This window comes from Humulus lupulus, chromosome 8 (genome assembly GCF_963169125.1).
Source record: "Humulus lupulus chromosome 8, drHumLupu1.1, whole genome shotgun sequence".
NCBI lineage: Eukaryota > Viridiplantae > Streptophyta > Magnoliopsida > Rosales > Cannabaceae > Humulus > Humulus lupulus.
This window is the reverse complement of record NC_084800.1, coordinates 77,845,594-77,917,221: the sequence shown is the minus strand read 5'-3', so window position 1 is coordinate 77,917,221 and position 71,628 is coordinate 77,845,594. Positions and strand designations below refer to the sequence as shown.

Genomic DNA, 71,628 nt, shown 5'->3' with positions numbered 1-71,628 from the left:
ACTTTCTTGCCTTCCAATAACTACACTTTACACCAAGATTCTTGTTCATCTCATTAACTATTTGTGCTGGATTTGGACCTTTTTTCACACCTTCATATCTCGCTTTCAAGTGCTCTGCAATAATAGAACAAGTTGCTTGCCGATGATGATTTTGTCGCATTTCTAAAGAACAAGTGTGTTCATTACAATGCTTGCAAATAACAAACAAACATGTTGCACATGTCTTTGTCGCACGAATTCTCCACTTACAATTGGGGTCAACACAAACCAAAACCACTAATTTCTTATTTGATTTTTTCACTTTGAATTCAAAGTTTCATCGTATAGCAAGCATGTGTACTTTCATCTTCAACTCTTTCTTATCCATAAAATATTGACCAACACAAAAAACATCTTCATCAATACTTGTTGCATTTGAGCTTGGTGTACTTCTAACATGACTTCTTTCATTACAATGATCACTAGGGGATACACGAGGAAGTGGTAAATGGTTATCTTCAAGAGTATGAGGTGCAGAACTAGCATCAGGAACATTACATATGTATGCATCGTCAAAGGAATCATCAAAAGTTCTATTTTCAAGACATGGGACATTCAAATTTACCTCAACAAAACCATCATCAATAATGTTTCTTTCCCCCTCGTCATCATCATCATCATCGTTGTCGTTGTTGTTGTCATCATCGTCATCATCTAAATCAACATTGTTATCATCGTTTAAACCAGCATCATCAAAATCATCATCAGTAGAAATGTTTGCAATAGAATCAATATTTGTAGTAGAATCAATATTAGTAACAAGTTTATCCTTAATGAGCATATTTTCCATCTTCTTGATCAAACCCACACATAACGGAACCAAATCGCGCTCTTGCCATGTAAAGAAACTAACAATGTCTCTACTATTTTTTATTGTAATTGGTTCAATCTCCACCATTGTCGTTATCTTGTAAGTTAATTCTATATCGAAGAGGTTGCGATCGATTTCTGTAACTTCATAAATATGTTCAACTAACTCCTCATAAGTTAGGTTAGTTTGTACCAAACTTGATCTTGATCGTGAGCCATTTGAAATCCATTTCCACGAGTCCTCATTCTTTTTCCACATTCCATCACATAATATTACAATATTTTTTAAAGACATCTGAAAATAATAATACAATAAACAAATATAAATTATTGATATTACTTTGTTTAAAAAGTTATATAAAAAATGAAAATCAATTTGAAAAATCTAGAAATTCGACAACCTGTCTGAAAATTAGACAACCTGTCGGATAATTCGACAACCCGTCTAAAAATTAGACTACCTGTCTAAATTTTAGACAGGTGGTCTAAAATTTAGACAGGTGGTCGAAAAAATAAGACTACTGGTCTAAAATTTAGACAACTGGTCTAAAATTTAGACAACCGGTCTAAAATTTAGACTTCTTGTCGAAAAATTCTGGATTTTTCTATCTCGAAAATAATCGAAACCACCATTAATTTTTTCAGATTTTCAAGCTTTAACCTCCATAAAACTCCATAAATAAACCTAAATCCTTACTTATACTTTCAACATACTAAAACAATCGTTTTGCATTTTAAATCTACAAAAACAATATAAAAAATCTCATATTTTATAAAAAATAAAAAAAAGCTTTATAAACCAACCTTTTGAATGAGTGGTGACTGGATTTGTGGAGAAATTGTGGCAGCCGGTGATGAACAGTGTTTTCCGGCGGTCGGCGGCGGTGGTGGTGGAGGTGGTGGTGATGGTGGGGGGGATTATTATGGGTGGTTGTGGATGGGTGTGGGTGGATGGGTGAGAGGAAGAAGATGATAGTTATTATTAGGGTTTTTGTTTTAATTTATTATTATTTTATTTTAAGGGTAAAATGGGTAATATAAAAAATTCATTAATAAAAGATGTCATTTAGCTAAAAACTATTGAAACTAGGCCATAGTGCAAATTGCACTATCAAAAGAGGTCATTTTGCCAAGGGCCCCTAAAGGGAAATTGATGAAAATAGTCTCTTTTTTTAAGTGATTTTGCACTCTGGCCTACGTTTGATAATTTTTTGCAAAATGGCCTCTGTCTAAAATTCGACCAGTTGTCAAAAATTTTCGACCAGTTGTCTAAAATTTTCGACCAGCTGTCAAAAGTTTCGACCACCTGTCTAAATTTTTCGACCACCTGTCTAAATTTTCGACTACCTGTCTAAATTATGAGAGGTCATTTTGCAAAGAATTATTAAAACTAAGCTAGAATGCAAAATGACTTAAAAAAATAGGTCATTTTGCCAAGAAGCCCTTTTATAAATAGTAAAAGTAATATTTGTGTTAGGTTTTATGTCCAATCTTTTATTGCATTATTGACAATGGTATAATGTCATTTTTAGATTTCTCATAAGATTTATCTCATCCTTCCATGGTAAAGAATAATAATCACTTGAATACATTTTTGTAAAATATATTTGTGCATCAAAGTTAAATCTTCCAAATGAATAGTTGGGATGTGAACTATCCATTTGTGTAATTTTTGTGAATCAAAGATCCAAATAAATAAGTATGCATATTGGTAACTTTTGATCCTTCCTACTTGTTACCTATTGTTACATCACACTTTAATCTATCTTTATTTCTAATCTTTAAATCTTAAAAACAACAAAAATATCACTTGTTCTATTTTTCTCATATTATTTATCTCTAAACTTTATTTATTGATTAACTTTATTTCTTTACCTCCTTGTGGAATCGACCATCCGATCTATACTACAACCACCGCTTAGTGGAAGCACGTTTTGGGCATTAAACAACAATGTCTGGATGAGTCACAGTAAGATAATTCAACTTCCCAACCAACCTTTGATACTTTTCAGGGTCTTCAAATAGTTCCCCATCTCCTGTAAGGTGCAGATTTGGAGTCATTGGAGCACTACAGGGTTTTGCCCCTAATTTTCTTGTTTCAGTCAATAAGTCAAGGACATACTTTCTTTGAGATAGAAAGACACCTTGTTTACTTTGAGTGACCTCAACTCCTAAAAAATACTTTAACACCCCCAAATCTTTCGTGTGAAGTTGAGTATAAAGGAAAGATTTAAGAGAAGAGATTCCGCTAGTATCATTTCCGGTAATAACAATGTCATCCACATATACAACTAACAAAATGATGCCAACTTCTGATCGTTTGTAGAATACCGAATGATCAGACTTGCTTTTCATCATACCAAATTTCTCAATAGCTTGACTAAACATTCCAAACCAAGCACGAGGACTTTGTTTCAAACCATATAAAGATTTTCGAAGGCGAAAAACTCGCCGTGACTCCCCCTGAGCAACAAACCCAGGAGGTTGCTCCATATACACCTCCTCCTAAAGTTCACCATGAAGAAAAGCATTCTTGATATCAAGTTGATGTAAAGGCCAATGATGAGTAGTTGTCATTGAAATAAACAACCTAACAGATGTCAACTTTGCAACAGGAGAGAAAGTTTCAGAATAATCTACTCCATAAGTTTGAGCATAGCCCTTGGCGACAAGACGAGCTTTCAATCGAGCAACTGACCCATCCGGATTGACCTTAACCGTGAAGACCCATTTGCAACTGATAGCCCGTTTCCCTGAAGGTAAATCGACCAAGTCCCAAGTACCATTATCATCTAAAGCATTCATCTCCTCTAGCATTACAGTATGCCAACCAGGATGAGATATGGCTTCATGAACAGTCTTAGGAATAGAAATAGAATCAAGGGAAGCAATGAAAGAGCAAGAGGAAGACGACAAGTTATTATAAGAAACAAAAGAAGAAATGGGATAAGTACACTGACGTTTACCTTTGCGTAATGCAATTGGAAGATCATCACTCTGGTCCGGATCTGATGACGAAGGAGCAGGTGCAAGACATGAATCAAGAGGTTGTCACCTGGAGTAAACTTGAAGAATAGGAGGCTTCACAAGAACAGGTTGCAAGATTGGTGATAGGTCCGAGTCAGGAGAAGAAGATGTGATAAAATAGACCAACAAATCATCATCCTCCCCCTAACGAGTGGGAACGGGCAGAAAAGGGAAATAAGGTGTATCTTCGAGGAAAGTGACATCAATGGAGACCAAATATTTGTTAAGACTCGGACAATAACACCGGTAGCCTTTCTGAAGACAGGAATAACCAAGGAAAATACATTTCAAAGACTTGGGATCTAATTTAGTGACATGCGAACGAACATCCCGAACAAAACAAGTGCTACCAAATATCTTAGGGTCAACAGGAAACAAAGACTTTTGCGGAAAAAGAATTTTGTAAGGTATCTCACCGTGAAGGATAGAGGACGACATTCAATTAATGAGAAAACACGCTGTGGAAACTGCATCAGCCCAAAACGTTTTAGGAACATGCATTTGAAATAAGAGAGCTCGGGCAGTTTCAAGAAGGTGTATGTTTTTACGTTCTGCCACACCATTTTGGGATGGGGTATCAACACAAGAAGTTTCATGAAGTATGCCATTCTGAGTTATATAAGATTGAAATAAAGCAGATGTATATTCTTTGGCGTTATCACCTCGCAAAGTACGAATTGAAACATTAAATTGAGTTTTAATTTCAGCACAAAATACACAAAATAGGGAAAATAGCTTTGAACGACTTTTCATGAAAAATAATCAAGTTACACGAGAATAATCATCTACAAATGTAACAAAATAACTAAATCCAGGTTTAGACAAAATAGGAGAAGGGCCCCAAACATCAAAATGAACTAATTCAAAAGGAACACTAGCACGTTTATTGACTCTAGGACTCGAACTAAGACGATGATGTTTTGCAAACTGACACAACTCATAATTTAAGGAAGGCACCGTTCTATATTGAGGACAAAGCTTCTTTAGTAAAGGGAGAGATGGATGATCCAACCGAATGAGCCTCGAAGGGAGAAGGAACACTCGAGCAAGCAATAGAGCTGGGTGGCGATGTATCAGGAGTATAGAGGCCTCCAGATTCATGTCCTTTACCAATAATCTTCTTCGTCGTAAGATCCTGAAATAAGCAATGATCAGGAAAAAATGAGACACAACAATTGAGATTACGAGTGAGTTGACTGACAGAGAGCAAATTAAATGATAAATTAGGTAAATGTAAGACAGAAGACAAAGAAAGCAAAAGGGTAGGAGTGATGCTGCCAGACCCACGAACACACGATGGTGACCCATCGACTAAAGTAACTGTAGAAGTAGAAGTAGAAGACTAAAATGAAGTAAAGAGACTAGAATTACCTGTCATATGATCTGTGGCACCAGAATCAATGACTCATTTTGAGGATGAGGAAATAAGGCACGCATTAGTTTTACCTGAATCAGCAATAGTAGTGATAGAAGGAGATGAAGACTTAAGTGATTCCTGATACTTGGAGAACTTGGTAAACTCATCAGCCAAGATAAGGATTGACTTGTCAGAGGTATCACTATTCGATGCAACATTAGCTGAGTGTTTATACTGGTTTTTAAACTGTAACTTTCTACACTCACACTTGGTGTGGCACGGTTTCTTACAATAGTTGCAAATAATGCCTCCAGAATCCAATGTTCGAGTGTCAAATCCTTGTCAACCACCTCCTTTGTTTCCACTTGGATTAAAGGATCTCCCAAGCGCCTAATTATTATTGCGACTTACCAAGGCACCATTAAGCGAAACGGGTGGTGTTATTTCCACGCGGAGGACATGACTAAAGACATCTTGTAAAGAGGATATATCAGTCCGAGAAAGAACTTGTGCCTTAGCAGAATCAAACTCAGAGGAGAGCTCAGCTAGAAAGCTCATAATAGCCATTTGCTCTCGTTGTTTTTGTTGAACCTTCATGTCGGTACTAAATGGCAGCAACACATTAAGCTCCTCATACGTCTTTTTAAATGCCATAAAATAGTTTATAAGTGACTGATCTTGTTTTTTGACACGGTAAAATGCTTTGCAAACCTCATACATACGAGAGAGATTCTTTTTTCCCGAATACAAAAAATCCAAATAATCCAATTGTTCTTTAACAAACTCACAATGATTGATCAAGCCAATTACCTCACTATCAATGGAATTTTGAATCTGAAGGAACAAGCGAGCATCCCCCCTGAGCCATGCCTATCTCGAATCACCTTTGTCTTTAGGAGGATCATCAGTCAAATGGTCATCTTTGTTGATACTTCGTAAATAAAGCTGAATAATCTTACTCCAGTCCAAATAATTCGAACCATTCAGTTTATGGTCCGTGATTTTAGACATCACAAGAACCACATCAGATACCACGGATTTTGTCTCAGCCATAACTTAAAAAATATGGAGAAAACAAATAAACAAAGCCAAGAAAAGAAATTTCAAAAACATAAGATCTGGAAAAAAATAGATATGAAAATGACCGGAGAAGAACACAAACTGGGCAGAAAAGTGTCGAGAAGGACGTGGGGACCAACCAGAGTCGAAAGCACGGCGACTGAATGGTGCACGCGTCGGATGGAATCCAACTCCCTCCCGGAGTTTCTTACCCGATAATATTTATAAAGGGGAACAGGACGCATCAGCATTATGAGGACAGTCCGTAAGAAAACAGAGTGGTTCCCTACCACTAGAGATCGAGTACTGGGCAGCAAACTACGGAGGCGCGTGGGCTTCACTCGCTGCGTTTCTGGACCTCGGACGACGGGGTTTGGTTGATCGGCGGCTGGGTAGTCCTTCTGTGCTGATGGTGAATAGGGTTTCCGAAATAGGAACCCTAAAAATGAAAGAAAATTAAACCCTAATTTGTGATGAACTCTAATTTCGAATTTCGAATCTCAATCCCAGAACTTGGCTCTGCTCTGATACCATGTAATGATATGTGAAAAGAATTGTATCTTGTATTGAAAATATAACATCTATTTGTGCAAAACTAGATAAGTTATTCTAGGAAACTAAATCAACTAATTAATCCTAATTGTCAACTAATAAATAGCTAAATGCACACTATAACACAACTAACATTCACACTATAACAGAAACCTTTGTCCAAAAGCTTATTTCCCCCTAACTCAAGCACTAAGGGATCTCTCACAGATTTTGGAAATGCTTTCTAGAATAATCAAGCCTCAAGGTGTTTCTAGCCAAGTGCTCTAGTGGATAGAAAAGTTGTGTCTTTCAAGTATCAATAGGCTCTTATTTATAGAGTTTTGATACACTCTTTAAATTTCAAATTTCACCAACCTCCATGGTTGTTACCAATGATTAATTGGATGTTTATGGAATTAAAATAGAGATTTGGGAGTTACTTGGCTGTTGGAAATGTTAAAAATTGGATAAAACCGAAGTTTGAAAAATGCTGTCAGCCGCTCAGGCCGCGGCCCAAGACGTTTTTTTAGGAACCAATTTTCCAAATTTGCCAAAACGTTCCAAATTCATTCCCACTTGATTTTGTAACTTACATACACATTATGAGAGTTAAAATCACATCTCTAACAACCATTTCACATATGACTTTAATAAATGCATCTCAACATTGTATAACAACAAATCTACACAATAATGGATAATATTTTGTGATTGAATTTGTAACACCAAATATGTTACATATTTGGATATTTCATATATATCTAAATAATGCAACTCTCTATTATATGTTATAATATGTGACACTCTTTGTCACATTTGTTTAATCTAAAACATTATATTATAAAATAATATAATATTACATTATAGTATAAAATAATATAACAGTCACAGCCTCACAGTTAACACTAATACCATTGTCGATTCCTGACTCATAGGTCAGTGCCATACACAAGTAAGCAAGATTTGCTAAGCATTTGATATGTAATTAATGTCCACGTATACATCACTCAACATGCCTCATGATTAACCATGCATGTCACATATGGGGTGTAGTTTTCTTACCTCTGGTTCAAGCGAGAAATAACAAATGAACGACCCTTGAGAATGATCAATCCTTTGATCCCTTAGCGGTCACCTAGTCATAATCAAATATGGAATCCAATTAATGAAATCAACAATAAAAGGTTCTTGACCTAAACCTCACTCCCGGGACCTCGAATTGTACTCAAACGGTTAGTATATTCGATCTAGAACCTTATGAATTGAAACCCCGAGCCAAAAACCCTCAAAAGTGCCCAAAATATGAATTATGATAAGCAGGGTAGCGCTACAGTGCTGCCCCCCTAGCGCCCTAGCGCTACAACCAGAACTAATTGGCCTAGCGCCCTCCTTTAGGCGATATAGCGCTAGAACCAAGCTGAATCAGCCCCGGTTCTTCTTCCTTCGAGTTTTCCAATTCCAATCTTCAAAACATGCTTCCAAACTTCATTCAAACTCCCAAATGAACCTAAATACCCAACATACAAGTCCTAGGCATCATAACCCAAGCAACCTTTGCCAAAATCTCCCATCAATTCTCCATTTTCAACTTCAAAATTCCAACTGAAACTCAATAAGAAAACAGACTAAAACCAGAGTTCTAATGGCTAAAAACTTACCTCAAGCTCAGTTTGGAACCCTCTTCAATGGTGGAACACAACCCTAAACCCTCAAGGCTCATTTCCATAGCTTGAATCTTCAATTGGGGTTCAAAAATTTCAAAGAAAGAAGGAGAGAAGAAGATGACCGTGAGGGAGGGAAGGAAGCTTTATTTTGGTTTCTATTTTCTACATCCTTCTCAAGTTGATATAATCCCTTAGGTGAAAAGACTAAAATGCCCCCAAGCATAAATAAAACCCTAAACAGCCACCAAGGGTAATGTAATGCCCCGAATTCTCCGATGTGTTTAACGGCGTGAATAGTAGGCCGGGAGGGCCATACTTGCTTAATTGTGTTATTAATTGATAAAATGCATGTATATGTTGATTATATTATAATATGATGTGAAATTCATGCATGTGAGTCCATATTTTTAATTACAGGGGTGTGATGGTAACTTGGCCCGTTGAGGGTAAATTGCTTATTTGGAGGCATGTTGGTGATATGTTTTAAGGCCACATTATAATGTGGATTTGTTCGAGCTATTCGGCATGAGACGATCTTTAAGTGTTAAATTAGCGATTTAGTCATAACGGGATTGAGTTCGAAGCTCGGGGTGAGTCTCGGGATGTTTTAATGATTAGAACGTTGCCGGGAGTAAAAAGGGTAACGGGACATGAATTATTGGTGTTTGGGAATTTTGAGAATAACGGGAATTGGGAAGCGTTAATTATGATTAACGGTATAGGTTCGAAAGTACCAACTTTGCCCTTGGGAAGGCTTTAGAAACTTTTAAAGACCTAGGGGTATTTTAGTCATTTGGGTTTGGATTTATATGGCTTTGGATGGTTCTAGAAACAGAATAGAAAAACAGAGCAAGAATTACCCTTCCCGTACATCCATTTCTCTCTTTCTTCCTTTGAAGTTTTTGGTCCCAATTTGAAGATACAAGCTAGGAAATCAAAGCTTGGAAGTTGTAGACTCGGTTCATCCATTGAAAAGGACTTTAATTCCATTTGAGGTAAGAATTCATCCATGAAAAACAAGCCATACTCTGTTTTACTTTATAGTTTTCAGCTTATAGTTTTGGTGTGGATAGTTGGAATAAATGGGAGTTTTTGTGTAAGATTGATTGGGTTTTGATGAGGGTATGATGTAGATGAAGTTTAGGGGTTGAATTGGGTGTTTTGGTAAGGTTTTGGATTGGTTTTGAGGGTTTGGTTTCAAGAGAAATCGCAAAGAAGATGAACCAGAAAGTTTCTGGTTTGTAATTGGCGCAGCAGTGCTAATTAGGGCATAGCAGCGCTAGGCAGGGCTCAGAGCTGGGCTCTCTAACTTGGAAATAGGGCTGCAGCGCCACTCGGTAGGGCTGCAACACCATTTGGTAGGGCTGCATCGCTAGTCCATTTTTCAACAAACCTATTTTAGGGCTCGGAATGATCCTTAAGGCTCGGGGGTTGGTTCCTTTGGCCCTTTTGAGTAGTTTGAGAGTCCCGAGAGTGGGGGATTGATCCCGGGAGTGTGGTTTGGATTGTGAACCATTCATTGAGCTATTTTATTAATGGTTTCTAATTGGTTATGATTAGGTAACCGCTAAGGAGTTTAAAGGTTGATCGTTCTCAGGGGTCGTTCTTTTAATCATTCTAGCTCGAACCAGAGGTAAGAAAACTGCACCCCGAGTGTGACATGCATGGATATTCATGAGGCATGTTGGTTGTGTAAATATGGACATGGATTGAATATAGAATGCTTAGCATATGTTGCTCACTTGTGCATGGTATTGACTCATTAGTCAGATTTGGCAAAGGTGCTAGTATCAACTGTGAAGCTGTGACTTATTAGTCAGGTTCGGCAGTGGTATTGGGCACTGGTCACATTGCGCTGACTCATTAGTCAGGACGGCCTTAGCGTGTAACGCAAGCCAACAAAGATTGGATCTAATCGACTATCAGCATTGAATGTCTCAAAGAGCGTTAATGCCAGACCGACCCCGAGAGTCGATGAATGAATTAAGCGCTTGGAGGCTAGTGGCTTACCTAGCAGCCACTCTCCCACTTGAAACAGTGACATGCTTGTCAGTCACTCAGTATGGTTTACCAGAACCTGTTGAAGGCTAGTGGCTTACCTAGCAACCACTCTTTCCATTTGAATTAGTGACTTGCTTGCCAGTCACTCAGTATGGTTTATCAGGACCTCATGTGATGTTCACTCTTTTGTTTGAAAGCTTTATGCTCAGTGTGATTATAATGATAATCATTTGATAATGTTTATGAAAAGTGTTATGTTTTCTTGCTGGGCTTTGGCTCATGGGTGCTATGTGGTGCAGGTAAAGGGAAAGAAAAGCTCACCTAGCCTTGAGTGGAGAGCTGATGTGGTGATGTGTACATATGCGGCGGCTTGACCACCATGGCCAAGGAGTTCTCAGAGGAACTAGGGGGTTTACCCTATTTTTGCCGCTTAGGTCGGCGGGATTGTAAATTTTAAACAGTAGTGACCATTTTGTATTGAGAACAACTTGTAAACGTTTTGTTTAGCTCTGCAGAGCAGTTTGTAATGAAAATCTCCATTTCTTTTTTATTGGTTTTACACCTTAACCTGTTAATTACACTTAGAGCACGTTTTTGACCAGAGGGCTCGGGTAGCGAGTCAAATTTCCGGTCCACCGTTCACCGTAACTGTTCTGGGGTAATCAGGGCGTTACAGGTAACATCATCCTTTCCTGCCTATCTCGTTAATCATAATTAACACCCTCCAATTCCTGTTATTCCTATTATTCTCAAATGATAATAAATCATATCCCATTACCTTTTAATTTCCGGCAATGTACTAATCCTCAAATTACCCCGAGACTCACCCCGAGCCCCGAAATTAACCCCATTATGACCAAACCGATAACTTGCATTCAAAGATCGTGTCATGTTGGATGGCTCGAACAAATCCACATTATGATGTGGTCTTACTCATAATTCACCAACATGCATGGAAATTTACAAATGTGCCATCAACGATCTTCCTATCCAAGCTGCTCCCAGGTACTTACACCAAGATTTTCCACAACGTTCTCTACACCTTAAGAAGTGTGTAGGCACTTAGATAATAAATGATGGTATATTTGTGATTCAACTTGATGTACTCAACACATGAGATCAAGAGAATAGGCCTGAGATTTGTTTTGTATCTTTTTTAGGGAGAGATGGAAAGTATCGTTCTTTTCTTAGAGTGAATAAATTCAGTACTTAGTTATTTTCTGATAAGTCTAACATAAATAGAAAATATTTAAATTTTAAAAAATAAATATGTAACCAATAAAAATTTATCTTTTAATTAATTAATTATCTTATTAATGAAAATATCAAAACTAACTTTTTGAATTTTTCATTCATTAATTAATTAATAAATAAAAGTGAAAAATACATCCCTGATTTCTATAGCTGCACGCCACACACAGTCTGTGTGTGTCATGCAGTACCCTATAAAATAAGGATATTTATTTTCTCAACTATTATTTAATTATTTATTCAAACTATCTTATCAGATAAAAACGAATAACCTATTATCATTTTAACTAATTATCACATATAATTAATTATTTGAATAAATATTAATCTTTTAAATTCAAATCCAATTTGAACTTATCAAATTATTATCTCCCACTCAAATAAAGATATTTAATTTATTCTACTAATTAATTAAATATTGATTTCAAAAATTTGATATTTATTTTATAATTTCAAAAATTATAAAATAATTAATTATTAATTAATTTTAATAATTACAACTATTTTGGAATTAATTAATTAATCACTATTATTACATAATTACATATTTGGCTCGAAGAAAAAATTTCTTCTTAAATATGTCTTATTACCATTTTACCATTTATATAAACTCTTGTCTTGAATAGTGTTGATAGAGCCGTTGTGGGGACCTATGGACCTATAATTCGAAGCTCCAATAAATTTGTGATTATTAATTAAATTCTTTAATTAAATAATCTTAATTTATTAATCTCATGATTACTTCACTATAAATATGAGACTGAACTCTTGTAATTATAGACATTTCATTTACTGAGTACTTTATAACAATAAAACGTCCATTGATATAACCATTACATACATATTAACCCTCTAATAATGGTTCATAATTAACCGGGAATAAAATTATTGTTTTACCCTTTTAATTATATCGTGTTTCCTTAAGTACAACTTTACTAGTGAATGTTAATTCATAACTAAATTACGAATTTGAGCTCAATAACCTTTCGGTCTTAAAAGTCAACCCTTAAGAGAACCATTATTCAATCTCTTACGAGAAAGTATAGACTTCCTATCTGTATACTATGTCCCCAGCCATTTATATTAATGAGTTCCCAAAACAAAAGTTTCTAGCCTAATCATTCTGACAAACTCTAACGAGTGAATCAAAGAACTCATATAACATAAACATGAGTTCATAGTAACTTCAGGATTAAGATCTATTTGTATATGATCATCAGTTGATATATTTAATTAATACTTCGAAACAGTATTTAACTAAGTATTAATAAACATATATGGTCAAGTTCTTTATATTCTCTAATATATAAAGCACATCCACTAAAGTGTCCTACTACACTAGTAATCCGAATCTATATCACATGTATTCATAATACTAGTGGACCGTACTTGCAGTAATTAATCTAAAGATTCCATAACTTTATTTTACTGCGAACTATTCATGTTCATTCATCTCAAACACAATCCTCTCGTACCAATATGTGGTTGAGATCACGTATATGAACTTATGAATTTTTGTGATATTTACTTAATATTATCACATAATAATATAGTCCATAAAATATATGCATAACGGATTCAATTTATTTATTTATTTCTTAAAACAATGTCTACTACATATGCTTTCAGGGCACAATTCCCAACACTATTAACATCCTTCCTCATTGATGGATGCCTTCTATATGGTACGACAACCTATGTGGCATTAAAAACGTTTGCTCGGTTCTCTAATATGATGGAGCAAGTAGTAAATTTAGGAACATATTCCCGTGGCTTGGGCTGCTCGGTAGACTTGGGCTTCTTATTGTCATTCTGGTTACCGCTACTTCCAGCCTTATTACTGCGCTTGCCATTCTTAGCCCCATTCTTTCCTCACTCTACAGGGTTGGGGGTATTCCCAGCATTTGTTTTCCCCTGCTTGGTAGCCGCCTGAGTTGGATTATCCACATTCTACCCAGCCTCCTCAAGTTTGATGAATTTATCTGCCTGATCAAGGAACTCCTGGGTGGTACGTCCAAACATCCTTTTCAAACTGCTCCATAACAAACTCTTTCCTTAACTCTTGAATTTATGGCAATTAATTTACCATCGTCACTAAGGGATCACTCTGGTGGCTTCCCGCATAAAACGTTGAATGTAATCCTTCAAAGGTTCATTATCTCTTTGTTTTATGTCTACCAGGTCATTCGGCTCGGAGGGAAGGGGCATTGCTGAGGAGAATTGAGAATATAATGTGTGTACAAATTCATCCCATGATGTAATCGACCTAGGCTGTAGCGTGAAAAACCATTGTTGGGCGATTTTTGATAGGGTGGTGAGGAAGATCCTGTACCTGGCATCATCCCGAACTCCCTGTAAATCGGCTTGTAGTTCAAAGTTGTGAACATGAGATACTGGGTCCTCCAACCCAGTGTACATTTTCCATGTTGGCATTTTGAATTTAACAGGTATGGGCAGCTGATTAATACGATCTGAAAATGGGGAACCTATCTGCCTTTCCATTTCAATATCTGTTAACTTGGGGGCTGTTAAGTCCCTTACCATTTAGGTTAACAGATCCAGCTGGGCTTGGATGTTAGGGTTTGCAGCTGCCCGGGGCTGTGCTGCATTGCATACCTCATCCATTCTCGGGTCCTGAATAGGCTCAGGTGGAGCTATGTTGTTCGAATCTTGATTTTCCCTGCTGCGATTAAGAGCATCTCGAAGGTCTTCACCTCCCATGGGGCCATTCGATTGAAAATGGAGTTTGGTCGAGGTTTGCCCCTGACATTTTGGTTGTCTGCTCGACCTGGTACTGGAGGTACTCCCTGAAACCCTTCACATATGCGCTACTAACTTCCGGGTCATCTCTTTGGGACCTTGGTCGGTATTCTTGATGCTGTCTGTACCGACCAGGTTGCTGCTGGTAGTTTTGGGGTTGACCACTCCTGTTCGGTGCTGGAGCTCGAAGGTCACCATCCCATCCTACAGCACCAGGATTCCAGTCACGACCACTGCCCTAAGATCTTGGCCGAAAATTTCCGGCTTGGTCTTGCCACATGCCACGCCTTGGCAAGACCTGCTCATCCACCGGTAAAGGTCGCCTATTGTTGTTGGCTTGAGTGCCCTGACTAGATCTATGACTCCTGGTCGAAACCTGGTTCTCATTCTGAGGTTGAGCCTCTGGCCCATGCTTGACAACTTCACCAAAGCCAAAAAAGGGATGGCGTTGCTGGTTTTGGGCAGTAATTCCAGCTGTAGTTCCCATACCTTGGGTTTGCTGCTGTTGCATATAGTTGCGGATGGATTCAACCACTTCTCGAGTTCGGCGCTCCATGTCCTCCTGACGTGCCTGCACCTCCCTGTTAGGGTTTTATGCCCTAATTAAAACCCAATTTCTTTGTAATCTCATTTATCATCAATAAATGAATAAAAATCATTTTTTGACTTAGTCAACCACTTTGATCACATGTTTTATTTTTAGGATTATTTGTTTAATATAAACTTCTATTAAATCTTGAGCATATAGTTAATCGTATTTATAGTGACGTAATCACAGTGGAATATAAATATGATTATATGTTCAAAAATAATTTAATCCTAAGATTAGTCAGTGCATATGATTTACACTGACTTGCCAATCTACGATATGTTCTACTTACACATTACAATGTTATGTTCTTTCCAGAACATTAGCAAAGTAGATAAGATCAGATAAATTTGTTACATCAGACAAGACCGATATTGACAGTTGATAGGATAAGTAAACATACCGTTATTATCTATTCTAGTCATATCATATAGTTGACTATAGGTCAATTCAGTCTCAATTTTGAGTGGTTAGTATTCTAACTGGTTATATTATTTGAGTTATTTGACTTGTTCGTTACCAGCTTACCCTATAGACTAGCCCATACTTACATCTTGGGAACTCGGTAGTATAATTGAGTGGGAGTGTTAATCATAGATATGAACTTCTATAGCTTCTGATGAAGAAGTGAAACGATGGTTTCCTTTTAGTTTGGTTCAATGTGTTAAATGATATAGATTTAATTTCAGTAATTAATATTAGTTTACTGAAATATCATTTAGAAGGAACTAAGTGTTTTAAAGATAAAATACAATGAGGGGTAAAACAGTATTTTAGTCTCATCTCATTGTAGACCGTCTATAGAGGATTGAGTGACAATTATGGTTGTAACAATGGATAATTGATAGCGTATCTATATTTATTATAGAGCGTTCTATGAATTCAAGAGTGCAATTCCGAGTCTTTAGTGGAGTCACGATGAATTAATAAGTTAGTAAATTTATTAATTAGATTTATGATAACTTATTGGAGCTTGATTTCATAGGCCCATGGTCCCCACTGTACCTTGAATAAAATCATCTAGATAGTCTCAATTAATTGATTTAATTATCAATTAGAATTATGAAAGCTGACGAGGTCAATTTTGGATAGTTTCACAGGGTTATGTAATTTTGAGAAGAAAAGAGAAATAATGACAGATTTATTAATTAAGATAAATTGGTATCTAAATTAATAAATAAGTTTAAATCAATGTTCAAATTATAAATAACCAATTTGATAAAGGATTTAAATAATTATTTAATTAATTAAATCAATATAAAATAATACAAGCCTTGATTTTAAGTCCAATGAGCTTATAATCAAATGGGAAATTTCACGGGCCTAAAGCCCATGATAATTTCGTCCTAGGGCTGTTAATTGGCTATTATTTTATTAATTTTTTGATTAAATTAAATGACCTAATTGAGTCTATAAAAGGAGTAACAAGTTTTTGATAGGTTTTAGATTCTCTCTAAATATAAGTCATTTTCTAAGCCTTATTGTTCTTCTCTCTTCTTCTCTCTGTATCTATCTCATGTGTTGAGAATTGCCCACTCTAGTCTAGGTGATTCCAATGATACTTTGGAAGGCTGTGAAGAAAATTGAAGATCGGTTCAGTTTCTTGGTAATACTCTGTGGCAGAAAGGATACAAGGTTAGAGAAACTGAATGAATGTTTCATTTATTTCGTTGTGTATAATGCAAGTATTCTTATAATTATTTCTCTTTGAATTCAATTTTAGAAACATAGTCTAGGTTATCTCATATTATTTTGTTTAATATTAGATCTACATGAAAATAAATAAAGATCCTAAATAAGTTTCCCAACACTACCAAGCATGTCGATCCATCCATTCTTAAAAATTTCTCATTTGTTTTTCGAAAGTTTCATTAAGGGCCTCCTACGCAGTGGCCGTCCCTGGTTCACGGAGGCAAGCTGATCTTACATCTGCCCAACGACTTCCCTTATCTGATCAATTTCAGGGTCAATTCCTTCAACATCTATGTGGGGCTTATACCGTCCAGGACCTCCAGCTCTGGGTCCTGGCTGGTCGGTACCCCGCGCAGCAGCTCCACCATGGGTGATTCCATCAGAGGCAGCAGCTCCGCGTCCTGGTGTGGTGGGCCTAGCGGTTTGTCCCCCAACACCAGATGGATTTCTTGGCGACAAGTCACTCGCTGCCCATTGAAATTGCTCATTGATGGGACTTGGTGAGAGACTTCAACCTCGGGCTCTGGAGGCTCTTGGCTTGACCTTCTGGTTGAGACTACCATCCTTGCAGCAATAGAATCTGAATGTGATTGTCTTAGATTCTCAATGAAAGCACCAGAATGTTGACTGATTTTTTAGCCAACTGACACGAAGTCAAATAATTAATTAGAAGAGCTTTCAATTAAACAATCAATACACCATAAATGAGCTAAGAACCTGGCAATAATGAGCAATAAATAATAGAGAATACCATGATTTATAGAGGTTTGACCTCAAAGATTGGTAATGACCTACTTCCTTTTAGATTTGTATTAATCTTGAAGGTTTACACAAGATCACAAGGGATTACAAGTAAATTTCTACGTGTAAAAGACAATACAAAATGACAGAATCATTGCTAAGTACCAAGCCAAGCTGCTCGATATGTTCCTAGTGCTAGTCAGTAGGCTATTTTTTTGAACCCCCTCCGCTGTGGTGGAGAGTTTGTATTTATACTGTCCCTTTTCTCCAAGGGTTGCACCTGAGCATGACAGATGGAGAAATATCCATTTTTTCTCGCAAGTAGTTGCTTTCATATTCTTTAGGAGCCTTGACCAAGTTTTTAGGGCTGTTAGGCGCTCTTTGTGGGTGGTTGGGCGATTCCTGCGGACTATTGACGGTGAGTGTAACTGCTTTCATCCGAGCGGGTTTATCTGTCTGTCATACCGACCAACCACTCTCCTGGAAAATGTACCGAGCAGTAACTGTTATTCATTTATCAAGTGTACTCCGACCAGCTGGGCCTCTAGTGATAGTATGTCGAGCAGTAACTTGTCGTATACCCTGCAGGTATACACTGACCAACTTGCTAGGGGGTCTTCCCAGTCTGCTCCACATGTTCAAGTTTAGTGCCACGTCAAATATGCCAATTTTTGGAATAACAACCATGCTTTGAGGTTGCTCACTTCGACCAACATTGCACTGTTCTAGTGTCACTCACTTCGGCCCATGTTGCCATGCACTAGGGTTGTTCACTTCGGCCTACATCACTTAATCAGGGGTTGCCAGCTATCTCGGGGGTCGCGTCTTGCATGATGACAGGGTCGCCATCCTCGACATACTCCCTCGTCAGCTTGGGCACCTCACTACTTACCTGGGTCGTTTACTTTGGTTTCCCTCTCTCACAAGTTCCAAGGTCGCATCATTGAGGCCTCGTCATGTGCACCCTCACCACATACACTGGACTTGTGCAACCAAATGACGCCAACGAACTTCATTATCCTATTTAGTGGGTGCAAAACCTGCAACATTTTCACAACTTTAAAGAATTAGTCAGGTCGGGAAACAACTTTCTTTCACTGATTTCTTCAGTCTTTTACATTATAAATATCACAATGTATTTCACGATAAATAAAAAGTCAAATGTTAAGAGTCAGCCCTTATTGCCAAAGGGAAATTTTACCCTTTATGCATCATAATATATTTAATTTTTTTTAAATGACAACATAAAAATTCTCCCCATATTATGCCCCCTCTTATATTTTGGACACAAATACCCTCCTCCCCTCCTCACTCAAATTTAACACTTCACTCTCTCTATCTCTTTCTCTCATCCCTCACCATTTTTTCACAGCTCGGAGGTGGAACGGATTGGAAGTTTCTTGGCGTTTTTAAGAGAAAAAATCATGGGTAAGTATCATTTCATTAATTTACTTATGAATATGAAATGCCATAGTTAGATATTAGATTTGAACTGTTCCGCAGTTGAGTTTGTATTTTTTTCTGCAACTTCTGAACTGTTCTTCGGATCGGATCTGAGATTTCCAAAATCGATAGTACATCGATGCTCCATCGATTCCCCATCGATTCCATGTCGATGCTAATGCGAACATCTAAATTAGATGATATTTTCCATGTAATATCGATGGTGTATCGATGTTGCATTGATGTCATATATGTTGATTTGGTTCAGCGTCGATATGGCATCGATGTGGCATCGATATTACATCGAAATTGAATCGCATACATAGGGCAACCATCAGCATCGATGCCACATCGATTCTACATCGATTCCATATCGATACTGAGGCAAATTTCGACGTTAGTATCGATGTAATATCGATGGTGTATCGAAATGCCATCGATGCCATATATGACATCGATGGCATTTCGATACACCATCGATATTATATCGATACTGAGGCAAATATATAATTTCGATGTTGGTATCGATGGTGGTATCGATGTTGAATCGATGCCATATATGTTTATTTGGTTCAGCGTCGGTAAGGCATCGATGTGGCATCGAAATGGTATCGCATCGAAATGGCAACCATCAGCATCGATGATGCATCGAAATGTCATCGATGTGGCATCGATTTTGAACTACAATATAGATTTTCATAGGCATCGATTTACCATCGATTCTTCATAGATTACACTTTATTTTTATAATTTTCTTATGTTTTTTTTTTGTAAATTTGCAGGTTCCAGAGTTAATATAATTGTTTCTTACAACGGTGTTTGGGAACAGAAGAAAAATGGAATTTCAAAGCTGGTTCGAACACTATAATACATGTACCAATTGATGTTGGTTACATAGAATTATTGGAGAAGTTGTATTCAAAGTTGAAAGTGGATAGGTCATTGTTTGACTTAAAGTTGGAAGTGTCGTTTACATGCAATGATTTTAGTGTAGATCCCATTGACATCACAGATGATGAAGGAGTTAGTGCTCTTATTCTTGAAAATTCAAAGTCCTTAAAACATCGGGTTCCTTTATGCGTTAGTTCGATTGCAAAGAACATTGCTCTTATTGATCCATCTCCTAGAGCGAGTGTTAATATGGAAAATCATAATCAATCATGCACGGCTATTCCACAAACAGCTACTGGGCCAAGTGTATGCATGGGAGGTCCTAGTCATAATGAAACTTTTTTTCCCCCAACAAATCTCCCGCATGATGATGGGTATGAGTATGAGCCTTATGTCAATGACGATCCAGTTGCCCTTTTTGGTGATGATGATGAAAGAGTTGAGGGGTGCAGTAGTTCTGATGATAACTCAGAGGATCAGTTGTCGATGCTACATGTGGTTCAAGTAGATAATTTAAATGTACGACCATTGCCAAGTCGTCAGGAAAGCCAAGGACGGAGGACTGCTGGATCAGAGAGCAGTCGTCTAACTACACAAGATGATGGAAATAGATGGAGTTCTCCAGCGTATACTGCTGAAGATATCCCATGCCCCTCTTATGTTATCCCCACGTTATCTGGGGTGAGTTGTGGAGTAATAGAAGTTGGGAAAGTTTTTGAGAACAAGTTAGAGTTGAAGACGAAGGCACACTTGTATGCAATGAAGCAGAACTTCGAGTTTGTAGTGAAGAAGTCAGGTACTGAAGTTTGGTATATCACTTGCAAGGATCCTGATTGTGGGTGGAGATTGAGGGGGAAGAGAATTCCTAAATCTGATATGTTCGAGATAACTCGTTTCACCAACAAACACACTTGCTCACTTGACCTCCGACATAAAGGCCATCGCCAAGCTGCACCTTGGGTTATTGGTCATTGCATAAAGAAAAAATATCAGACTGGATCGAATGCGTACATGGCAAACAACATAAGAGAGGACATTAAGAATGATTATGGCATTGAGTTGTCATATGGAAAAGCTTGGAGATGCCGAGAGAAGGCTCTTTCTTATGTCAGAGGGACACTGGAAGCATCCTACCAGAAGTTACCATCGTACCTGTTCATGCTTCAACAGAAAAATCCCGGGACGTTGACAGATTTTGTCACTGAGGAAGATCGATTCAAATATTGCTTTTTCTCACTCGGAGTTAGTAGAAGAGGGTTTCGTACATGTCGTCCTGTGTTATGTGTGGACGGTACCTTTTTAAAGACAAAATATGGTGGGCAGATGTTATGTGCAGTCGCACTGGATGCAAATAACCATCTATATCCAGTTGCATTTGGTATTGTGGATAGTGAGAATCATGATTCTTGGAAGTATTTCATGTCAAAGCTAAAAGAAGCGATTGGGGAAGTCGAGGACCTGGCGTTTGTATCTGACAGGCATGCAAGTATTACACATGCCTTGGAAACTATTTTCCCCGATGCCTATCACGGTGCTTGCTACCACCACATTAGTATGAATGTGGTTGCTAAATTCAAGACTGATCATTGTCATGTGTTGATGTATAATGCGGCATATGCTTTTAGGAAATTCGAGTTCCACGCTAACTTCGAAAAAATAAAATCAAAAGACCCAGCCATTGCTCAATACCTAGAAGGAATGGGTTTTGATAAGTGGTCCCGTGCTTACTTTCCTGGAAATAGGTATGTCATTGTCAATTGTATTTTAATTTTTGAAATCTTCTAAATGTATGTTACTATTAAATTTTAGTTTTCCTGGATACTAGGTATAATATAATGACAAGCAATTACGCTGAAAGTTTCAACAATAAGACCCGGGATGCTAGGAGCTTTCCGATAACTACATTCGTCGAATTTATTCGCTTCACACTATAGTCCTGGTTCTGTAATAGGAGAGAAACTAGCGAGAAGACAACTACCACTCTTGCACCGACCTATGAGAAAAATTTGGTGGATATGGCTGAGAAAGCTCGATTCTTGATTCCTTATGCAATAGGGAGGCATGAGTTCCATGTGTTAGATGGTGAGCTAAATGGTGAAGTCGACCTCCTGAATAAGACATGCACATGCGGCGTGTTTCAGATTATTGGTATTCCATGTGCTCATGCACTATCTGGATCCTTTAAGCGAGGGGTGAACTTTTATTCGTTGTGTTCAGATTACTATAAAATTGAGACATGGAGGTCCTCTTACACAGAATCTATATATCCTACTGGTAACGAGGAAGAGTGGATTATTCCACATGACATTATGACAATAACAGTGAGAACACCTGCGCAGAAAAACCCGGTTGGTCGTCCAAAGAAGAAACAAGGTAGGCCTAAGACGAAACGCCATCCTTCCAATGGAGATAAATTGGTTGTTCCATGCAAGTGCAGCACTTGTGGAGGTCTAGGCCATAATAGGGCAACTTGTAAAGTTCGTGTTTGAAATTTATGGCATCAATGTTAAACTTTTTATTTGGGTACTAATGGTCTTTGTTACTCTTTTTATTTGTGTATTGATGGACTTTGTTACTCTTTTTATTTGTGTATTAATGGACTTTGTTACTCTTTATATTTGTGTATTAATGGACTTTGTTAATCGAAACGACATTTTTTATATACAATACTAAGGAGAAATATACTATTGTGTGTCATCGAAATCAAAATAAATGTTCTAACATCAAGGGTACACATTCTCATAAAAAATGTCGATGCATAATTTATCCCTGAAGTACTGAATGTTGTCCTCGATGGCATATGATAAGGAAATGTCTCCAAGAATGAACTCCAAGTGTTTGATGGCGAATACACCGCAATCTCCGCTGAAACCAAGAAATCTTTATTGTGAGTGTATTGAAAATTAAAGGAGAACATTATTGAAAATCTGAATTTAGTACGTCTACCTGGTTCTAGACTGTGGGACAATATCAGTGGACATGCGCCGCCAATCAAAGTTTGGAACGGTGATCTTCGGTCTAGCTATTTTTAACTTGGGGTGTCCTTTAAACATACCAGAAGCGTTGAGTAAAGATGGAAGCATCCTAGTCCAAGGCTCCATCAACTCAGACAACTTATTATGGCTAAAGTTAGAATGATCTGAGTCAAATACAGTGATCATCCAATCAGCGAAATTTATTTCGCAAAGGACCCAGTGCCGATTTTCCATGCACCAGTGGAAGTAGACCTCGTTGCAATCACCCCAAGGCTTCTTGTACTTTTTGGCATCTCCTTTCAGGAAATCAAGAATGTCCGAGTCCCATTGGTAAGTCCTGCCATTTTTCTTGAATTCCTCGTATCTGGCAGTAATATATTGTGCAAATGATGAATCAAGTACGGTGGCTTTCACGGGGTACGTCTTCGACAACTCAAAAAGACGTCTCCGTATAAGATAATTCGCAGCGTCGAGATGCTGCAAATAAATAGAGTAACGTTAAGGAAGAGTGGATTGTTAAAATGAGATAAATGTTCTAACAAACATAAGAGACTTACAGTTTCTGCCAACCATTCTTTTGCCACCTTCAACTTCAAGAACCAAACAGGGGTCCCATCACAACATTCCAACTTCCTCGGTCTGCTGTTATCAATCTCACCGAGTACCCATCGGTTAAAAGTTGTCAACATATCTTGATCCAACACCTTTAAAGGAAGGATCGTAACTGGGTCCTTGAACTTTGGTTTCTTGGCTGCTGGAGTATAGTCCTCGTACCTTACTGGTCTCTGTCTAGTACGCTTACTTGTAAAGGAGCAATTAGTATCTAATCTTTTTAAAACAAAAAAAAACTCATGGATTAGTCGTACCTAAGACCGTCTGCACTGGCTGAGAAGGTGTGGCTTCTCCAACATAAGGCTCGTAACATGAGGGGAGAATGTCGTACTCTACATCATCTGTTGGAGTGGGTGCATGAGTATGTGCAAGAGTAGGTGCAGGAGTAGGTATACTACCTAGTGTTGCCAGCTTCTCTAATATGACTTCTTGATTTTTAAGGACGATACCTAGAGTGGCCTTAACATCGTCCACTGCACATCATAGTCTGGCTATCTCACCCAACACCTCCTCATAAGCCCCAGGAGCAGGAGCAGGAGCAGAAGTAGGTTATGTACTAGTATCTGGAGCAGACTCTGTCGGGGCATCCTCCACAAATATGCCAGCCTCAACGGCTATCTCAGCCACCGCAACAGCCTCTGCCTCAGGATCGTAAGGTCTTCCATCCTCTGGTGCAGGCTGGATCATATTCTGCAACATCACATACCTAGGAGCATCCCCCTCTGTCCTCTGATATACGGCATCAAAGAAGTCTCGCTCATTTGGTCGAGGCCTTAGGATAGAAATGCATGACAACTGTAATGGAAACACAACAATCAAATTAGAAATGACATAAGTTGATTAGTATAATTCAAAATTTCTTGAATTATTTAAATGTTTTATAACTTACATGTCTCCTCGCAAGTACATCCTTCAAATGCAAATGCTTCGGCTGGCCTATGCTCTCCCACTGTAGCATCCTAGGGAACTTGAATCCACAGGGCTTGGCGTGTTCCTTCTGTAAATCAAGAATCGTCTCGTATGCCCAATATTGCAAGGCTGGTGGATACCCCTTGCAAGTGTACTTTGCCTCCACCTTAAAACCCTTAGAAGACTCCGCCTCAATGATCTTCTTCGCCTTCTTACCTGGTATTGTACCACCAATCGCTTTCATATCTCTATTGAATTGTTTCACAGTTGTATCGAATGAAAGGATCCCCATGGATACTTCTCAAAATAATCTAAATCCTCGACCATCGACAATGAATCTCGCCAAATAGCATTGTCGTTCTCAGCGCCCAATAATATCCCCTCCACAAAGTAAACCAAACCGAGCTTGTACAAATCATCAGGTACATCGCACATACTAATAGCTCGTTCCAAGATACTGAACCGAATGTCTTTTTCGGGTTCCACACTGAAATATGTATCAACTAGGCGGGAGGAAGTAATGTGAGGTTCAATGTCAACGGCAAGTGGTGGACAGGAGCAGCTCAGGCCGGTGATAATGGCGAACTCGTGCACCCCAAACTTACATAAGTTTGGGCCCATCAAGAAGTGCACCTCATCGCCACGCGGAGACTTGACCTTCCGCAAAAGTAGTGTGTGAACCAATGCCCCAGAGAACGAAAAGGGAGGGGCTGTGAAGAATGGTCCAAAAACAGACTCATTCACCCTCCCCAACAATCCATGCTCCTCAAATCTTTTCTTCAATTTTGTTAACCTCCCGGAACCCCTATAGGTCATACGACCGACATAATGATCCTCCATAGGAATCTCAAGTGGTGGGATACGTTTGGGTGGCATCTGCAAAATATCAAAAAAAAAAAGAAAAAAGAATTAGTTGAATTTATAAAAAATACTCAATCTTTTGTTCAGCATCGAAATGGGCTCGATGTACCATCGAAATAGCATCGATGGAGCATGGAATCGATGCCATATATGTTCAGCATCAATATGGCATCGATGTGGCATCGATAAACCATCGTTTGCCATCGATTATGCATCAGTATCGACATGGCATCGATGTAGCATCGATGTAGAATCGATGTAGCATCGATGGCCTTTTGATGGTACATCGATGCAGCCTTTCGAGTCCACATCGATGCTCCATCGATGCCATGTCGATGCTGATGCGAACATCCAATTGAGATGTTATTTTCGATGGTGTATCGATGTCAAATCGATGCCATATATGTTCAGCATCGATATGGACTCGATGTGGCATCGATGTGGCATCGATTATACTTCAGTATCGATTATGCATCGATTATGAAAGAATCGACATGGCATCGATATACCATCGATGGAGAATCGATGGAGCATCGATTACTCACTGTATGTCATCGATGGTGCATCGATGGAGAATCGATGGAGAATCGATGTGGAATCGAAAGAACATCGACCCACAAATTTTTTGCAGAATTTGCAGAATGCACATAGAATCAAACCCATTTTAAGCTACATTTTTTGCAAAATAAAGATTAACAATCAAACCCATTTCATCGATTTATACATTACGATTCAATTTTTTTTTAAAAAAAAGACATGAAAACCGAATGTCTTACCTTACCGTGGCCGGAGATGGAGAAGACGGTGGCGACGGCGACTGTGGGGAGAGAGAGAGCTTTGCCTGAGATGGTGAGAATGTGACCCGAGAGAAAATAATGAGATAGAAATGAGAGAGTTTGGCTGGGAAGAGGGAAGAATTTGGTTTGGCTGGGGAGAGGAAAGAGTTCGGTTTGGCTGGGAAGAGAGAAGGTGAGGGGTCTTGATATGGGTATTTTTGTCCAAAATTTTAAAATGGTATATATATGAGAGATTATTTTATGGTGGCATTTAAAAAAAATTAAGTATGTTGGTGGCATTTTAAAATGGCATATATATATATGAGAGATTACACATATTGTCTAAAATTTCCCTTGCCAAACACATAGACGACAGAAAGTTGTGAAGTAATACTTAAATATTAAACTGGAATGTGTTTTAATCATATAAAGTTGTGAAGTAATATTTGTGAGAACACTTTTGTCTATTTTTTTTGTTTTGACTTATTCTTCGTTAATTGACAATTACAAAATAAAAAGAAATATTACTCTTACAACAGCACGGAACACTGAGGATAGGATAGTAAATTCACAAGCACGGTATAAAATATGCAGAACTCCACCTGTCCATTGTCACGCAAAATCACAATTCTTCTTCCCCCTTTCTTCTCTCTACATGGTCTTCTCATATTCTCAGAGCTATTTCGACTGTGAAATCCTTCTTCCTGCATTGTGATGGGTTTGAAGGGAGTCGCCCAGAAGGGCAAGGGGGTCGCCGATAAGGGCAAGGCCGTCGCCGATAAAGCTTCTCCAGCCGGAAAACGGAAGCGCAGCGATGATGGGAAGAGGTCCGGTCGCAGTCGTCAGAGGAATAGCCCGGGAGTGTTAAGGTTTTTTGAAGATGACGCTGACGTGGCCGATGATAGCGATTCCAGCGATATCAGTGACTACTTCAGAGGTGAGAGCAGAAACCCCTTGTGTCTTGAGATTTTGATTTTTTTTGGTTTTGTTTTGTTTTTTTTTTATCTTTTAATTTTTAAAGGATTTGAGGTTGATTTTGATATTTCGAAGATTGAAATGGTCAGACCCTACTTTCGTCGCATTTCATTGTGTTTTCTGATCGTACAGGTGACTTTTTGCATGAAACTGTAGGGTTTTGTTTCCGTTACATTTGCTTGTTTAGACTATTAGTGAAGCTTTACTGGATGATTGAAACATTTTAATGTTAGATAGGGAGTGTTTGCTCGTGAATGGTGTCCGTTGGGTTCTGTAGACAATGTGGGTGTGTTCCCCTGGATTGTTTGAAATGTAGAAATTTTTTACAATCATTTCTGAGATACTATTGGAAAAGATTTGAACCCTTGAAACAGTTTTAATTTATGAGCAATATATTAGTATTTTATTAGTTTATCCTGAGGATTCTGGACTGTGATTAATATGTTACCTTGGGAAGATCAGCGTGACTGTATGAGCTGATTGTATCTCACAAGTGAAACTATGTTAAGGCTGATGTTAAAATTTAAACCAATGGTTGCAGATTTTATGGAAGAAGACTTTGGATTGGGAGAAAATGATAACAATGAAGCAGGAAAATCCTCCAGTATTCCATTTATTCCTAAAGAAGAGGAGATGGATGAAGAGGAATTTGGTAGAATGATGGGAGATGGATACAACGATAGCTCTCAATTTGCTTCCTATGCTGAAGATGGTCATGAGAACAAGAGATCGACTGACAGAAGTTCGCGTATGTCTTCCGATGATGAACCAATTATCTGGAAAGTCAAATGTGCGGTACGATTTTGGCTCGTTGGATCGTAGTTTTGTTATAAATTATATTCACCCCGCCTCTCTCTCTCTCTCTCCCTCTCTCTCTTTTATTTTAACTATCACTTTTCTTGTAGGTTGGACGCGAGAGGGTTTTATCTTTCTGTTTGATGCAGAAGTATGTTGACTTGAAATCATTAGGCAAAAAGTTGGAGATAATATCTGCATTTGCTCTTGATCACGTCAAAGGATTTTTGTTTATAGAATCTGACAAGCAAAGTAATGTTAATGAGGTACTCTTGTTCTCTCGTTTTTGGTCTGTTAGAGAAGGCTGATAGTTTTTTATTTTGGTTAAGGTGGCTGCTATTTTCAGCTGACTTGTGCTTGCCCTCCCCTGTCTTGGTTTTAATTCCAGGCATGTTATGGGCTACCTGGTGTGTATGCAACTCGAGTAATGCCAGTTCCTAGGAATGAAGTTTCTCGTCTGGTCTCTATTAAGCCTCCACGCAATGAGATTTCGGTGGGCATGTGGGCCCGTGTAAAGAATGGGAAATATAAGGGCGATCTGGCTCAGGTATGATGGATTTTTAGCAGTCATTATAACTGATTGTGATACCTTTATTTTTATTATTATTATAATTTTTGTAAAAGGGATTTTAATATTTGCAGGTTGTCCATGTGAGCAAACCACCTAAAAGAGTAGTGGTGAAGCTGATACCAAGAATTGATCTACAAGCGATGGCTGAAAAATATGTACTCCAATTGTCTAAAAAATTTCTCCCTTTTCTTGTGTGTGTGTGGTGTTTTGTTTTTATTTTAATTCTGTTGTATATGTGTGTGTTGTTGTCTCTTGGAAGAAATTTTCGTCTTTGGAGTTTCTGTTTTATACTCTAGCTACCATCTGTTTCTGTAGTTAGGAGAACCAGGTTGGTGGAACCTTTGAGTAGATGTCGAAAGTAATTTTATAATATTTATTAGGCTAGTGAGATTAAGCCCAGTTCCAGTGTTAAAACTTATATGGGTTCCCCATATAGTAATATAGATTTTTTCTGTTAATGTAAAATGTCCTTTTCTTCTTACGAGAACCTGCTTCTTTTGCTTGTCCAATGGGGAGTTATGATTTCTTAGCCTATTCACTGGGGCCTCTTGTTGTGCAAGAAAATTAATTTTTTTTGTCCGTGTGTATCTGTTGCTTGCATTTCTCAGTTTTGATAATAAAGATAATGTACTTTGTATTTAGTTATTAGCTTCAAGAGTTAGGAAAATAAACAGAGCTAATGTACTAGTTACTTGTGATTCATATTATAATGTTCCTTCTCAGAGCTACTACAACTGATTTAAGATTCAGTTGAATTATGTTTCTTTGGCTGTACTTTAACAATTATTTATATTTATCCAAGCTTTTAATTTGGCTGATTATCATTTCTATTACGGGTTATCAATGGTCCCATTCAAGCAACTTTATAAAATCTGACTGAGAAAGTTCATCGAGTTTGTGAGCATAATGTATAGGTCAGGGGTGATATTGGGATTGAAATGGTGCGTAGATGGAAAGGAATAACAATTTAAGTGCCCTAACCCCTATTTCCTAGGATATTTGCTTACCCTTACCAAATCTGATATCTGCTTGAAGTGTCATATGATTTGATGTCATTACACTGGTCACTGGGGATAGTGTAATATGGCATCTTAACATAGTATAAGACCATGTGTATATATGTTTTCAGAATGTGCAAATTGGTAGTTTTATGATTGGAAGATATAGGTTATGCCCATTGTTAGCTAATGAGAATGAATCCTTTTTTTTGTGCTATTGTTAATTGGAATGCTCACAATTCTTTTTTAAGTCGTTATTTCAAGTTTTAATTTTTTGTATTACTTGCATTATAGGGTGGAGGAGCTACTGCCAAGAAAATATCCAATCCAGCACCGCGATTAATCAATTCAAGTGAACTTGAGTAATTTGTTCAATCTCTTCTTCTGTATTTTTATTTTTCTCTGTTTCATTTGCAGTTTAGTTTCTGAAATAATTTTTATTTATAATATCTGTTTAGAGAGTTCCGACCTCTTATTCAAACCAAGAAGGATCGCGATACTGGGAAGATTGTTCAAGTTCTTGATGGTATGATGATCAAGGATGGATATTTATACAAAAAAGTAGCCATAGATTCCATAAGTTGCTCTGGTGTTGAGCCATCAGAAGAGGAGCAGATGAAGTTTAGCACTTCTGAGAACAATGAATCTGATAATTCAGAGTGGCTTTCACAGCTCTATGGGGAACAGAAGAAAAAGCGTTCCATTAGAAAGGATGCATTGCACGACAAAGGAGTGAGCTCAGGGTCAGTTGCAGGTGGTAAAGGGGAGAGCTCAGGGTCAGTTACAGGTGGTAAAGGAGAGAGCTCAGGGTCAATTGCAGGTGGTAAAGGAGAGAGCTCAGGGTCCATGGCAGGTGGAAAAGGAGAGTGCTCAGAGTCAACTGCCATGAATAGTTTTGAAGTGCATGATCTTGTGTGTGTTGGGTGAGTAGTATATATTAGCTTGTTGAAGAGAAATCTTCCAGTTATGAACTATTCATGTTCATCCAACCTTTTAAAATTTAATATTGTTAAAGTTTATTTTTTTATTGATGTTGGTGTTAGCTTTCTTAGTTTTGCTATTATATATGACGTTGCAGCCGCAGAGACTTTGGGGTTATCATAGGCGTAGAGAAAGACTATAGTTACAAGGTACATAGTTTAGTTAATACCTTCATATTCCTTTATTGTGGTGACTGATATTCTGTTCAACACTTTAGATATTGAAAGAGGGTAAAGAAGGACCTTCGGTGGTAACTGTTCAACAAAGTGAGTTACAGAACGAGCCATCGGACATGAAATTTACTGCCTTAGATCACCGCTTGAAGACCATTAGTGTTAGTGATACCGTCAAGGTTATAGAAGGGCCATTGGAGGTTTGACATCTATTTAAGATCATGCCATCTAAATGTAGTTGACCTGGGAAATATGCTTGCTAAGAGTCTGAGGCTGGAGGATTTTACCACTGTTTCTTTTACTTTTGCAGGGCAAGCAGGGAATTGTTAAGAAAATTTATAGGGGGATTGTCTTCATGTATGATGAGAATGAAACAGAAAATTGTGGTTATTTCTGCTGCAAATCTCGTATTTGTGAGAGAGTTAAGCTCTCTCCTAGCCCTTTCAATGAAAAGGTTGGAAGTCCTTTTTATCATGTCTACTTTATTATTTGCAATTTAGTGTGCGCATTGTGATAATATTCTTCCTGATTCAGGGTGGAGAATCTAGTTTCCCATGTTTTGATGATTTCCCAGCATCCCCTAAATCCCCTCTATCACCTAAAAAGCCATGGCAATCAAGGGACGACAACCGTAATTGTATGTGTGCTCCTGGTTGATGTTGTAACCATAAGTTCTCAAGTCATAGCTACTGGCTTGCAAGACTTTTGCTTTATCACTGATTGGTTATCTTGAATGCAGTTAATCAGGCTGATAAGGATGGTATGTTCAATATTGGTCAAACTTTGAGAATCCGCATTGGTCCATTAAAGGGGTATCTTTGCCGTGTCATTGCAATACGTCGTTCTGACGTCACAGTCAAGCTTGACTCTAAGCAGAAAATTCTTACAGGTTTGTCAAAGCTAATTTATTATTGATATTTGTATCCAGTTGTCACTAATTAGTTTTTCCAGTATTTTTGTTGTTAGTTTGTTATATTCTTTAGTTATATGATAACTTTTCAGAATGTTATATTTTGCAGTTAAAAGTGAGCATCTTTCTGAGGTTCGTGGGAGTAGCTCTGTTGTGTCAAGGTAATTTTCATAATCAATAGCTGTTTATTCAAAACTGATTATCATTCTTAACATGCACTTACTGTTCTGATGTGCATATGTCTCTTTTATAGCGAGGGTCCAGAATCTAGTTTTCTCAAACCTTTTGACCTGTTTGGAGGCGAAGGATTGTCTACAGGTGAGAGTCTGTTTCCTTTTCTACTGTCTTTCTTTGTTTGTATAGTTAATAACTTCATATTGATGCTAATGCTTTTTTTTCCTTCAATTATTTATTTCTGTTTTGATCCTTGATGGAGTTTGACTTGAAGAAATTTGATGTATTTTGTTTCCTTTGAAGACTGGGCGGATGGTGCAGGAGCATCAGGAGCAGGTGATGGGTGGACTTCTGGTGCAGTGTCTAGTGAAAGGTTTGGTCCTATTTGTCCATCCTGAAACAGTTTATTCGAATTTTTTCGTGAGGTAGTGATTGACGACGAGTCATCTTAATTTGGTGAACTTTGGTGGTTTTGGAAAATCTGAGATTTTTTTGGTTTTAATCATGTTTTAAGTCTCATAAGTATGGTAACATTTAGTTTTTGAACAGGCATATACTTTTGGGAGAGTTGTGCTGAATGTTTAGAAACAGATGTATTATTTTGAAAAAGGAGAGAATATTTAATGTAAAAGAATCTCAATTATCTGTGGTTCTATATGATCATACAGAAGTGGGGGTTCACTGTGTAGCTGCATGGTTTTATAATTTCTTCAAGGCTATTTATTAATTGCTGTCACTCTGTCACTATAGTTTTGCTTTCTCAATGTTGATTTGCCGATAATTTAATTTGATGTATTATACGTAATAGAAAGAGTGAATATGAAAACAGAAAATCTGATGTTACCCTTGCCATTAAATTGTTTATTGTTGGCCATTGTAGCTTTGCCTTTCGTTGTTCTTGTGCTTTTCTAATGTGCTACTCTGTCTAAAAAAATGTTGCCGATTCTTGTAGGAGCTCTTGGCCTAATTTATCTACACCGGGCTCTTCGGTTTGTTCTTAACTTGTTCTGCTGTTTCAGCCTCTTTGTGGATGTGTTGCATGTTGGGACATTTGCTGATAACCTTTTTAACATTGCAGATGCAGTGGGAATCTGGCGGTGCAAATCATGCTGGTGCTGAAAATGATGTTAATAAAGGTATCAAGTGAAACATTTACTTAAAACCAATCCTAGTGAGTTATGGCAAGTTTTGTAACAGCATACAACTTTACAGATGTGGAAGATGCTTGGGGGAGCAAAGTGACTCCAAAGACAAATGATCCTTGGGGTGCTCAGGCAGCTGACAAAGATGATGCTGGTTGGGGAAGAAAAAGCACTGAGAAAGCTACTGGAGGAAGTGGGGGAGTTGACGGTAATGCATCTAATATATGGAATAAAGACTCTTCTGAAAATACCGGATGTAGTTGGGGACAAGATAAATCAAAAGTTGGAATTTTAGGTGATTCCTCAAATGATGCTTCAGCTTCCTGGGAGAAGAACATTAATGTGCATGACAACCAGGATTGTGGGAAAGCAGTGGAAGAACCCTGGGATAAAGGAAAGAATATTGCTGACAATTCAGCTGGCAGTTGGGGTGCTGCAACTACTAAAAAGAATGAATTAGATTCTTGGGGCAAAAGTAAAAGTGTAGCTGAAGGAGGATCATGGGAAAAGAAAAATGATTGTGCTGGGGAGGATGGCTTGAGCAAAACAGATTCCACGTGGAGCCAACAGAAATCTTGGGACACAGGGAAAGACAAAGTCAGCAATGATTCATCTGCTTGGGGTAAGAAGACTTCTTTTCCAGATAAGAACAACAGTGGAAATTTTGGTTCCAGTGACAATGATGGCAGTCGAGATTTAAGTTGGGGTAAGAAAGGTGCTTGGAACTCTGAATCTGATTCTTTGGGTGGAAACCAAGATGCTGGTTGGGGAAAGAAAAGTGGTTGGAATACTGCTGCTAGCGATACTGATGGCAAACAGGATTCTAATTGGGGTAAAAAAGGTGATTGTAGTGCTGGACTTGGTGGCTCAGAGGGGAACCGAGATTCTAATTTGGGAAAGAAAAGTGATTGGAACTCTGGATCTGGTGACTCAAGGGGTAACGTGGATTCTGGTTTGGGCAGCAAAAGCAGCTGGCACTCTAAATCTTGTGATGTTGATGGGAGTAGGGACTCTAACTGGGGAAAGAAAAGTGATTGGAACTCTGGATCTAGTGGTACTTGTGGAAACAAAGAGTCTGGTTGGGGAACAAAAAGCAATTTGAATTCAGAATCTGGTGGCACCAGTGAAAATCAAGATTCTGTGTGGGGCAAGAAAAGTAATTGGAACTCAGAATCTGATGGTGCAAGTGGAAATCAGGATTCTGGTGGTGCCAATGGAAATCAAGATTCTGCTTGGGGCAAGAAAAGTAATTGGAACTCAGAGTCTGGTGGCACTGATGGAAATCAAGATTCTGGTTGGGGTAAGAAGAGTAATTGGAACTCAGATTCTGGTGGCGCTAGTGGAAATCAGGATTCTGGCTGGGGCAAGAAGAGTAATTGGAACTCAGATTCTGGTGGTGCTAGCGGAAATCAAGAATCTGCTTGGGGCAAGAAAAGTAATCAGAATTCTGAATCTGGTAATGGGAATTCTAACTGGGGCAGTGGGGATAATCAGACTGAGGAATTTAATAGTAAGCCAAGTGGTGGAAATTGGAGAGGAGGGTTTGGAGGTCGAGGCGGGGATAGAGGAGGCTACAGGGGTAGAGGAGGCTATGGTGGTAGAGGTGGAGACAGAGGAGGCTTTGGTGGTAGAGGTGGAGATAGGGGAGGCTTCGGTGGTAGAGGTAGATCAGACCGCGGAGGCTTTGGTGGGAGAGGTGGATCAGATAGAGGAGGCTTTGGAGGCAGGGGCCGTGGAAGGAGGGATCAAAATGGTGGTTGGAACAGTAGAGATTCTGGTGGGAATGATTCTTCGTGGAACAAAGGGTCGGAAAGTTCTGCTGAGGGAGGTAAAAACAGTGATGGTGCTGGGGCTTGGAACCAAGGAAGTGATTATAAAAATAAGTGGCAGGATGGAACTTCAGGTAGCGCTGAAACTGGAAATGTATCTTGTGCTTGGAACCAGTCAGTGGAGGGAAAAGATGGTGGTAGTTGGGACAAAGGAACCAGCTCCAGCACTGGAGGCGGTGGAAGTTGGGGCGATAATGGGAAACCTTCTGGTGCTTTTGGAGGAGCACAGTGGTCAAGCTCAAGTAATACTAATCAAGAGGGTGGCTGGAAAGGATCACAAGCTGGTGGTTGGAACAAAGGAAGCAACCTGAGTACTGAAGCTGGTGGAAATTGGGGGAGTGAGGGGAAATCATCTGCTGCTTCTTCAGCGGGTGGCTGGAAAGGATCAAGTTCAGAAGCTGGCAACTGGAACAAGGGAACTGGCTCAAGTACTGGAGGTGATGGAGATTGGAGAAATGATGGAAAAACATCTGTTGCTGCTTCTGGAGGAGGGGCGCAGTGCCCAGCCACAACTACTTCCAATAAGGAGGGTGGCTGGAATGGATCAATTTCACAAGATGGCAGTTGGAACAAAGGAAACAATCTGAGTTCTGGAAGTTGGGGGAAGAAAGAGAATCCAGCTGGTGCTTCTGAGGGGACAGAGAGGACAAGCTCAGCTATTACCAATCAAAAGGGTGGCTGGGAAGGACAAAATTCACAAGCTGGCAGTTGGGGTAATAATGTGAAACCATCAGGTGGTTCTGGGGAAGGCCAGTGGTCAAGCTCAAATACATCCAATCAGGGTGGTGTCTTTAAAGTGCCCAGTTCAACTGCACAAGCTGGCAGTTGGAACAATCAGGGATCATACTCAAATGCTGCCAGAGGAGGTTGGAATACTCAATCAAGTGCTGCGGATGCAAAAGACAAAACTGATGCAAGTGAATCAACTGACGCATGGGGTAAGCCATCATCAAAATCTTGGGGGAGTGGAGGCAACGGTGGCGGCGGCTTTAAAGTACCCAGTTCAACTGCACAAGCTGGCAGTTGGAACAATCAGGGATCAGACTCAAATGCTGCCAGAGGAGGTTGGAATACTCAACCAAGTGCTGCAGATGCAAAAGTCAAAACTGATGCAAGTGGATCAACTGACGCATGGGGTAAGCCACCATCAAAATCTTGGGGAAGTGGAGGCAACAGTGGTGGTGGCTTTAAAGTACCCAGTTCAACTGCACAAGCTGGCAGTTGGAACAATCAGGGATCAGACTCAAATGCTGCCAGAGGAGGTTGGAGTACTCAACCAAGTGCTGCAGATGCAAAAGTCAAAACTGATGCAAGTGGATCAACTGACGCGTGGGGTAAGCCACCATCAAAATCTTGGGGGAGTGGAGGCAACAGTGGTGGTGGCTTTAAAGTGCCCAGTTCAACTGCACAAGCTGGCAGTTGGAACAATCAGGGATCAGACTCAAATGCTGCCAAAGGAGGTTGGAATTCTCAACCAAGCGCTGCAGAATCAAAAGACAGAGCTGATACAAGTGGATCAACTGATGCATGGGGTAAGCCGCCATCAAAATCTTGGGGGAGTGGAGGTGGCGGCTTTAAAGAACCCAGTTCAACTGCACAAGCTGGCAGTTGGAACAATCAGGGATCAGACTCAAATGCCGCCAGAGGAGGTTGGAATACTCAACCAAGTGCTGCAGATGCAAAAGACGGAACTGATACAAGTGGATCAACTGATGCATGGGGCAAGCCACCATCGAAATCTTGGGGCAGTGGAGGCAGCAGTGGTGGGAAAGGAGGATGGTAATCAACTCTCCAAACACTACTGTGGGTTACTTTTGATTTGTTATGACTGTAGATAATGCTTTTTCTTTAGTTTAGGAAGGACCTAGAACCTCATTTTTTGATCTGGGAACTATGTTATTCCTGACACAGAATGTTCTTATGGCTTTTGAAAAGCCCAGTGCTAGGCAATGAGGTTAATGACCTTTTATTTTGAGCATAACAGACTGACTGAAGGAAAATCTTTGGGTTGTGTGAAGATCGCTATGCATTTTGTTGTCTTGTACAGTACAGTCCAGGAATCTGAATTATCCATGCATGGTATTCTATTAAGTTAATTGATTATGCTGTGCGTATGGTATCTCTTTGTTTTCATTTATTCAAAAAAAGCTCCTGGTTTGATCTTCATTCAAGAGCACTGAAATTGAACCAAGTCTCAGGTTCTTCAAATTTGGTCACAGTAAAGACTTCTCACCAATAAATCCATCATTGGGTTGGGGTATGTATTGAATAATACATCCATATATTGGTGTAGATTTGTGGAAGTTGCAAAAGTTTTATTTCACTATAGAAAGCAACAATTGCACTGGCTTCAAAGCCAGTTCATTCACCACCCTTGAGATTGTGGAAAAGTTTTGCTTTTTAGGGAAATTAACAAATTGCAAGGAGGGTAATTATATTAATTTCTTTCGTTTGAAATAAAATATTGTTGAATTATAAAGCCACGTAACCTTATTATTCCACTTATTATAACCTCTAAATTAAACATAGTAAATTGTACGATTAACCTACTACTTATAGATAGATTAGCATAATATAATAATGCGGTACGAATTTAACCTACTACTGCCAACTAAATTTATAATTTTTTGGTTTTAAAACTAATCATTATAACATAATCTTTTGTTATTTGTCTACTTTTTCATTTTCTGTACAAAGCTGAGAGCAACATAATGTTTACATAAATTCCGTCCCTTCTTTTGTCTTTTGTTTGTTTACATAATGTTTTCTTAGGACAGATCGCCAATTGTGGTGAAAAATTGCCCAACTTTCTAATGAAACTAATAAATAAATAATTTCTATCCCAAAATAAGAAAAATTAAAATTATTGGTTGTATTTGGTAAAATTTTTTAAATATAAAAATGAAAATTTATTTTATTTTTGTTTTTTATTTTTAAAAAAATAAAAATATATTTGGTAATTATTTTTGTTTTTTTTTTAAAACAAAAAATAATAAACGTGTTTGATAACTTTTATTTTTATTTTGTTGTCTGAAGTGTTGAATTGAATAAAATAAGAGAAAAAAAATTGAAAAATGATTTAAAAAAATTTTGAAAGTGAAAAAATTCTAATTTTAAAATTCAAAATAATAATAAATAAAAATAGAATTGCTAAACATATTTTATATTTAATTATTAAAATTTTAATTAATTAAATAGAATTTTTTTTAAGTATTACTAAACAGCACAATTGTTTTAAATAATAAAATAAATATTAAACAGTTTTTGGGGTTCTGATTTTATAACATAATCTTTTGCTTTCCTCAAATATCATTTTATCCACATCATTCATTTCAGACATTAATAATAATAATAATTGAAAAGAAAGGAAAAGAAAAACAAAAATCAGAATCCATTTGTTTTTCTGCTCTCCACTCCCAATTTCGCCATCGCCGCTCCTTTCCTGGCCTCTCGGATCAAATGAAACCCATCTCATCTCTGTCTTCCTTCCTTCGAATCTCTCTTCATCTTCTCCACCCAATTCAATTTCAGCTCCACACCATTTCATTCTTTTTCAATCCTTAACTACCACCCAACCCAATCCTTTCTTCTTCTTCACTCCTTCCTCTTTTAGGTTTTAAAAAAAAAATTGTTTTTTTACTGATTAATATTGGCAAATCGACCAGCAAAAATGTTAAACAAATTCATGAAACGCGGTCACCGGAAATCCAAGTCCGAATCCAACGACAATGCCGGGTTCGGGCTCGGACCCGGTAACGTCACGGTGAACCACGCTTCCCGGACGACTATCAATTCGGCCGTTGCCAATTCCGAATCACATACCGTCACTCAATCACCGCAGCCCCCTCTTAACCCCGGTGGCGTCATCGAAATCCTACCCTTCTTACGAGACGTTTCCGTTTCGGAGCGCCCGGCATTGTTCCTCCGCAAGCTCAAGGTTTGTTGGGTCCAATGCGATTTTTCAGATACTCTCAAAGGGGTTCGTGAGAAAGAGATCAAGCGCCAAACCCTTTTGGAGCTGGTCGATTTTATCCAAGCGGGTTCGTGTAAATTGAACGAGACAATGCAGGAGGAGCTTATCAGAATGGTTTCCGTTAATGTTTTCCGGTGTCTTCCTCCGGCAGCGTACGAGAACACCGGCTCTGAAGCCGCTGGTGACCCCGAAGACGACGAGCCTTATTTGGAGCCGTCTTGGCCGCATTTGCAAATTGTGTACGAGATTCTATTGAGGTATCTTGTTTCTTCCGAGACCGATACTAAGGTAGCCAAGCGTTACATTGATCATGTCTTTGTGCTGAAATTGCTTGAATTGTTCGACTCCGAGGACCCACGTGAGCGAGAGTATTTGAAAACTATTCTTCATCGTATTTATGGAAAATTCATGGTGCATCGACCCTTTGTTAGAAAGGCCATTAATAATATCTTCTATAGGTTTATTTTTGAGACTGAAAGGCATTGTGGTATTGCCGAGTTGTTGGAGATTCTTGGGAGTATTATTAATGGGTTTGCGTTGCCCATGAAAGAGGAGCATAAGCTGTTCCTTTCAAGAGCGCTTATACCACTCCATAAGCCAAAATGTATAGCAGTGTATCACCAGCCATTGTCTTATTGCATCACGCAGTTCGTGGAGAAGGATTACAAGTTGGCGGATTTAGTAATTCGCGGGTTGTTGAAGTATTGGCCTGTCACAAACTGCCAGAAAGAGGTTCTCTTTCTTGGAGAGCTAGAAGAGGTTTTAGAAGCTACTCAGGCTGCGGAGTTCCAGAGATGCATGATTCCTCTTTTTAGACAGATAGGGCGCTGTCTTAACAGCCCACATTTCCAGGTTCATAGACAAGTTTATAGCTTTGTCACTAAATCTATTTCTTTTATGGTCGTGGATATACTTAACATAAAGCATATTTCTGTTAGAAAGAAGTTAAAGTGGTATTTTCAATTGAGTTTTCGATAGAAGATTACTATATTCAGAGACAATGCATAACGCTATTTAAGTTCGTAATCAGATAGTTGTCAGGTCAACCTTTTTTCCTTGCAAAATGTCCTACAGAGTGCATAATTGTTGCTTAACTTCTGTATTAGGTGATAATTTTTGTAGATTCTTCTTGCAATGTCTAGTAGTAACTTACTGCTTAGATTTTGTAGATTCCTGTTCGTGGTAACTGGTAAATTCACCATTATAAGTACATTTACGACTACCTTGAAAACAATTTATCATCTTAAGAAAATAGCTGCTTTGACCTATGGCTGAGCAGTTTTAAGGCATTTGACAGAACTGAAATATGCTCATCTTATTGGTCTGATTCTTTACAGAAGGTGAGACACCGTTCTTGCTGAGGTTGCATTGTGTATGTGCTCTTTTCCAAACACATGTTGATGCATGTGTCATTTCTTTTCCAAAATTAGCCACAACTTGTTCTAATATTATTTGTAATTTTTGTTTTTTTGCTCTTTTGATGTTTGAATTCTACTGTGTATCTTTGCCAGATTGCTCACATTCTTGGACTTTGTGAAGTAGTTACTCGAATCATCCATTAAGATATATTCCTTCTTTATTGCAATGTGTTTCCATTAGTTTTAGTAATGATCTGCAATACAGAATCCAGGCTAGTATCTTGGGTTCTCTATAGAATTCAGATGTATCAGATCTGTTGCGACTTGGTCAGTGTGATAAATGGAGTGCGTGAACCTAAATTTAATGTATTATGTTGGTAGTGAGTGGTGCATTCGGTCATGTTTAAGCTGTTTTACTTGGAAAGACTGAGAAATATCTAATTCCTTGACCACGTTTTTAGCTGATCAACTGATGTTGTATGTAAGCATATCCTTGTAGATACAATAAATTTGTGCAGAAATGAGCATAATTTGTTTTTTGGTGGCAAAATTGGAAACATGCTTAGTGTGCATCTCTCAAATTTAAAATCTCACAGGCTTTAGATTTGATGTCTCTGATATTATTTTCATTTTCAAATTCTAACCTCCTACATGACACTACCAATAAATTTCACTTGTATTACTCTCAATTTACTACTTTCCATAACTTTTTTTAATCTATCTTGCGTCTTTTAATTTTTTTTTACCTGGCATGAATAGTATTCTTGTATAGGTGTGTGCCCTTGCTCATTGCTTTATTTTCCAAATCTTGCTATTCACTATTGTAGAGATTTTTTCTTAAAGAAAAAGGTGATGACTAATGATAGAAGAACTAAGAAGCTGATGGAACCACTTCAGAGGTGTTTTTTTGAGCGCAAGGCATAAGCTTCGATAGCTTTTTAAAACCATGTTTCCAGAAAGTGGTTCCAACTTGACAAAGTAGATGTCTGTCACTCACTTTTCAAATTATATGTATATATGTAAATATAAATATTTTTTCTACTGGTAGTTTTATGAAAGTATTTGTACGTTTCATAAGTATCATTTGAAGGTTCTGTGATTACATCCTTATTCCTAATTATATTTACATTCTCAGACAGGCTTCTCTTTGTTATGTGGATATCGTTTTACATGACCCTTCCCTGTTACTTGTATAACACAAGTTGCAATGTTTTACATAGTTTGAAATTATTTTACAAACTTCATGTTGTTATTGTGAAAACATTTTATTTACATTGTCCCATCCCATCCACTCGGGTGGTTCTGTAAAGTGTAAACATAGCTATCAAGCTAATTTAGTTGCTGACTGATTTTGGTTGTGGGAAATTTTTTTACTTTTATACAGAATAAAGCAGTGGCAAAGTCATATAGTGTGTCTATGTAGGTGATATATTTTTTATACTACCGCTCCCACTAAACCCTACAACCTTTGGGAGGCTTGAAACACTAGCAAATTGCTAGGTAGGTCTTATGTTGAGACCATGAGCAAGTCATGGGCGTGACCATTTGATCTATTGTGATGTGTGTTCTTTCAAATAGATCATGTTTTCTCTAGGATATTTTTGGGCATTTGCCATTTCTCATGTGAATCACAAAACATCTTTCATCTTGTTGATTGTAAGTTTAACAATTAGAGTTATAACAGAGCATTAAATCATTATTAGAGGACGGGGAGTAATTGCTGTCTGTGCTGCTGCCATACTCGTATGTGTCATTGTTTGTTGCTTTAAAATGTGTTCATCATTTGATGGTGTTAGTCTTTTGTCATTTCTAGTCTTTAGAATGTCCGAATGTTGTGTATGGTAGTTTGGTAAAAGATTCATGGGGTAACAAGCTGTATCATTGAACTCTTGATTGTGTCTTAGTTCTCTTTAGAGGTTTTGATCTTTATCTCTCATTGTGTCCGAACAGTTTGCCGACTTTATAGATTGTTAATTGACTTATTTCTCGGGAAGCCTTTTCTTATACGAATACATCTGGCAGGTTGCAGAAAGAGCCCTTTACTTTTGGAACAATGAACACATAGTAAGCTTGATTGCACAAAACCGAAATGTGATACTTCCGTTGATTTTCGAAGCATTGGAGAAAAACATTCGAGGTCACTGGAACCAGGCTGTAAACGGGCTGACAGGGAATGTGCAAAGGATGTTCCGAGATATGGATGCCGAGTTGTTTGAAGAGTGTGAGAGGGAGTACTTGGAGAAGGAAACCAAGGCTAGAGATTTGGAAGAGCAGCGAAAATTGACATGGAAGAGACTGGAAGACGTAGCAGCACAAGCTCAGCGAGAAGATATGGTATGGGTTAACTGATTAATTTCGGTAGACTTGCTTAATATTTGTTTCCACTGTAGTGGCTATTCTTTTTGTTTTGTTTTTGACATTTTAAGTCTTAATCTTTTATTAAGACTATAACTGACATAATATAGAAAGGAGAAGAATATATATAAATATATATCAGTATTTTTTTTCTTTTTTCTCTGTAACAAAGAATTTGAACTGTTATTTTGCTGATTATTAATAGTTAAGATAATTCATTCTTATTTTTTCTTTTGTCCTCTTTCCAGTGGCACGAAGAGATTTTTCACCAAAAAATCTGAAGTTGAAAATAGCCTCTCTTTTCTTGCCTCCAAAAAGGGTCTAAATATTAATGTTAGCCACGGTAAAATATGTCAAAATACTTTCTTCAGTTATTTAGTTTATTAATTTTATTTTTAATATTTATCGTTAGTTTCCTTCATGTTATACGTTTGTTGTGTATAGATAAAGGTCGTCGATGAAATGACTAGAGTGTAGTTGGTTAGAAATGTGGTAACCCAAGTGCTATTAATTTCTAACATTAAAATGAGCATTTTGAGGTATTGAAACAACCATGGATGACTTTCAAAAAAAAAAAACAACCATGGATGGACTCAACTATGGTAATTATAAATAAATATGATCGAACGGCGTGGATGACCTCATTCTCGTACGAGATTCAATGCCAAGAACAAGTCGCTTTCTGTGGAATACCGTTTGGATTTTACTATTCAACAACTTTTTTCGCTCATTCAGTCGTGATCCTCTCAAACGAACATTTTTACTATTTTGATACAAAATAGCTTAGTAGAGCTCTTACATTTTTATGGCAAAATAATTGTTTTGTAGTAATGTATTTTTGGATACCATTTTGTAATTTTTTCTTTATGGCAAAATAACGAGTCTTTTGTCATAGATCCCAATGTATATTTACCTTCTCCCATGCCACATGTGGTAGTTAACATTGTAAATGTTTTGTGAACTTACCATTTTTTTTAAAGAATGACCAATTTGATTATAAATGGGAAATTTGACTATGTATGTATGTGGCTGTGGGATTTTCTTTTCTGGCCGGAGGTGATGTGATTTGTGGCCGTGGGTGGGTAGAGAGAAGAGAAAGAAGAGCAAGAAGAAGTGGTGAAAATGAGAGGAGTATTTTTAGTCTTCTTGTGATTCATTAGCATATATTTGACATAATTAATAAACATAGCATATTTTATAATTGTGGTCTCACTTGATACATACATAGTCAAATTTCACTTATAAATTAGAATAATGAAGTACAAATTTCATAACATAAAGTAAACAAAATTCCAACTGTATATACTTTAGTAGAAAGTTCATGTTTGTTTGGTTAATTCATGAACAACATAGTTATAACCTAGAAAGAGAGCCAATAAGTTTGTAATACTAATATCCCACAAAGTATAAAACTTTTTTAAATAGTTACCTAAAGCTACACCTAGGACAGATAACCATTCTTGGTAGAATTTAATTACCCATTGGAAAAGCGGGTAAGAAAGATGCGCGTACATGTAGACCAGGCTTGGCTTTTTTCCTCTCAATCAAAATACACCAAGCCAAAAATAATAATGGAACATAACTGTGGTCGAGGAGGGTGAAAGGCAAAGACTGAGACTCCAAGACATTCAAAACATTCCAAGATAAGCATTTCTTCAGAGAAGGCCACAAGTCAGTCAATTACCAAATTTGAGTTGCAAATGGACAAAGAAATATAGCCTGCATAATATCATCATAGGGCCATCTCCAATAAAAACAAGAAGAGAGGCATGAAAATTGATGTTGCTGTATATACATGGTTATTGGAGGTATATTTACACGAGCGTTGCTATTTGATATCTTAAGGAACTCAACATTACATGAGGTGACATCCTATGATTTGTTAGAGATAGTTCATATTACTTGTTAAATTCAAATGTATAAGACTCGATATTGAATTGCATCGATAACAGTATGCCACCTCCTTATAGTGTTGGGCCCCATAAATATCCCTTAGCAATTATCTATATTTACATGCAAGTGAAACGTTCAACTTTTCTAGGCAATGGCATGGCAAGAACCTTGGAATTATGGGGGTGTTCATTGATCGGTTTGGGCGGGTTGGGTGAATTTTTGACAAACCCAAACTTATAATTGGGTTGGTACTTTTCAAATTGTAACCCACCCAATTAAAAAAAATTAAATTTCAACCCGACCATCGGTTCGCTGAAACTTTTTAAAATTTTTTTTCTTCTAAAAAAATTATTTTTTACTAATATTTTTTATTATTTTATCTATTTTTAGTTTGTATTTGTAACTAAAATAATTGTTACTTTAAAATATAGGATCTTTTATAAAAAAAATAAGAATTTAGTTTTATATATGTATAATTAATAATTCAATAAATATAAAATTAAAAAAAGTAGACAAATTCTTAATTGGGCGGGTTGCCAAAAATTTCAACCCACCCAATATAATAATTGGGCGGTTTGAAATGAAAGTCGGCTTTTTCAGATTATATTTTTTGTTGGTTTTTTCGGGTTAGTTTGAACGGTTGAATAGAGCTTAGTAGTTTTTCTAGTAAAGTAACAACCAAATGATATCCGAAATTCAGTGTAGATCCCATTTTCATCAAAATGCCAACAAATGTTGTCAGGAGCTGTCACGAGTGAGAGAAGAACAATAGAATGGCGTGAACATCTGCAAGCAACAGATGCAGTAGAGAAGCATTCCAACTTCTATTTGGTGTAATGAGTGCTCTGACCAAAAGAAGAGGAGTAGCAGAACTACACAAGATTGGAAGAAACTTGTGTGGCCTAGGAATCCATAAATCTACCATGACTAAAATGGATACCTTCTTCAAGAAAACTTCTTCCACAAAAAAATTGCTCTCCAAATTTGGGAGGGTGGATAACCAATTGGTGCTTGTAGAAAATTACTTCTAGGATAGTAGTGTGCCTTGTAGACTTTTGCTAAGAGAGTGCCCAATAAACTTAACAAAGTAGTTCAATAATTAATAATTATGCTTTGGCTTTTTTACATCACAAATCTCTAATATGATCACTATTTTGCAATTTGGTCTGCAATCTCGAAGATTTAGCATTTAAATTCTTAATTTCTCAAATAATTTAAGACAATGTTCCCCCCCCCCCCCCGCGATTTATAGCACTTGTATCCCAAACTTTTTTCTTGATAAAAATGCCCCCATAACACTTGTAGATTTTTAATACACTCGTGATTAAATGTTAGTTTAACCCATTTCGCTCAGAAATAACAACCAAAAAGATCATCAGTACAAGTCCTACTACAAAGAAGCAATTGCTAGGTTTTTGGTCTGAGTCTCAAGCTCAAGCTTAATAACAATAGGTATTCTCGAATTTCCCCTTTCTCCCATAGTACTGAGAGTAAAATTATGCACCAACATTTATCCTCCAAAATAAAAGATAATTTCAAAATTCATACAAAGAGTTATAATTTATAATTATTGTATCACGTAGAAAAAATTCTAAAAAAATAACATACATATGTACATAAGAAAATATGTTTTATATTTTTAAAAGAGTAATTCTATATTAGTCATTTTTTTTTTGTTTTCTTCCATCTCTTTTTAAATAATCCCTTTATAAATTTTTGACTTTCCTTTCACACATCTTCCTAAACATTTAAGTTCTAAGATTTTTTTTTGTCGCAATGAAATCAATTATCATTGAATTTTTTTTATAATGTCATACATCCTATAAAACTAGGAGCCAAACAAGTTCTTCATCCACCCAAAAAGTATGCACAATTAATCTATGATGATGAACATGAATCAAATATACTCTTGAAAAATTGGACAACCAACTTGAAGATTTCTAAACAAAGCTAAAGAGTCTTATGCAACAAAGTGCAAAGAAAGACCAAATAAATAACTCTGAACCCGCATTGCCATTAAAGACACATATTTTGTCTCTACAAATCCGCATCATTGTTGCATAGCACCCCAATATCCAATGACAGTTATGAATCTCTTTCAATAAATCTATAAATCTATAAAAAGAGAAATGAAAGATGAATAAGTATATTTTTAGATAATAATAATAATAATAATAATAAACACTATGAAATTTTAGTGAAAAGCTCAAGTGAACTCTGTAATGTATTTCTCATATATATAGAATGCAGAAGGAAGTTTTTAGAAGCTAACCGAATGAAATTACATAACCAATTCTATTACAATTCTCAACAGAAAGCAAGAGCTATACAACTCACTTGAACAACTAGCAACCCTTACAACAACCAAAATAGAATCACTAAACCTCTAAGTAATAGACTTACTAACAACCCCCCTTAAGTTGTAGTTGGAATGCTCCAAATGCAGCTTGTGACAAAGAAAATTAAACCTTGGAGGAGATAAAGGTTTGGTGAAGATATCAGTGGGATTTTGGAATATAACACACATCTAAGTGTTTAGAAGAAACTTGAGACCTAATATAATGAGCATCTTGTTCAATATGCTTGTACTTAGAGTGAAAAACAAGATTGAGGGCAAGAGCTTGAGCACCTTGATTATCACACCATAGAACAGGAATAGTACTCTGTACAGGGAATACCAATTTCACGAAGAAGCGAATGTGGCCAAACCAGTTCTGTGACAGCAGAAGCCAAAGCACGATACTCCAATTCCGAGCTAGAACGAGTTACGACATGCAACTTGCGAGAGCACCAACTAATGAGATAGCCACCTAGAAACATACCAAAGCCATTGTTGGAAGTCTGACTCTAATCATCTAAATTTGAGGCCCAATCTGCATCAGAGAAAGATTCAAGAGTGAGAACATAGGCAGGTGTAAAGTGCAAACCAACATGAATGGTACCCTTAACATTGTGTAAAATACGCTTGCAAGTATCCCAATGATTCACGGTAGGAGAGCTTTGGGAAACTGACAAAGTTTATTGATAGAAAAAGATAAATCACGCCTAGTAAGAGTGAGGTATTCAAGAGCCTCAATGGTACTCCGATATACTCCAGGTTACTCAAACAAAGGGTTGTCACCTAGAGCCAACTTATTGCCAAGAATCATAGGCGTAGGAACCTCTTTGGAGTCAGCAAGATTAGTTTTAAGAAGCAACTTAGTAGCCTACTTGGACTGTGTCAAATAAAGACCTGACTTAGTTCGTAGAGCCTCAAAACCAAGGAGGTAACTAACTAAACCAAGAGACTTGAGAAAAATTCTTAGAGTTCAGATAAAAAATAAGAGTGGCAATGACTTGAGAATTCTCAGCAGTGATAAGAATATCATCAACATAAACTAACAACAATATCACAACCATATGCTTTTTTGCATAAAAGAGAGAAAAATAAAATACCGAGCAAAGAAAGACCCAATCAACAAGAGCAGCTTTGATCTTGTCAAATCAGGCACGCGGAGCTTGCTTTAAACCGAGAGCCTTATGAAGTTTACACACACGAGTAGGCTCAGAAGAATCTTCAAAACCAACAGGCTACTTCATGAAGACTTGTTCTTAGAGCTCACCATTGAGGAAGACAATGTTACTCATTGTAGATTATGTAAAATATAGAAAGAAAGTAGTTAGAATTAGAGATTTTGATTGTTGGGAATTTATGGCTTTACACATTCTTAATCAACAATGCATAATAGGAAAAATTCAATATTACAAACTGCTGCTATATTACCCTTCTTTTAGAGGCCTTCGGTATGCTTGCCCAATCTTTACATTCAGAATTCATATATTGTCTCACCAGTAACCCTACCTCTCTATTGAAACAAAATGTGTAATCTTCTCCTACCTCTTTATAAGATTTTCCCTCTCACATCCCACTCAAGAGGTGAATGACACTTTAATTTTTCCCTCTCCTCTCTTGTGGTTAATCATTTATGGCGTCCACGTATTTTTTGAACGGTTATTGTTTAAAAATTCAATATGTAAACATAAATATTAATCATGGTACTTCAATTAAATAAAATAAAATCATTTGTAATTACCCTGCTCGCAATCAGCAGGAATATGCGATGGTCCAGGGGGTGGATCAGATCCTCCATCACCCCCATGAGATACATAAGCAACTGTCAACATATCTAAGAAATGCAAATAACATCAATCATATAAGTACAAAATAACTTGTTATAAAATTAACATCTATAATTATAAAAGAATATTATAAAATTATGACATGTACAAAATCACTTATTATAAATTTACCACTAATTATTCATCACTATCATAATCTTCATCATCACTATTAACTTGTTCTACATCGTCATCTTCTTGTATTTGTTCATCTTCTTCTTCATCATATGCATCATCTTCTTCTATGTCTTCCTTTTCTTCCTCCTCTTCAAACTCTTCCACTTCGTCCTCATCTTCCTCCTCCTCCCCAAACAGATAATAATCTAAATTGACAAACTCTAATGGAGCCTCTGTACGTTGGAAGCTAATTTCTAGTAACGTACCAAGATCAACAAACAAATGGAAATTAGATGAAGTAGTATCATGCATAATGTCTACTTCAACATTCTCCAATTTTTCTTCAACTGGTGGAATGTCCCACACATTTCTATGATGTATTTCTTGGACGAATTTCCAGTAAGATTTATTTTTAAGATCATCAATGTAGAAAACTTGGTTAGCATGAGTTGCCAGGATGAATTTATTAGCTTTGAACGCCTCTAAACTAGTGTCGATACTGGTTATAGATTGCTCAGACTTTAATCTTCCTGAATACTAGTTAGTGTCAAACCATTTACACTTAAATAATGTAACAGAACAACCACTAAGATATGACATTACTAGACCTTCTTCCAACTGGCCGTAATAAATATTATTTCCAACTCCAACTGCAGAGACACCACCATTTTGAGTGTGACGATTCTTGTCCCTATCATAACATAGAAATCTAACTCCATTTACAACACACCCAGAGTACGAAGTAACAAGATTGGAGGAGCCACTAGCTAAAGAGAATAGCTCATCAGTTGCTTCCGAAGAACCCATTTCTCTGAGATCATAAATTTTATTGTAAAACCATGTAGGAAACTCCTTTCTCTGCATCTATTGTGGGTGTTCAACACCTCCAGATTGAAGAATTTCCATATGCTCTCTACAATTTAGAAAATGAAGTCATTTAAGAGTTGTTGGTTAAAATAATAATCATGAAAAGAAATAATATTGATCAAAGTACTTACTGAAGATAAGGTAAGATCTAATTGTAGTTATTTAGAATATACCAATCGGTTGTTTTCTTCAGTTCTTCGTCTAGAGTTGTCAATGTCTTCTTACCAATTGGACGACCTTGAGATCAAAATACCGACAACTTCTTTAGTGGTAGAGCAACATATATATTTCGGTCTGGACGGTTGAACCTTGTTTCCACCTGTTTCAAGTACATAGAGCAAAATGTTAATGCCTCGTCTACCACGTATTTGTAACGTCCCAAATTACCTAATAAGCCTTAAGACCTTGATTAGGGGGACAAGATGGAAAATTATGTGTTTATGTGATATATACATGTATCATTATATGATTATGTGAGTTATATTATAATATGACTTAATATGCATGTTTAGGTGTATTAGATAAGCATGTGGGCCCGTTTCTTATAAGAAGGGAAATTTTCGTAATTTGGCCCGTTATGGGTATATTTGGCATATATGTGATATATGTATGAGACCACATTATTATGTGAATATATCTGGGTTACTCGGCACGAGGCGATCCTAGGAAGCAAGTTAGCGGGAAAGTTACAACGAAATCAATACTTAACTCGGGGTGAGTCAAGGGGTATTTTAGGTATTTAGTACATTACCGGGATATTGGGTAATGGGAATAAATATTCGAGGATATATTGGGAGTTAGCGAGATTAGGAGGGAATTATGAGAATTTTGACCATTTTTCCCTCGGGGACGTTTTTGGGTACCCCGAGCTTTGGGATTTGCTTAAGGTTACTTGAACTCGAAGTAACCTCTCATAGCTATATAACTCAGAAAACTCTCTTGTTCTCTCATTTCACCTCGTTAGCATTTTCGAAAGAAACTCGAGTTTTAGGGCTCAGATTCAAGCAAGGTTAGAGTCATAACAATTCTAGGGAAGATTAGAAGCTTGATAGCCGAATGATTTAGCTTGAAAATAACATAATCAGAGGTAATCTAAGCTTTGAATTTCTGAGTTTTGGTTTCCTTAAGTTTCTTGAGTTTAGATTTGGATTTTATGGTTCAGTGAGTTTTTGATCCATTCGAAAAATGGGTTTTGTTGCTTGGAACATTCTAGGGATGTTTTGAGATTGAATTGTGGGTTTGTTACGGTTTTGGGGTGAGTTTTGGGAGGATTTGGATTAGAGAAATTTGGGTTCGCGGGGTCGCGCCGCGGCCCTCATGAACCCAAAAGTCTGGGCAATTTCCCTGAAGCAAGGTCGCCTTGCGGTGCCTGCTGGGTTGCGCCGCGGCCCATTTCCAAGAAAAAGAAGAGCCTCTCTGACTTAGGGCGGGCCGCAACTCAAATGTTAGGGGCCGCGACGCTTAAGGGGTTTTTGGGTCTTGGGGAGGTTTTGAGTGCGGGAACTCAAACCTAAGAGCTTTGGATTGATCCTACTACCCGGTTTAGTAGAAATCGATGTCCTGGAGGCTATGAATCAGTTTGGAAGCCTCTATTTACTCGTTATTGACGGGATTCCATACTTTGTTGTGACTAGGTTATTGCTAGGGGCTTGTGTAGCGTCCCAAATATGCTAATAAGGCTTAGTGCCTTGATTAGTGTGCCGGGCGGACAATAATTGATTTAATTATGTTATTACGTGGATTAAATGATTATGTAATTAGAAATGCATGTTTAGGTGAATTAAATATGCATGTGGGCCCATATTGGTTAATAGGGGCATATTTGTAATTTTGGCCCGTTGAGGGCATAAATGTAAATTATATGTGTGTTGTACTTAAGACCACAAATTGTGGAGATATAATTATGGTGTGTGATCCGAGATGGTTCTGGGGAGCGGATTAGCGGAATAGTCACAACGGGGTCGAATACCCGACTCGAGGTGAGCCTAGGGGTATTTTGGGGATATAGCACGTGATTGGGATTACCGGGTAACGGGTAGTGATTTGGTGATTATTTGGGTATGTCAGAATTAAATGGGGAGTTATAGGACTATTCGAGGAATTAGCGAGAATGTGGCAAAAGACAAGTTTGCCCTTGGTGGTGTTAGAAAGGTTGAGGATAGGTTAGGGGCATTGTTGTCTTTTGTACTAGGGGATAGACTCAGCCTTAGCCTTAGGAATTCTATGGAATGAACCAAAAAAATAAGAAAACACTGTCTTCCTTTTTTCTCTCTGCCATGTTTCCTTCTTTCTCTCATTAAGGCTTGGTTGATCATCTTTTTCTCTGAAAATTCTGGTGGAAAAAGGGCTGGGGAATTGAAGTTTGGAAGATGTTAGCAACAGTTGAAGGTGAAATCATCACTGAGGTAAGGCTTAGAACATGCTCTTTCCATGAATTTTCTGGTTAAGTTTAAGGTTTAATTAAGTTTTAGACTTAGGATGAATTTGATCTGAATTGAGAGATTTGGCTAGCTTTGTAGGGTGTTTACACTGCTGATATTATTTTGAGATGAATTCTGGGTTAAGTGTTAAATTGGGTGTGAATTGGAAGGTTTGGCTGAGGAAAAAAAGTAGTGAAAATGTATGGAATTTCTGGGTTTTAGAGCTTGAGACGCGGCCTTGTTCTTCAGGCGTCGCGACCCCCATGAACCCAGGAGGCCTTAGGGCCTCTGAAATCGTCCAGGCGTTGCGACGCAAGCTGAGGCGAGCCGCGGCCCGTGTCCCCAGAAGAGAGCCCCAAGGCCCTCTGACTTGTGGCATGTCGCGGCCTTAGGAGGCGAGGCACGGCTCAAATTAAGGGAAATGGCCAATTTAGGGTCTAAAGCTTAAGAACCCAAATATAAGGGCTCGGGAAGGGTTCTACTACCCGGTTTAGTATGATTCGAGATCCCGGAGGCTAGAATATCATTATGAAGTTCTTATTTGATTTAGGGCTTGACAAATTGTTGTTATTATTGCGTTGTGACTAGGTTTACCGCCAAGGCTCGGGTTCAGGGGATCACGCTCGAGATCACACTAAGCAATCAGCTCGGGACACACACAAGAAAACTAATTGTACCCGTAGAGCAGGGTATGGCCCTATTATTTGTGTTTAATGTGTGTGTGAATACCTGTAAATCTTATGCTATGTTGTGCATGATTATGATTGAACAACAAATTCAAGGAACGACGAAGGCCAAGAACGGCGAAGGAGAACGGCAAAGGCCGGAGACGGCAAAGGCCGGGATCATCACTAAGCATTTTGAAGTCAGGTTGGTAGGGCAAGACCCTCTAAAGGTGCTGTACTCACCCGCTCGGTGAAGACCGTGAACCCATTTCCTGGTAAAGCACCTAGGTCGGCATAGGCCACTATATGTTTAATTTGTTATCTGTTTAAGCTATTTATTACTGGATTGAATTGTGATATGCTATGTGTTGAGTTTTCTTGCTGGGCCTCAGCTCACGGGTGTTCTATGGTGCAGATAAGGGCAAGGGAAAGGTCGACCAACCATGAGTTGGAGAGCGTGGAGCGGAGTGTACATGTTTTGCCTACTTCGCTACCATGACCGGGGTTGTTTTGAGGAATATGTTGTAAATGGTTGGTTTTGTGACAGTCAGAATCCCGTGATCCGTAAGGGGAAAGACCGGGTAAGTTGTGCAATCCCACACCGCCTGGGGAAGGTCAAGTGTAATGATTCTAAGACTGTGTAGGTATGGGACTACACAGTTGAAGATGGCTTAAATGGATTGATGGGTACTACCTATATCAGGAAGGTGCATCTTCTTTTCGGTAGCCCATCACTTGAGAACTCCATGGTTAAGCGTGCTTGGGCTGGAGTAATCTAGGGATGGGTGACCTCCTGGGAAGTTTTCCCAGGAAGTGTGCGAGTGAGGACAAAGCACGCTGGAAAGACTTGTCTTGGCTTGTAGGGCCAGTCGTCATTCCAGAAAGCAGCCATAGTAATGTGGGGCGTCACAGGTTTTGTCGCTTAGGTCGACTGTATCTTAACTTTTGAATTGTAATATATTTTTAAATCAGTATTTTGGGATCCCAATGTATAATTTTTATGACTTTATTGAATGTCCAAATATTTTATAATTAACGTTCGTCAAATGAGTCTTTATTTCGATTTAGTCACACTTTTCAACCTAAAACCTCGATTAGCAATCTACCGACACATTTATAAATCACATGGTAATAGCTATAGGGTAGTAGGGAATTACAGCTTGGACTCAGAATCGTGCTCAAGGGTCGTTCTTATTTTACATTACACTCGGACCTGAGGTAAGAAAACTGCACCCTATACTTGATGTACGTGATAAGGGCTTGGCCTGAATGTTGAATATAGATTTGATCAGGGTTTGGCCCTCCGAGAAGGTGCATGATTATGATTATTCTTGTGATTATTGATTAAGCATGTAATGCTCTGTATCTGGATATTTATTATATAATAAATGCTTGTCTGCATTATTTGATTGAGAAAAACATTGACTTATGAGTCAAGGATGGCAATAACGTTGCGTGCTAGTTGAAAAGCATTGACTTATGAGTCAAGGACGACAATTGTACTAAGAACTAGTTTTAAAGCATTGACTTATAAGTCAAGGGAGACAATAGCGTGTTGAACGCTGGTTGATTTGGTTAGACCTAATCAAGAGCGCATCATACGCTTGTCCAACCCAATGGTCAGGAAAAACTCAACGCCAGGTATGCTGGGCCAGCTCCAAGGCTAGTTATACAGAGGATAGGGAAATGGGCCCTAGGGTGACTTAATAGTTCCATATCTTAGGGCTGGGCCCCAAACTTGACTTATAAGTCAAGAACGACATTAGCACGATGAGCGCCGGTCGAAAGCATTGACTTATAAGTCAAGGGCGACAATAGCACGCTGAGCACTAGTTGATATGGTTAAGCCTCATCAAGAGCGTATCTGTAACGCCTTGGTTACCCCAGAACAGTTACGGTGAACGGTGAACCAGAAATTTGACCCGCTACTCGAGTCCTTTGGTTAAAAATGTGCTCTAAGTGTTATTAACAGGTTATGGTGAAAACAATAAAAATGAAAGGATATATTTCATTAAGTATATAAACTGTTCATGAGCTACACAAAACATTTACCAGTTATTTACAACTAAAAATGGTCACTACTGTTTCAAATTTATAAACCCGCCGACCTAAGCGACAAAATAGGGTAAACCCCCTAGTTCCTCTGAGAACTCCTTGGCCGTGGTGATCAAGCGGCCGCATATGTACACATCACCACCTAAGCTCTCCACTCAAGTCTGGGTGAGCTTTTCTTTCCCTTTACCTGCACCACATAGCACCCATGAGCCAAGGCCCAGCAAGAAAACACAATATAGCATGATATAATATCAACAATGATCATGATAATCATTCTGGACTATCAGTCCAAAGCAGATAGGTGACAGTCACAAAAGTCACTAAAGTGGGTACCCTTTAGCCATGTGATGATAGGGTCACCATGACTTAACAGATAAGTGAACCTTTCACTAGCTTAAACAGGATAGGTGCATGGTGATTAGTCACCAACATAACCTTCCTCATGACTCTAGAGTCATAACTATGGAACTCTGTTCCCTAGCCATGTGACAAATAGTCACCTGGGCCTTAGGCCCTGGCTCTAGTAACTAGTCTTAGACTAGCCAAGCGCTTATAAGTTTCATCGACCTTAGGGTCGGTCTAGCATTAATGCCTTAGCGCCATTCAATGCTGATATCGATTAGATCTAATCTTCATTCGGCCCTGCGTTCAGGACGCTTATGCCGGTTCTGACTCTTAGGTCAATGTCCCTGACTAGTCAGTACCATATACAAGTAAGCAACATTCACTAGCATTTAATATGCAATCCATGTCCACATTTATCAACCAACATGCCTCAATAGAAATTACGCATGTCATACATACACAGGGTGCAATTTTCTTACCTCAGATTCGAGCTAGAATGATTAAAAGAACGACCCTTGAGAACGATCAACCTTTAGTCCTTTAGCGATCACCTAATCATAACCAAATACGGGACATCATCAATAAAAATGATCAACATAGGTTTCCAAACCAATATCTAGCCTCCGGGACATCAATCCAAACTAATCCAAGTAGTAGGAACAATCCCGAGGCCTAAAACTATGTCCCCAGGGTCAAAACACACAAACGGGCTCAAAACTGCTCAAGAGCCGCGGCCCTGGCATCTTGGGTCGCAGCCCCCAGTCACACCAGGAGCAAGCACCACGGCGCCCAGCAAGGGCAACTTCCCCCCACCTGCTTCTTCAAGCTAGGGCCGTGACGCCCAAGAACAGGGCCGCGGCCCCCAACCCAAAGCCATCCCCAAACACGTTCTCCTTCATCCCAAAGCCTCCAAAAATATACCTAAACATTCCCAAATCATCAAATCAAAGTTCCCAAGCTTCCCAATGGCCCAAAACCATCAAAACCCAAGGCTCAATCGAACCAAGAACTCAACGATTCACAAAATCCAATTCAAAGCTTAGAAACTCTTAAAACTCAAAACTTTAAACTTAGATTACCTTCGATTGCGTTGTTTTCTATCAAATCCTTCGGTCAAGAAACTTCTAATGTTTCCTAGGATCGCTATGCCTCGATCCTCGCTTGATTCTGACTCCTAGAACTCGAGATTTCATCGAAAACACTTCGAACGGAAAAACGGGCTAACGGAGAAGAACGAGAGGTTTTTCTAATGTACGTTCTATCTGATAAGCTACTTCAAGCTTAAGTAACCTCAAATAAAACCTAGTGCTCGGGACCCCGAAAACACCCCCGGGGACATTATAGTCAAAACTTCCAGAATTCCATCCTGATCTCAATAACTCCCAATTTGTCATCAAATAAACATTCTTATTACCCAATAATTGACCCCGTTATGACAAAACCGCTAATCCATAATATAGGACCATCTCATGCCGAATAGCTCGAATATATCTCCATAATAATGGAATCTCATTCACAAATTACATTATGCACCCAAATTCACAAATATACCCTTAACGGACCAAATTATCAAAATATCATAATACTCAAATGTGGACCCACATGCACGCATATAACATCATATTATAATATAATTCACATATACATGCATATTATCAATTAATGGCATAATTAAGCAAGTATGGCCCTCCCGGCCTACTAATCCCGCCATTAAATCACATCGGAGAATTCGGGGAATCACAGTATCGTACGCTTGTCTAACCCAATGGTCATGGAAAACTCAGCGCCAGGTACGCTGGGCCAGCTTCAAGGATGGTTATACAGAGGATAGGGCAAATGGCCCCGAGGTGACTCATTACTCCCATATCCTAGGGCGTTGAGCCCCTGTATGATTCATTAATCATGTATTTTGGGCAAAGTGCCCCAGTATGATTCATTAATCATGTATTTTGGGCAACATGCCCTAGTATGATTCATTAATCATGTATTTTGGGCAACGAGCCCTAGTATGATTCATTAAACATGTATTTCAGGCAACGAGCCCCGGTATGATTTATTAATCATGTATTTTAGGAAATGGGCCTTAGTGTGATTCATTAATCATTTATCTAGGGCAACTGGCCCCATATGACGTTGTAGTCATTTATATGACTGGTATGCATGCATGAGTAGGGTTATTACTTGTAACGCCCTGGTTAGCCAAGACCGTCACACTGTGTACTTTAAATAGTGCTTAACTCGCTAAACGAGTCATTAGGTCATAAACGTGCATCTAAGTGTTATTAATGGGCCAGGGTGAAAATCTCAGTCAAAAGGAATGAATATATTTTATTTAAAACATTAAATTGTACATGGGATCCCATAAAAGTGTTTACAAAGTTGTTTACAATCCAAAATGGTCATTACAGTTCAAAAGTTACAATCCGTCGACCTAAGCGGCAAAAATAGGGTTAAACCCTCGTTCCTCTGAGAAACACCTTGGTCGTGGTGGTCAAGCAGCCACATATGTACACGTTGCCACCTAAGGTCTCCACTCAAGGCTGGGTAAGCTTTTCTTTTCCTTTACCTGCACCACATAACACCTATGAGCCAAGGCTCATCAAGAAAACTTATTACTGCATGTATTCAATATAAATAAATGATCATGTAATCATTTTGGGGCTTCAACCCTAATCAGATAATGACTAGCAAGTCAATCTTGGGGTCATGTGCCCTGAATAGATGACTAATGAGTCATTCTGGGGTCTTGCGCCCTGAATAGATGGCTAATGAGGCATCCTGGGGTCCTACGCCCTGAATAGATGAATAATGAGTCTCTCTAGGGTCCAGCGCCCTAAGCCATGTGACTATCAAGTCACCTGAACCTTTTTGGCCATGGCTCTAAGTAACTAGTCATAGACTAGCCAAGCACTTTAGTTTTCTTCGACCAATAGGTCGGTCAAGTATTTAATGCTCATGTTGATTAGATCTAATCATTTCGGCCTGCGGTCAGAACGCTAATGCCCCTCTTGACTCATAAGTCAATTCTATACGACCAACGCTCAGTACTATTGTCGATCATGACTGATAAGTCAGAACTTCCCGACCAGTACTAAACATCATTGCCGTTTCTGATTAACAAGTCAGTGCCAGTCACAAATAAGCAACCTTTCCAGACATTCACAATGCAACCAATGTCCATATATAGAGCACTCAACATGTCTCATCAATAATCATGTATGTCACATACTGGGTGCAGTTTTCTTACCTCAGGCTTGAGCGTAACATAAATAAAGAACGACCCTTGAGAATGATCCTGTCCTTAGATCCCTTAGCGGTCACCTAATCATAACCAAATATGAAATCCCATCAATAAAATGAGTAATAAAAAGTTTATGGACTAAAACCCAGCTCCCTGGGACCTCGAATCCTACTAAAACGGTTAGTAGATTCGATCCCGAGCCTTGAAATTCAAAACCCACGCCTAAAACTAAACAAAAACCCAACATGGCACAAAGTGGATAGGCGGGCTGCAACTTGCCCCCCCAAGGGCTGCGACGCACCCCCAAGACAAGAAGCCCCCTTGTCTGGGTGTCAGGGGCGGGCCGCGACTTGACCCTGAGGGTTGCAGCGCGCCTGCCAGACAAAGCCCAGGGGATGCTCTGGGTTCGTTCAAGTCGCGACTTGACCGCGCGAACCCAGCTCCCCTGCATTTTCTTAAATTCTAACTCAGCCAAAACTCATCAAATAAATCTCCAATATCACAACCAAACCTTAATACAACATTATCACCATTCTAACATCAAAACCCAAGCTTTATACCACTTGAAACATCACCAAATACACAACTCCAAAATCAAACTATCAAGCCTTTAAACCACATAAAAACAGAGCAAAAACCTTGGGATTCAAGCTGAAAACCTTACCTCAATTACGATTTAAATTCCTTTCAGTTGCTGAACATAATCCTAAACTCTCAAGCTTTAATCGTCAAGTTTCAATCTTCTAGCTAAGCTTCAAAATTCCAACCTAAGAGAGAGAGAAAAGTAATCGAGAAAGAGAAAGAACGCAACTCTGTTTTGCCTGCCTATTTCACTCCACAACCTTCTTAACTTAAGCATATCCAATGGTTAAAATGACCAAAATGCCCCTAGGGCCATTTTAATTCCTCAAAGCCACCCGAAGGGCATAATTGTCATTTCCCACCTATCTCGTTAATAATAATTAACGTCCTTCAATTCCCGTTACTCCCAATATCCTCAAATAATAATAAATCATATCCCATTACCTGCTCATTCCTGGTAATGTACTAAACACCAAATTACCCCTAGGCACGCCCTAAGCCCGGTAATTAACCCCGTTATAACCAAACTGCTAACTTGCTTCCTAGGATTGTCTCATGCCGAATAGCTCAAACATATCCACATAACAATGTGGTCTCACCCATATATCATATACATGCACATAATTATACAATTATGCCCTTAACAGGCCAAAATTACGAAAATTCCCTTCTAATAAGAAGTGAGCCCACATGCATGCAATTATTATCATATAATAATATAACTCACATAATCATGCATATAATAAAATAATCGCATATTAAATCAATTATGGCCCTCTTGGCCCCCCCTAATCCAGGCATTAAGCCACATTAGGGAATTTGGGACATTACATTATTGCTAGGCATACTTATTCTGATTTGGTAACGTGTTATTAATTGCTTATGAGCATGTTTAAGTTTTCTTGCTGAGCCTTGGCTCACGGGTGCTATGTGGTGCAGGTAAGGGGAAAGGGAGGTTGGACTATCCATGAGTTGGAGAGCTTCGGTGACGATGTGTACATATGCGGATGCTCGACCACCAAGGCTGGTGTAACATCCCAAATTTCATAATAAGGCTTGGGGCCTTGATTAGGGATTCAGGATGGAAAATTATGGAAATTATGTGATTTTGTGACATATATGTGTATCATTATGTGATTACGTGAGTTATATTATAATACGACTTGATATGCATGTTTGGTGTATTAAATATGCATGTGGGCCCATTTATGATTTATAGGGAAATTGTTGTAATTTGGTCCGTTATGAGTATATTTGGCATATATGTGATATACGTGTGGGACCACATTATTATGTGGATATGTTTGGGTTACTCGGCACGAGACGATCCTAGGGAGCAAGATAGTGGAAAAGTCACAACGAGATCAATAATTGACTCGGAGTGAGTCAAGGGGTATATTGGGTATTTAGTACATTACCAGGATAATGGGTAATGGGAATGATTATTTGATGATATATTGGGAGTTAGTGAGATCAAGATGGAATTCTGGGAATTTTGACTATTTTACCCCGGGGGGCATTTTTGGGACCCCGAGCATTGGGATTTTCTTGAGGTTACTTAAGCTTGAAGTAACCTATCAGAAACATAAAAGAACGTTCAGTACGTTCTCTCTCTCTCGTTCTCTTTTTGGCGCCCATTAGCGTTTTCGAAGGAAACTCGAGTTTTAAGACTCGAATTCAAGCAAGGTTAGAGTCATATCGATTTCAGGGAAGATTAGAAGCTTATTAGCCAGATGATTTAACTGGGAAACGACTCAATCAGAGGTAATCCAAGCTTTAAGTTTTGAGTATTCGAGTTTTTAAGCTTTGATTGGATTTTATGTTTTGATGAGTTTTTGAGTTGTTTGAAGCTTGGGTTTTGATGGTTTTGGGCCATTAGGATGTTTGGGAACTTTTTTTGGGGATTTGGATATGTTTGGATAGGTTTTTGGAGGATTTTGAGATAGAGAAAACGGAGAAAATGGCTGGGTTAGAGGTTGTCGCAACCTTGTTCTTGGGCGTCGCGACCTGTGTGAACCCAAAACCAGGAGGGGTTCTGCTTAAGAGGCGCGCTGTGACCCTCATGAGCAAGTCGCGATTCGCATCTCCTTTCCAACCACGGGAGGCGATCTGTCTAGGAGGCGCGCCGTGACCCCCAGGGGCCAGGTCTCGACCTGCCTATGCATTTTTGGCCAGGTTGTGTTCTTAGTCGTGGGAACTTAAACCTAAAGGCTCGAGATCGATCCTACTACCCGGTTTGGTAGGATTTGACGTCCCGGAGGCTAAGACTCGGTCCGAAAGTGTTTATTTACTCATTTTTTATGGTATTCTATATTTTGGTTGTCACTAAGAATCGTGATCGTGCTCGAGGGCCATTTATTGGTAACCTGTGCTTGGACCAAAGGTAAGAAAACTACACCCAGTATGTGATGCATGTGATTATGGCATAGCTTGAATGTTTAATATGGAATTGATCAGAGCTTGAGTCTTTGTAAATATGCATGATTATAATTATGCTTGTGATTATTAATTAAGCATGTTGAATGCTTTGTATCTGGATATTTGACATATGATATATGCCTGTTTGCATTATCTTATTGAGAAAGGCTTGAATTATCAGTCAAAGACGACAATAGCGCATTGAGCGCTGGTCATTATGGTTATGCTTAACCAAGAGCGCATCATACACTTGATCAACCTATTGGCCGAGGGAAAACTCAGCGCAAGGCACGCTGGATCAGTTCCAAAGGTGGTTATACAGAGGTTAGGGAAATGGGGCCGGGGGTGACTTATTAGTCCCATATCCTAGCATTGACTTATCAGTCAAGGTCGGCAATAACACTGAGCACTGGTAAAAAAGCATTGACTTATTAGTCAAGAGCGGCAACAGCGCTGAGCGTTGGTCGTATTGATTAGGCTAACCAGAAGCACCACGTACGCTTATACAGAGGATATGGCTAAGAGACCTGAGGTGACTGTAATGACCCAAATTTCCTAACAAGGTTTAGGACCTTGATTAGGAGGCCGGGAGGGCCATAATTGATTTATTATGGTATTTAATGATTTTATGCATGTTTACGTGAATTATATTATTATATGATAGTGAATGCATGCATATGGGAGTATTTAATATTATAAGGGTATTTTGGTAATTTGGCCGCTGTGGGCGTAATTGTATATTTTGGGTGCATGGTTGTGATTAATTAATATAGCCACACTAAAAGGTGGATTGGTTCGAGCTATTCGGCATGAGACGATCATGAGATGTAAGTGTTCGGTCTAGTCATAACAGGTTTAAGTTCGGGGCTCGGGGTGAGTCTCGGGGTCATTTTGATGACTAGAGCATTACCGGGAATAAAAGGGTAATGTGATATGATTTATTGGTATTTGAGAATGTTGAGAATAGCGGGAATTGGAGAGCGTTAATTATAAGTAACGAGATAGGCGAGAAAGGACGGTTTTACCCTTGGGAGTGTTTAGAAGGATTTATTTGGCCTAAGGGCATTATGGTCTTTTGACCTTAAGGATTTATATCAGCCTAAGGGAGTTTTAGAAGGCTGTGGAAACATAATAAAACAGAGCCTATCCCCACCTCTTCTCCTTTCTCTCCCGTACAAACTCTCCTTCATCTTTCTTTCCAAATTTTGAGAGCCTATCTTGAGGAAGCAAGCTAAAGAGTCAAGCTTGGGGAGTTTTAGCTTGAGTTCAGCCATTGGGAAGGATTCAAATCGTGTTTGAGGTAAGTTTCAACCATTAGTTTCTGGTTTATACTCTGTTTTAGTTTAAGATTTCAGCTTGTGAATTATTGGTGGTTAATTGGAATTAATGGGAGTTAGGTTGATGTTTGATTTGGGTTTTGATGAGGGTTTGATATGGATGTTGTTTAGAGGTTGAATTGAGTGTTTGGAGAAGGTTTGGACCTAGTTTGGAGGCTTGGTTCTAAGGGAATATGCAGGGGAGGTCGAGCTGGTGCGTTGCTGATTTTTGGCTGATCTGGGTAATGAGCCGCGGCCTGGCTTTTGTGTGCCGCGGCCTAAGGTGGCTTCTGACGCAAAAATGCCTCTGTCAGGGAGATGAGCCGCGGCATGGCTCTGGTGAGCCGCGGCCCATCAAGGCAGATTTGACCAAAATTGTGTTTTTAGCTTGGGGATTCAAGCCATAGGCCTCGGGGTTGAACCTAGTACCCGGTTAAGTGGGGATTGATGTTCTGGAGGCTAGATATTGATTTGGGAACTTATGTTGATCATTTTTATTGATGATACCTTATATTTGGTTATGACTAGGTGACCGCTAAAGGACTAAAAGTTGATCGTTCTCACGGGTCGTTCTTTTTATCGTTCTAGCTCGACTTTGAGGTAAGAAAACTGCACCCTGTGTATATGTGACATGCATGGCTATTATGATGCATGTTGGTTGATTATTGAGTGTGACATGCATGGCTATTATGATGCATGTTGGTTGATTATTGAGTATGACATGCATGGCTATTCTTGATGCATGTTGGTTGGTTATTAAGCGTGACATGCATGGCTGCTATTGGTGCATGTTGGATTGCTGGATATGTTGCATATGATGCTTGAGAAACATGTGATTAGGACATGCTTGTATACTGAGTATGATATCATTCAGAGCTTGAGCCTCTGTGTTTATGCATGGTACTAATTGTACTAATACCTATTTAGTATGCATGCTGAATACCTTGTTTATGGATATGGAACATGTGATATATGATTGGTGGCATGACTTACTTGTGTATGACACTGACTAGTCAGGGACCGACTCTAAAGTCGAGAATCACGCATTGAATGGCTCTATGGCATTAATGCTAGACCGACCCTAAGGTCGATGATCACGCATTGAATGGCTCTATGGCATTAATGCTAGACTGACCCTAAGGTCGATGATCACGCATTGAATAGCTCCATGGCATTAATGCGGGACCGACCCTAAGGTCGAAGAATTTATAAGCGCTTGCCTGGTCTATGACCAGATGTTTATAGCCAAGGTATTTGACCCCGGTGATTGTTTGTCACATGGCTAGGGGATGCTGTCCATAGCACGACTCTAGAGTCGGGAGGAAGGTTATGTTGGTGACCATTCACCATGCACCTGTCCTGATCAAACTTATGAAAGAATCACTTATCAGTTAAGACCTGGTGACCCTATCGTCACATGGCTAGAGGGGAGCTATGCTCATGATTGTGACTTCTGGCTATTGTCACCTATTTGCTTGGACTGATAGTCCTGAACGGTTATTATGATCGTTGTTGATATTATATCATGCTTTATTGTGTTTTCTTGCTGGGCTTTGGCTCATGGGTGCTACGTGGTGCAGGTAAAGGTAAGAGGAAGCTAGACCATCCTTGAGTTGGAGAGCTTAGGTGATGGCATGTACATATGCAGCTGCTCGTCCGTCACGGTCGAGGTTTAAAGTGGAACTAGGGTTGAACCCTGTTTTGCCGCTTAGAACAGCCTGTTGTAAATATTTTCTGTATAGACTCTAAAATTATATTTTCGGGATCCCAATGTATATATTAAACGTTCAAGTGAGATGTTACATCTTAACCAAGGTTTTTAATCCCTAAACCGCTAATCATACTTAGTTACACGTTTTTTGCCAAATGACTCGATTAGCGAGTTTAGCACTGTTTACAAGGCACACCGTAACGGTCCCTGGGTCTGGGGCGTTACAGTGACTTAATAGTCACATATCCTAACATTGGCTTATTATTCAAGAACGACCTTAGCACGTTGAGTGTTGGTCAGCGTCATGTACGCTTATATAGAGGATATGGCTAAGAGATGTGAGGTGACTTAATAGTCACATATCCTAGCATTGACTTATTAGTCAAGAATGACCTTAGCACGTTGAGTCCTGGTCAGCGCATTATACGCTTATACAAAGGATAGGGCTAAGGGCTCCGGGGTGACTTATTAGTCCCATATCCTACCATTGAATTATTAGTCAAGGATGGCATTAGCATGGTGAGTGTTGGTCGTAAAGCATTAACTTATTAGTCAAGGGCGGGAGTAGCACAACGAGTGTTGGTCGTAAAGCATCGACTTATTAGTCAAGGACAACATCAACACACTGAATTTTGTTCGTAAGGCATTGACTTATTAAGTCAAGCAGGGCAATAAAGCACTAAGCATTGGTCCATATTATCTATTCTAACCAGGAGTGCATCATACGCTTGACCGATCTACTGGTCGAAGAAAACTTTGCGTCGAGTATGCTAAATCAGCTCCAAAGCTAGTTATATAGAGGACAGGGCATAGGGCCCCAGGGTGACTCATTAGTCCCATATCCTAGGGCTTTGAGCCAGAATGATTCCATAATCATCTATTCAAGGCAAAGGACACCAGGTTGACCCCATGGTCATTGGATTAGGGCTGCAAGCCCCAGAATGATTCCATAATCATTTATTTGTACTTGTCTGCATGCATGAGTAGGGTTATTACTGCTAGGTGTGCTTATTATCATTTGGTAAGATGTTATTACTGCTTATGAGCATGTTTAAGTTTTCTTGTTGAGTCTTGGTTCACAGGTGCTATGTGGTGCAGGTAAAGGTAAAAGAAAGTTGGACCATCCTTGAGTTGGAGAGCTTAGGTGACGATCTATACATATGCGGTTGCTCGACCACCACAGGCGAGGGTTTAAAGAATAACTATGGTTAAACCCTATTTTTTCGCTTAGGTCGGCAGGTTGTAACTTTTTATTGTAATTAACCTTTTAAATGTATTTTGGGATCCCATGTATACAGTAAACATTTTAGTGAAACGTTTGTATCATTGACCAAAATTTTTAACACTAAACCGTTAATCACATTTAGCTACACGATTATGTCCAAATGACTCGTTTAGCGAGTTTAAAATACACAGTGTAATGGTCCCTGGGTACTAGGGCGTTACAGTTGGGGTTTCCCAGAGGAACTAGGGTCAAACCCTATTTTGCCGCTTAGGTCAGCTGGTTATAACTTTTCAATTGTAATTAACCTTTTTAAATGTCAGTTTGGGATCCCATGTATGGAAGTAAACATTTTAGTGAAACGATTATACGTTTTGACCAAAAATTTTAACCCTAAACCATTAATTATGTTTAGTTACACGGTTATGGCCAAATGATTCATTTAGTGAGTCTAGCACTATTTAAAATACAGAGTGTAATGATCCTTGATTAGGAGGATGTTACAACTTGGTATTAGAACGTGTCAAGGTTAAGGGTTCCTGAAGACAAGCTGGACATGTACATTTGCCACTAAAGGCAAGCTTCACTTAGGGTTTGGTAACTATGTATGTGGTTATGTGTTTAACTGCTTAAAAAAGATATAAATGCCTTATTTCCTTGCCTTATTAGGAAGCATGAGATATTCTGATAAAGCCTGGCCTTTGACTGTTGATATGATTATGTGCTTGCCTGCTCAGTTGATATGTGAATGCTTTATCTGCATGCTAGAGTAGAGAGCATGGTGTTTCTGTTGGGAAGAGCAGGGCTTATTGATTGATGCATGAATTTTATGGGCATGTATTTTAGCACTACATATGTATGTGAATGTAGTGTTGTTCGGTTTTCACGTGGGAAGGCTTTTGGCTATGCTTATCATGCCTAATGGGTCAAGTTATTGACTGCAGAAGAACTCAGAGGTTATGTACCTAAGGTAGTCAATGGAACTCGGTGGTGTTTATGTTGAGGCTGGAAATTATAGTCAGGGCTAGAGCCCTCTGCCTGCCCCTTAGAATTGGCAGCATGTGTTTATAGATATGCAAGTAAGATTGCAGAGGCAAGAAGAAGAGATTATGTGTTTAATGTTGGGGTTTTATGCCCTAATTAAAACTCAATTTCTTTGTAATCTCATTTATTATAAATAAAAGAATAGAAAAAATTATTTGACTTGGTCAATCACTTTGCTCATATGTTTTATTTTCATGATTATTTGTTTAATATAAACTTCTATTAAATCCTGAGCATATAGCTAATCGTATTTATAGTGACGTAATCACAGTGGAATATAAATATGATTATATGTTCAAAATAAGTTAGTCCTAAGATTAGTCAGTGCACATGATTTACACAAACTTTCCAATCTACGATATGATTTACTTACACATTGTAGTGTTATGTTCTATCCAGAACATTAGCAAAGTAGATAAGATCGGATGTATTTGTTACATCAGACATGACCGATATTGACAATAGATAGGATAAGTAAACATATTGTTATTATCTATTCTATTCATATGATATAGTTGACCATAGGTCAATTCAATCTCAATTCTGAGTGGTTAGTATTCTAACTGATTGTATTATTTGAGTTCTTTGACTTGTTCGTTACCAGCTTACCCTACGGACTAGCCCATACTTACTTCTTGGGAGCTTGGTAGTATAATTGAGTGGGAGTGTTAATCATAGATATGAACATCTATAGCTTCTTATGAATAAGTGAAATGATGGTTTCCTTTTAGTTTGGTTTAAGGTGTTAAATGATAGAGATTTCATTTCAGTAATTAAATTAGTTTATTGAAATATCATTTACAAGGAACTAAGTGTTTTAAGGATAAAATACAATGAGGGGTAAAACGATATTTTAGTCCCATCTCATTGTAGACCGTCTATAGAGGATTGAGTGACAATTATGGTTGTAACAATAGATAATTAATAACGTATCTATATTGCTTATAGAGCATTCTATGAATTCAAGAGTGCAATTCCGACTCTTTAGTGGAGTCATGAGGAATTAATAAGTTAGTAAATTTATTTGTTAGATTTATGATAACTTATTGGAATTTGATTTCATAGGTCCATGGCCCCCACTGTACCTTGGATAAAATAATCTAGATAGTCTCAATTAATTGATTAATTATCAATTAGAATTATCAAAGTTGACCGTGTCAATTTTGGATAGTTTCACAGAGTTATACAATTTAGAGAAGAAAAGAGAAATTATGACAAATTTATTAATGTATATATACTTAGTTGGTACCCTGTGTTTTATTGAAATACAGTTTTAGTACCTTCTAATATGAAAAATACTCGTTAGGTACCTTGTTTTTGTAAAACAAGTCAAAAATGGTACCTTATGATCAATAATTTTTTCATAATACCTCAAATACCCTTAATTATAAATACTTAAATAGTAAATATTTATTTGAATAAAAAATTATATTTTAAAATTACAAAAATAATTAAAAATATATATGTTACTAATAAAAAAATCATATAAAATTACAAAAAATATAAATATATATTCCCCCCTCTCTCCGTCCCTCTCTCAACTCTCAAGTCAACAACCCAACAACCCAACTTCTTCTTCTTCCCTCCATCAATGATCTCCCCCTTAGTATATAGTGGTAGAAAGTCTAAAATGATAGAAACCCTGTAACCAAATCTTTTAGTTGAGTATATATATATATATGAAGGAATATATATAGAGTATTCTTATAACTCATTAGTTCGAAACTTCCAATAATTACAGGGATATATATATATACATAAGACCTTCCAAGCATTAGTCCAAGTTGAAAAAGCAAACTCATTTGTTTGAAGCTTCCAATAATATATATATGTGAGGACATATAAATATATAGGAAACACAACTAATACACATGAAGGTAAATGGGTCTACCTGTAAAGTCCTAAGGAGGTGGTGGAACTATCCTTGGGAGGACACCCGAGGTGCCGAGAGAGCACCGGCTAGTGGTGGCCTTTGCCGAATGGTGACCGAAGTGGTGGAGTGAAGTGGTGGCCTTTGCCTTTGCCTTTTCCATTGGAGGGTGGGGACGATAGTTGATGGAGAGAAGAAGAAGAAGAAGTTGGGTTGTTGACTTGAGAGTTGAGAGGGAGGGAGTGGGAAAAAAAGTTTTTTTTTTTGTAATTTTATATGATTTTTTTATTTTTAACATAAATATTTTTAATTATTTTTATAATTTTAAAATATAACTTTTTATTCAAATAAATATTTATTATTTAAGTATTTATAATTAAGGGTATTCGAGGTATTATGAAAAAATTATTGATCATAAGGTACCGTTTTTTACTTATTTTACAAATATAAGGTACCTAATGTGTATTTTTCATATTAAAAGGTATTAAAATTGTATTTCAATAAAACACAAGGCACCAACTAAGTATATTCCCTTTATTAATTAAGATAAATTAGTATCTAAAATAAGTTTAAATCAAGGTTCAAATTATAAATAATTAATTTAATAAAGGATTTGAATAATTATTTAATTAATTAAATCAATATAAATTAATATAGGCCTTGATTTTAAGTCCAATGGACTTATAATTGAATGAGAAATTTCACGGGCTTAAAGCCCATGATAATATTGACCTAGGGCTGATATCATCTATTATTTTATTAATTTTTTATTTAAATAAATAACCTAATTGAGTCGATAAAAGGAATGCTAAGAGAGAGTTGAAAACATAAGTTGAAACGCAAGTTTCTGATAGGTTTTAAATTCTCTCTAAACATAAGTGTTAGAGAATATATTATATTGCTCAATGAAAATGGTAAAACCAAAATACAACTCTATGCAAAAAATACAATTGACAAGGTAATATTTAAATAAGTGTTACAACTCTATTGCTCAAAATACAAATAAATAGAAAGATTTAGAAGAGGAAGAACACAAACTCAAAACAATAATAATACAAGTAAATAAGAACAACAAGATCAAAAGAATGAAAAGAACAATAAAAAGAACACAAACTCTCACACAACCAAAGTGTAGAGTGGGGATCACCAACTTGAACAAGGTTCAAGACCTTTGTCCAAAAACTTATTTTCCCTATTCTCTAAGCACTAAGAGATCTCTCAAGGAAATAGTTCTCTGGAATTATCAAGCCTCTATGGTGTATTTTCCAGCCAAGTGCTTTGTGGATGGAAAATGGCGTGTCTTACAAGTAAGCAATAGGCTCCTATTTATAGAGTTTTGAGACACCTTTTGAATTTCAAATTCCACCAACCCCCATGGCTGTTACCAATGATTAATTGGATGTTTATGGAATTAAAATAGACATTTGGGAGTTACTTGGCTGTTGGAAACGTTCAAAATTGGATAAAACCGAAGTTTGGAAAATGCTGTCACCCACTTTGGTCGTGGCCTGAAAAACACTGGCCACAGCCCACGATGTTTTTCTGCCTCTTGGGTCGCAGCTTGAAAAACACTGGCTGCGGCCCAAGACGTTTTTCAGCAACCAATTTTCCAAATTTGCCAAAACGTTCCAAATTCATTCTCAATTGATTTTGTAACTTCCATACACATTATGGGAGTTAAAATCACATCTCTAATAGTCATATCTCTTATGGCTTTGAGACATTCAAATCAAAATGTGTAATATCAAATCTACACATTATTGGGTAATATTTGGGAGTTACAAATTTGTAACAATTTTTGTAACTCCAAAATATGTCACATTTGGGCACATACATGTGTCCAATTTTGTGACTCTCAATAATATGTTACAAGGTGTGACAAATCACATTATGTTACATTGTTTAATCTAACATTATATTATTTAAAATAATATAACAATAAGTCATTTTCTAAGCCTTATTGTTCTTTTTTCTTCCTCTTTCTGTGTCTATCTCATGTGTTAAGAATTACTCACTCTAGTGTAGGTGATTCTAAGGATACTTTGGAAGGCTGTGAAGAAAATTGAAGATCAGTTCAGTTTTTTGGTAATACTCTGCGACAGAAAGGATACAAGGGTTAGAGAAACTGAAGGAATGACTCTATTATTCCGCTGCGTATAATGTAAGTATTCTTATCATTATTTCTCTTTGAATTCAATTCTAGAAACATGTTTTAGGTTGTCTCATATTAACTTGTTTCATATTAATTCTACATGAAAATAAATAAAGATCTTGTATAAGTTTTTCCTAACATTTAAAACAGCAGGTTCTGTCAGAGAACAACCTCTTCCTTTGTTATGCCAAGAGTGGCACCAGTTTTGGCTCAACCTAGGGTTGAGAACAGGTGGGAATTACTATATAAGAGATTTCAGGAATATTACCCTCCAGATTTTGAGGGAGGCCTAGATCCATTCAGAGCAGAACAATGGATGTGCATGATCAGTTCCATCCTTGAATTTATGGGGGTAGTAGGTCACGATATGGTGATCTGTGCCACGTATGTGTTATGGAAGGATGCCTAAACTTGGTGGGATATGGTATCCTAGACGCGAGATACAGCTGCGATGAACTAGAAGGAATTTAGGCAGTTATTTAATGAGCGATATTATTGTGACGCAGTTAAGACTGCAAAGACAAAGGAATTTCCGAATCTGGTTCAGGGAAATGCCACAATAACAGAGTATGTTAACAAATTTGATGGGTTGGCCAAGTTTTCTTTTGATATGGTACCCACGGACGTGGCTCGGAAAGAGCGATTTATCCAGGGATTGAATTCTGGGATAGCTCAGGACATTAGAATCACCCTAGTACATGAGATCCTTACCTATGCTCAGGTGGTAGGGAGGGCTCTTGTTGTTGAGGGCACATGAAATGAGCTTTGGAGGGAGAATGCCAGAGAGCACATGAAATGATACCTCCGTTTATTGGATCAGGTAAGGACAGAGGCCCCAGTGATTAGAAAAGAAAAGTTATCAACATATTCAGTACCCCGGACTAGAAAAGGGGTTCTGAAATACTCAGATAGGCTATCAGGGCAAGGACGAGGATTGGGAACTCTACCAGGAATGCGCTTGGTGAAGGAGGCACCATCTGGGAGAATGCCGAGCAAAGACATGTTTCTTATGTGGGATGGTTGGGCACCTAAAGAGGGATTGCCTAGGGCAAAGGAAGGATGAATCAAAGGGGGCAGACAACTTGATTTTAGCTCGAGTGTTTGCTCTGACGCAATCAGAGGCTGAGGCTGGTCCCTCAATAGTAATAGGTCATCTTCCTAATTCTGATTCTTATATTGTGCTAATTGGTTCTGGTGTCACGTTTTCTTTGTTTTGTTGCATCTTGTAGAAGCACCGAATTAATATGTGGATTACGTGGTTATGTGGTGATGAGAATTTTGAACCCTACTGGTAACTTTTACGAGATGGATTAGATTATTTTGGGAAAGA

The 71,628-nt window shown here is 38.2% G+C and overlaps 7 protein-coding genes across 7 annotated transcripts in view; 3 read left to right on the top strand and 4 right to left on the bottom strand.

Annotated features, from left to right (window-relative positions):
• Positions 1-160, bottom strand: part of LOC133795673 (uncharacterized) — a 1,470-nt gene extending 1,310 nt beyond the window's left edge. The window contains exon 1 of the mRNA XM_062233129.1: positions 1-160. This exon is cut by the window's left edge and continues 906 nt beyond it. Coding sequence (XP_062089113.1) covers positions 1-160 — 160 coding nt within the window.
• Positions 161-316: 156 nt separating this feature from the next.
• Positions 317-829, bottom strand: LOC133795672 (uncharacterized). Its single transcript, XM_062233128.1, has one exon. The coding sequence runs from the start codon at positions 827-829 to the stop codon at positions 317-319; it is 513 nt and encodes a 170-aa protein (XP_062089112.1).
• Positions 830-21,013: 20,184 nt separating this feature from the next.
• LOC133795671 (uncharacterized) lies at positions 21,014-22,344 on the top strand. The gene is made up of 2 exons (XM_062233127.1): positions 21,014-21,597; positions 21,807-22,344. Exons 1-2 carry the CDS (start codon positions 21,014-21,016, stop codon positions 22,342-22,344), a joined length of 1,122 nt encoding a protein of 373 aa, XP_062089111.1.
• A 145-nt stretch (positions 22,345-22,489) lies between these two features.
• On the bottom strand, positions 22,490-23,194 carry LOC133793902 (uncharacterized). Its single transcript, XM_062231141.1, has 2 exons — positions 22,802-23,194; positions 22,490-22,720 (listed from the first exon to the last, which is right to left on the bottom strand). The coding sequence occupies exons 1-2, from the start codon at positions 23,062-23,064 to the stop codon at positions 22,579-22,581; spliced, it is 405 nt and encodes a 134-aa protein (XP_062087125.1). The 5' UTR covers positions 23,065-23,194; the 3' UTR covers positions 22,490-22,578.
• Positions 23,195-23,679: 485 nt separating this feature from the next.
• LOC133795670 (uncharacterized) lies at positions 23,680-24,650 on the bottom strand. The gene is made up of 3 exons (XM_062233125.1): positions 24,332-24,650; positions 24,000-24,237; positions 23,680-23,915 (listed from the first exon to the last, which is right to left on the bottom strand). The coding sequence occupies exons 1-3, from the start codon at positions 24,641-24,643 to the stop codon at positions 23,680-23,682; spliced, it is 786 nt and encodes a 261-aa protein (XP_062089109.1). The 5' UTR covers positions 24,644-24,650.
• Positions 24,651-26,590: 1,940 nt separating this feature from the next.
• LOC133797891 (protein RNA-directed DNA methylation 3) lies at positions 26,591-36,646 on the top strand. The gene is made up of 18 exons (XM_062235988.1): positions 26,591-26,925; positions 27,505-27,758; positions 27,869-28,024; positions 28,147-28,305; positions 28,401-28,484; positions 29,622-29,689; positions 29,786-30,250; positions 30,406-30,457; positions 30,526-30,681; positions 30,792-30,935; positions 31,016-31,118; positions 31,221-31,370; positions 31,501-31,552; positions 31,645-31,709; positions 31,869-31,938; positions 32,518-32,554; positions 32,644-32,701; positions 32,778-36,646. Exons 1-18 carry the CDS (start codon positions 26,703-26,705, stop codon positions 36,317-36,319), a joined length of 5,838 nt encoding a protein of 1,945 aa, XP_062091972.1. The 5' UTR covers positions 26,591-26,702; the 3' UTR covers positions 36,320-36,646.
• A 1,248-nt stretch (positions 36,647-37,894) lies between these two features.
• Positions 37,895-43,223, top strand: LOC133797890 (serine/threonine protein phosphatase 2A 57 kDa regulatory subunit B' beta isoform-like). Its single transcript, XM_062235987.1, has 3 exons — positions 37,895-39,361; positions 41,890-42,201; positions 42,471-43,223. Exons 1-3 carry the CDS (start codon positions 38,207-38,209, stop codon positions 42,501-42,503), a joined length of 1,500 nt encoding a protein of 499 aa, XP_062091971.1. The 5' UTR covers positions 37,895-38,206; the 3' UTR covers positions 42,504-43,223.
• Positions 43,224-71,628: the final 28,405 nt, after the last annotated feature.

Coding starts and splice junctions, on each gene's coding strand:
- LOC133797891 (XM_062235988.1), top strand. CDS start 26,703: ATGGGTTTGAAGGGAGTCGCCCAGAAGGGCAAGGGGGTCGCCGATAAG. Junction 31,710..31,868: donor AGGCGAAGGATTGTCTACAG/GTGAGAGTCTGT, acceptor TTTCCTTTGAAG/ACTGGGCGGATGGTGCAGGA. Junction 32,702..32,777: donor TGAAAATGATGTTAATAAAG/GTATCAAGTGAA, acceptor ACAACTTTACAG/ATGTGGAAGATGCTTGGGGG.
- LOC133795670 (XM_062233125.1), bottom strand. CDS start 24,643: ATGGGGATCCTTTCATTCGATACAACTGTGAAACAATTCAATAGAGAT. Junction 24,238..24,331: donor ATGTACTTGCGAGGAGACAT/GTAAGTTATAAA, acceptor TTTCCATTACAG/TTGTCATGCATTTCTATCCT. Junction 23,916..23,999: donor AGAGTCTGCTCCAGATACTA/GTACATAACCTA, acceptor TATGATGTGCAG/TGGACGATGTTAAGGCCACT.
- LOC133793902 (XM_062231141.1), bottom strand. CDS start 23,064: ATGGAAAATCGGCACTGGGTCCTTTGCGAAATAAATTTCGCTGATTGG. Junction 22,721..22,801: donor GTCCCACAGTCTAGAACCAG/GTAGACGTACTA, acceptor TCTTGGTTTCAG/CGGAGATTGCGGTGTATTCG.
- LOC133795672 (XM_062233128.1), bottom strand. CDS start 829: ATGGAAAATATGCTCATTAAGGATAAACTTGTTACTAATATTGATTCT.
- LOC133795671 (XM_062233127.1), top strand. CDS start 21,014: ATGCTTCAACAGAAAAATCCCGGGACGTTGACAGATTTTGTCACTGAG. Junction 21,598..21,806: donor GCTTACTTTCCTGGAAATAG/GTATGTCATTGT, acceptor GTTCTGTAATAG/GAGAGAAACTAGCGAGAAGA.
- LOC133797890 (XM_062235987.1), top strand. CDS start 38,207: ATGTTAAACAAATTCATGAAACGCGGTCACCGGAAATCCAAGTCCGAA. Junction 39,362..41,889: donor TTAACAGCCCACATTTCCAG/GTTCATAGACAA, acceptor TACATCTGGCAG/GTTGCAGAAAGAGCCCTTTA. Junction 42,202..42,470: donor AAGCTCAGCGAGAAGATATG/GTATGGGTTAAC, acceptor TCCTCTTTCCAG/TGGCACGAAGAGATTTTTCA.